The 59,645-nt window shown below is 36.8% G+C and overlaps 1 protein-coding gene across 3 annotated transcripts; it reads left to right on the top strand.

The window, feature by feature from the left end:
- Positions 1 to 6,868: 6,868 nt before the first annotated feature.
- DCN (decorin) lies at positions 6,869 to 45,175 on the top strand. Of its 3 annotated transcripts, XM_055585811.1 has the most exons (9): positions 6,869 to 7,206; positions 10,450 to 10,504; positions 10,966 to 11,212; positions 22,968 to 23,080; positions 29,415 to 29,628; positions 30,431 to 30,544; positions 36,102 to 36,195; positions 40,046 to 40,184; positions 44,462 to 45,175. In XM_055585811.1, the coding sequence occupies exons 3-9, from the start codon at positions 10,999 to 11,001 to the stop codon at positions 44,654 to 44,656; spliced, it is 1,083 nt and encodes a 360-aa protein (XP_055441786.1). In that variant the 5' UTR covers positions 6,869 to 7,206; positions 10,450 to 10,504; positions 10,966 to 10,998; the 3' UTR covers positions 44,657 to 45,175. The 3 variants fall into 3 exon arrangements, with proteins under 3 accessions (XP_055441786.1, XP_055441776.1, XP_055441766.1); XM_055585801.1 differs by lacking the exon at positions 10,450 to 10,504 and having other exon boundaries at positions 6,870 to 7,206; XM_055585791.1 differs by lacking the exons at positions 6,869 to 7,206; positions 10,450 to 10,504 and adding an exon at positions 10,092 to 10,249.
- Positions 45,176 to 59,645: the final 14,470 nt, after the last annotated feature.

The following is a 59,645-nucleotide window of genomic DNA, read 5'->3' on the forward strand; positions in this document are numbered from 1 at the left end:
CAAGGGCGTTTCCCATGTGAGAATTCACAGAGAAAGGTTAGATGTAAATCCTTTCTTTTTTTTTAATTCCATACTTCAGATTGCATGATTTCTCCATAATTACTCACACTCAAGTCGCTATCAAGACTACTGATTATCTTAATGCCTTAAAAGTTGTACTCACATAAAATGGTTAATTTCTCATGACTTTTGCAGACATCAAGAGCTTCAGTTAATCATCTCTGCTGGTCTTTTCCATTTAACAATGTTCTTCTTACAGATAAAGATGCAAGCAAGGAAGTTAACTATTTTCCTGGATTGCTTACATGACAAAGGCCACATACAGAGCTTCTTCAAGCCCTAGTTCCAGGCTTTTAAAACTGATTATGAAAATTAAAGGAGATCAGCCCTGGGTGTTCTTTGGAAGGAATGATGCTAAAGCTGAAACTCCAGTACTTTGGCCACCTCATGTGAAGAATTGACTCATTGGAAAAGACTCTGACGCTGGGAGGGATTGGGGGCAGGAGGAGAAGGGGATGACAGAGGATGAGATGGCTGGATGGCATCACCGACTCGATGGACATGAGTTTGAGTGAACTCCGGGAGATGGTGAAGGACAGGGAGGCCTGGCGTGCTGCGATTCATGGGGTCGCAAAGAGTCGGACACGACTGAGTGACTGATCTGAACTGAACTGAACTGAACTGATGAAAATTAATTATGATAGTGCTTAACTGATAAGGTTATGAAGAATCTCAATTGAGTTAATGAATTTTGAGAACATACCCAGTGCTTGGCACAAAACACATGGTCTAAACATTTATCTTTAATATATCATATCAGCTTTGTGACCAGTGGCCTAAGTTTTTGCCAGCTCATTTTCTTGTTGCTAAGGTATTATTCATAATACTTCAACACTAAAGCAATAACCGTCTAGCTAGTTTCTTGATTCCAGTTTCATCACACTGCATACACTTGCTAGATTTGATTTGTTACAATAAAATTTTATCATCTTATATCTCATTCAAGTACCTTTGATGACATCCAGCTGCTAGCACAGGAAACTGGCACACAGGAATCATCAAATGAATATTTGCTGAACAAATGAATGAATAAATAAGTGCCCCAAGGAAGACTTTCAAGTCCTGTCGCAGTCCGACTCTGCACTCATTTCTTTCCTTATCTGCCTTTAGTTATTACCATAAACACGGAACATTCATTTACTGTGTGACATCGACATGTCAGATACCAGAGTGGTTGTTGAATATTCAAGGAGGAGAAAAGAGCTTAGAGCTTCTTTGAAAAGAGTCCTTTTAAGCCAAATTGACTGATTTATTGTCTCTTGCTTTCCCATTGCCAAGGTTTTGATAGTGTTGTTCCTCCAGCCTAAAAAGCTGCCTCTCAACTTTCACACTCTTTTTATCCTTCAAGATTCAGCTCGAACTGTTCCTCATTCTGCATAAACACTTACCTAACCACCCATGTGTAAAGTGATCTCTCCCCCATTCCTCTTCTGACTTGCTAAGACAATTATTTTTAATTACATCATACTTTACTTTTGCCAGGAGTTATAATTATATAGTACATTATACTTTTTCTGATACTGCAATGCTAAAATGTTATTTTATATATATATATATATATACACACACACACACACATAAATAACTCTAAAATGTTATTATATATATGTGTTTGTGTTTAGTCTTTCAGTCGTGTCCAACTCTTTGTAACCCTATGGACTGTAGCCTGCCAGGCTCCTCTGTCTACAGGATTCTCCAGGCAAATATATTGGAATGGGTTGCCATGCCCTCTCCCAGGGGATCTTCCCAACCCAGGGATTGAACACATGTCTCTTGCATTGCAGGCAAATTCTTTACCAGCTGAGCTACAAGGGAAGCCCATATATGTGTATATATAACTCTAAAACGATATCATATATATATATGTATATAGATGTATATAATATAATATAGCTTATACCCTACCTCCTTACTGCAGTGAAAGTCCTTTGAGGTCATGCCTTTCACTTTTTATTTTCTGTTTATTAATATCCTCTACAGGTCCTAGGATCAACATTTTCTCCCACAGCTGTTCTTCAGTCAATATGTGCTGATTCATTGATTATTTAGTAGATTACTAGATATTCAGATATTTAATATGCTGGCTTGGTGTCCCAGTACAACTTATTGATCAATACTATGAAAAAAATAATAAATCTCTTGACTGCAATTGACAAAAGAGATGCTCCTGAACATTCAGGAGTCAGAGAATAAAGCAACTGAATGCTTCCTTGTCATGAAAGAGAGGCACGTATCTCCGTTCATCTCTTGCCCAGTCCTTGTCTCTATTCCCATTTTGCCTTCATTTTTCAGAGTAGAGATTCTTTACCTGGAATCTCTGGATCCTTATACAGTCCTACAAATGGATTTTGTCAAGTTTTGGAAAACAGCACAATGTTATGCATTCTAGGATTAGCATAAGAAAACTAGACAGTTTTTTTTTTACAAGTAGAGGTTTAAACCCAAGCTTATCTAACTGAAAAGTCCCTGTTTTTCCAGCTATATCATTTATTATATCACAGCATTTATAGGATTTCTTGAGTTGCTAGGCAGATAACATCTGTGGGCTAGGACAGGGATGTGATCCAATCACCAAACTGGTATGTCCAAGGAAAGGTCTGTAACAACCATGCCCCCAGGAGTGGCCATAGCGGAAACAATGACGAACACTTATATATTATATGAGATATGTTAGATGCAGCTCTAAATGCTTGATGTATTAGTGTTTTTTTGTTTTTAAACCTCACAACAAATATATAAGGTAGGTAGTACTAAAGTGAAGTGAAGTCACTCAGTCGTGTCCGACTCTTTGCGACCCCATGGACTGTAGCCTTCCAGGCTCCTCTGTCCATGGGATTTTTCCAGGCTTTCCCGACCCAGGAATCGAACCCGGGTCTCCTGCATTGCAGGCAGACGCTTTATCGTCTGAGCCACCAGGCAAGTAAGCAAAGGTAGTACTAAGGTTAGGTATACTTTATAGATTAAAACCCTAGAACACAGAGAGGTAAAGTTACTCATATGCACAGCACAGGGACACTAAACACAGTGTTGATAGGGTGGGGGAGTGGAGTAATATGGGGAAGAAAGAAGAAATGTTCCAGTCCATCCTGCATGCTAGGCTGGCCTGAATTCCACCTTAGCTTGCTTGCTTGGCTAAAGAAGAAAAACTGTCTAGGATGGCTAATAAAGAGCCAGACACCCATTCCAGCTGCTGACCTTACTTTGAAGAGTCAGTCTAAGAATAAACCAGTCACAGGTTTGTGAAGATAATCACTTGCTTCCAGACCTCTTCAAAAATAAAGGGTGTCAGAAGACGACCTTCCGAAGCTCTGGCATTCTTCACATCTGAGTATGCCGGTACAGTTTAGACCAATTGTGTTTGATGTCGGTGGGAAAGAGTGACTAGCTTGAAGTGAACATGGACAACAAGCAGAATATAGTCACCCAGTTAACTAGTCAGTTGTCAGTAGAAATCACTGTTTAAGTGGTTTTTACGGCAGATGTGGTATCTGTTCTGAATCTGAATATTTCAAATATCTATAACAGCAGCCAAGGTTTCAGTGAACCCTACCCCCAAACATTCCAAGCCAGGATAAGTTTCAGCCTTCTCCGCACATGCATGGCTTCTTGCCTCAAAATTGTTTCATTTCCCATTTGATTGCAAGAGACCTAGATTTTGACAGTGGTCCCTATGGCATCTTTATGACTTGCTATGTGTGACTTTTTGTAACTTCATTTCTTCTATCTAAAAATAGGTATGACAACAGATGCAATTTAACATCCGGTTAAAGGCACACATTTGAAATAAACTAGCATTCAGTAAAATCCTTAGGATTTTGGAGGTGAGGGTCTTACTAAAACTTAAAAGATAGAAATATTTGTTCCTCCAGAAAGATAAAATTTAAAAAGAATTGTAAAACCTGGTCACAGTTTTTAAACAAGTCTACAAAGACATGTTACTCAAAGTTTTTTATTGTTAATTTTCTATAACTTAAGAGTTTGAGCTTTCTTAAAATGAAGTATGGTAAACAGTAAAATAGATTAGGTACTAGAATACTTGGATATTTACTCCTGTGTGCTTCTTACTGGCTCTGTGAGCTTGGGCAGGTCATTGGACTTCAGTAAAATTATTTCCCTTGCCCAACTTAAACGATTGCTATGATATATATCAGAAAACAATAAAAGCTAACATTTACAGGAAGCTTAATTTCCTGGGATAACAGCCATGCTCTGAATTACATGCCTTAAACCTTTGCCTCATTCCATCTTTATTTCAACATTATGAATGAGGTATTACTTTTAACCTATTTTACAGATATGGGAACTCAGAGAGGTCGAGTGTGTTGAGTTCATACAGCTTACTATCAGAGGGAAGAAACTGGATGTGAAACTTAGCTAAAACGGTTCTGCTTTATAAAATTAAGATGGTTTGCATATCAAGATAATGTGTGTTCTCCTCCTGTTCTAATTGTTCTTCTTTTTCTTTGATGCCATATTTCCCTTCTCTTTCTCCTTTTACCTCTCTCTCTGGTAACAACTGCTGCTGTTATTCATCATCTACCCTGTAGTACTGTAGTAGATGGTTTTTTTGTTCTTTTCTTTAATTTTTATTTATTTATTTATTTTGGGGCTGTGCTGGGTCTTCCTTGCTGTGCGTGGGCATTTTCTAGTTGCGGCGAGTGGCTGGGGGCTACTCTTTGTCCTGGTATGTGGGCTTCTCACTGTGATAGCTTCTCTTGTTGCCCAGAACAGGCTCCAGGGTGCACAGGCTTCAGCAGTTACCACGCGGGGGCTCAGTACTTAAGGTTCAGGGATCCAGAGCACAGGCTCAGTAGCTGTAACGTGGACTTAGATGCTCCCCAGCATGTGAGATCTTCCTGGACCAGGGATGCAATCCGTGTCTTCTACAGTGGCAAGCGGATTCTTTACCACTGAGCCACCAGGGAAGCCCAGATTGGGTTCTGATAAAGAGTGAACCAGACCCGGGCAAAACAATAATCATCAATAGTCAATGATCTATCTTCATGTTATAGTCATTCATGAAGCATTTCTTGAGAATTTATTTTGTGCTGGTAGCAGGGACACAAGTATGAAGAGGATGTGCTTTATTCCCTGAGATGAAAGATGTACCTAAATAACCCTAATATGAACAAATGATTGCATGTTATAAGAATGAGATAAATGTAAGAGGAGTTCAAGGGGAAAAAATTAATTGATTCCGGACTTCCCTGGTGGCTCAGATGGTTAAACGTCTGTCTACAATGTGGGAGACCCAGGTTCGATCCCTGGGTCAGGAAGATCCCCTGGAGAAGGAAATGGCAACCCACTCCAGTACTCTTGCCTGGAAAATCCCATGGACGGAGGAGCCTGGTAGGCTACAGTACATGGGGTCGCAAAGAGTTGGACACGACTGAGCGACTTCACTTTCAAGAGGATCATAGGGCTTCCCTTGCCATTCAGCTGGTAAAGAATCTGCCTGCAATGCAGGAGACCTGGGTTCGATTCCTGGGTCAGGAAGATCCCTTGGAGAAGAAAATGGCAACCCACTCCAGTCTTCTTGCCTGGAGAATCCCATAGACAGAGGAGCCTGGTGGGCTATAGTTTATGGGGTTGCAAGAGTCGGATACCACTTTAGTGACTAAACCACCACCAAGGGAAATCATGGATTTTGCACCAAAATCCAGGGAAAATATTTGCCTTCTTCTAAATTATCAGATTTAAATCATCTTCTTCTAAATCATCAGATTTAAATCAGATCTAAATCATCAGACTAACCAGGCATGGGGTTAAATGCCAAGGAGAAGAGTGGGGTAAGGTGTTAACATTATGGACACTGGGCTTGGAAAATAAGGCAAAATATCATGTGATAACAGCTTTACCCCCTCTTCTTTAGGTAACACAGATAAAAATTTAATCCCTTCAAGTTTCATCAAGGCAAAGTATATTTACTGTAGAATTGTGTCCTTAGATGGCTAGAGAAGGGGAAGAAGGGAGGGTGGAGAATGGAAGGGTTATCCTCTCATGTTTCACAGATGTTGATTTCAAGTTTCCACCTGGTAACAGCCTAGGGGCCAGGGCATAAAGATACAAGTCAAAACATAGAATCACACAGAGAACTGACAGCATCCAGCAAGGGAATTACAAAAACTCAAAAAAGCTTTCACAGGCTGAATAAATATCTTTCCTTGTATTTGCACTTTCTTTTTTCTATTTACTGAATTTGGAAAGAGCCATAGACTTTATTGCCTTTTCAAAGTTCTGGATTACATAAAAATGTAGCCTACGAAAATATAATTTTTCATATACAGGCTAAATTAAATTGTGATCATCGTTTAGTATCTCTGTGCTTTATTTTAAAAAACACACATAACTGGTAGACAACAAGAAAGGTTTTAAACTATAAGTAAGGAAAGTAATATATGGTGTGCTTTTCATATAAAATCATGGCTTTCTTCCAGGGAACTTTAGAAATATGTTCAAGATATATAGAAAACCTCCATAGCATAGTACTTGAATTTTTGAATGTGCACAAATAGCCCAAGGCAAGTAAGAATCTGAATGAGTACTCATTTATTTTCACAGCCCACACTTAAAATAATTTCATTCCATTTGCCAGACTTACACATCCTGAAAGCAAAAAACAAAACAAAACAAAACATACAAACTGTCATTTCGGAAGTATGATAAATGTGACTCATAAAGAAGACTAGAAAGAGTGGATCAAGGAGTAGGGTTGGGGGTGGGGAAATAAACCCTTTAGTTACAATTTCAGGGAAATGAGTCGACACAATGAAACAAATTCCAAGTCAAGTTGCTCCACTACTATATTACAGAAGCAGTTTAGAATTTTAAGCAGATGCAAAAGGAATAAAGCATTTAAATGGCGAGAAAAAAAGGCCGATAAAGTTTCTGGCTACAATACAAGAGACATATCATTACCATATGATCTAATGTGGGTGTCAGCCGGATTGTGTTCATTGAGGGAAACCTTATTTTTTAACTGTGCTATGGAGTAGAAGCAGGAGGTTTTCAACCTAGTGACAGTCACAGAGCAGCACCTTCCCCCTCCTCCTTTCCACACCTGCAAACTCTTTTGCTTGGGCTGAATATTTAGTGTAATTACATCTCAGCTTTGAGGGCTCCAGTGGCAAATCCCCGGATTAAAAGGTATGGTTTTCAATAATTGTCCTGAACTCTGCTACAGACTAATAAAACTTTGATCAAGTTAAGAAAAAAGGAGTTATTTGGTAAGAGAAAAAGAGAAAAAAAAAATGTGTACTGAACTTTTAGTAATGTTTATGCAGTGTTTTAAACAAGTATTGCTTGAAAACAGAAACGAAGTATTTGGTAAAATGGTTGTAATGCATTGTTTTAGTTCTTTCTCTCTGTTCTTTGCAAAGATGTTTCTTAGAGAAACTATAACCTAACACGGTGACTCTCTTTATTGATATATTTTGTGTTTTTACTAATTAAATGTTTAGGAAATGTTTATAGAAAAGTATTCTAGACTGGCATGCTATTCATAGTTGGATTGTATATTTAAGAATTTATTCTCCTCCTGAATTCTTATATATATTAAGAACTTTTAAACTTCAGAAAAGTGAACTTTGGTGATTAGTTATAGAAGTCTAGTGTATATTTCTACAACTTAGAAAATAATAGAAACTGTCACCAGAGAGGTGAAAACCAACACTGACTCTATTTATGCTGATTATTAAGGACCTAACTAAGATAATCTCACAGTTAGCTGCATAGTTACTAAAATGTAAAGAGACTCGGCCAGAATTTTTGCTGCAAATGAAATTTCATCATAAGATACATTCACTATAGAATGAAAGTGTGGGTTATTTTCCTTTCTAATTTCAAAACAGGGTAACATGATGACCACTGATTAAGTGGGCTCCCAGTGATATAAATACCTGCGGCTTTTTCTTCGAATTGCTATTTTGACCAGAAAAAGAATCAGATGCCTCCTATAGTACCCATTATTGATAGATGGATACTGTTTTACTGTTTACTTTTAACTTATTTCTATTATTATTGAGGTTTTTAATTCACCCAGTGCTGGGGGGTTTAATTTGCTCTGCATTTAGAGCTTCACTTATCTCCTGAGTTTTAAATTTTGACTTGGAAATTCACACCAAAGGCATAAATGACATCATACAAATGTCGTTTAAGAAACCTAAAATTATTATTTTTGATAGAACACATTAAATTATGGCAATGAACTTTACTGAAGTAGTGACATTCTTAGCAATTAGTAATAGGAAATAGGCATACATTTTGAGACTACTTAAAATGGTTGAAATGAAATGTTAATAGTATATCATCTCAATAACAGTCTCCTTGATGTCTACATGGGCTACTGCTATAGGTTTGTTTGTTTTCCTGATTTATTAAGAGAGGAAGGAAATGATAAAGAGACTATCACTGTCAGTAGCCTGGATTAATTATTTTACGACGCTGTGTTTTAAGTATTATGATACTAATCTAAAAGAAGTTATTTCATGGAGGAATTTGTGGAAAATACCTGGCCATATTATTTTTCCCCAGGACATTCAGGGTTAAAATAGCACACACATCCGCCCACCCACCCACACACACACACCCCCCCCCCAAGAAAATGATAAGTAATGGAAGCTAAAAACTGTCTGTCTGAGTTTAGATTCAACCCAAAAGAATATTGTGTAGAGAATTTGCACCATTTTAACAAGAGTAAACAAACGTAAATGATAATATTCCCCTGAGCTAATGTTTAATATTCTGTTTTTTGGATTCGTGAACCAGGCTTTCTTTTTTTTTTTTTTTTTTTTGGAGAAAAGATCAGAAACAGACATCTGCATTAATTTCTCATTGCTATTTATTAAATCTGCAATTAGTTTGTTTCATTTTTCTCAAAACTTGCAAGACATGAAATATGCAAGGCTAGCAAACTTGTGGTAAACCGTAAACATTGCATTTTAATGCGAAACAGACAGAAAACCACTCTCTGAGATCCACTCCAAGGGAACCCTGCCAAAACAATAGGGTCTCCTTTAAAAGGCAATGCAGTAACTGAGTGGGAATGGGTTTCCCGAGAGAATCTGATACTGAATTTAAAGGGGCAGTGTGAATAATAATCTTCGTGGTATTATGTTAAAGTCACTAGCCTGTATTGCAAACGTGCTGCCTTTGACGTGCTTCAATAATAAACTAAGAATAAAAGTGTAAGAAATTTTAAAACATTTGTTTCCCCTGTAGTGGATCTAGGCAAACATTTCCAGAATATATGTTAAAGTTAGCACATATGAAGACTTTATCTTTTCTATATTGCTATCATTTGGATAGTGACTGGAAATAACATAATTAAAGATGATGAGACTAAAGATCATATCTACAATGTGTTTGGGGAATATTTTGAGCAGTTTTAATGGAGCTTGAAAATATAACAATTCAAAATAGACTTCTCTCCACGATCAACTACTTTTCATTATTCAGATTTATTAAGATTTTGTTATTCAGATTCATTTAGTTCACTTCAGCCATCTAAACAACCAACTCAATAACAGAGATGTATATATATATATATAGAAGGGCTTGTTAAATGAATGAATAAAAATGGTATAGATGCGTTGAAATCATATTTTTGTCAATTTGTTTACAAAATAATCCTATTGGTAAAATTAGATAACATATGTCATACAAAATAAAATAAAATCAGATAGCATTTTCCATATGTGTTTACTGGTTTACACAGTCCTTAAAAAGGATTCATTTGAGAAACCACCCAAAAGATTTATGTTAAAAACTGAATCATGCTTATATCAGGCTCAGGTTTTCAATTCGATATCTTTCTTATGCTAGAAATTCAATATTTAAACAAAGATAACCATATTTAAAAAAATCAAATTTGGTTGCTTAGAACAAATCGAATAACTTGTATTATTAATAAATTGACGGTCAACTGAGTCATTTATGGGCAAAATATTGTGCAAGGCCCCGGTACAGAACAAAGGATAATAAGACACGCCCTGAAGGAGTACATCTTCGAGTGGGGGGGCAGACCAAGCACGCAAAACAAATTACAATATAATGTGATAAGTTCTTTAAAAGAGGTAAGCAACGTGTCTTGGGAGCACAGAAGAAGGAGAACGCAGCATCCTGCCTGGATGCCCGAGAATACACAAGGGAAACCCATTATCTCATTTAGCCTTTACAACACTCTCACAAGGTAGGTATTTTAAATGGTGATTAGCTTTGAGTGTCAGGGTTGAGGTGGGGACTGGGAGTAGAGAGAAAATGGAGAGAAATGGTGTCAAATCGTGCATGGTCTTATTTGCAACAAAGGGGATGGAGACTTTATTGGCAAGCTGTGAGAAGTCAGCAAAGGATTTGCAGTAGAAAATTAATACAATGAAATTGAATTTTTAGAAGATGACTTGGGCAGCAGAGTGGAAGATGGCCTGGAGTGGAAGAAATATTTGAGGTATTTGAGGCTGAGACTATTTGAAAGCTCTTGTTCAGGGAGTGATGAGAAAGGTCTGGACTGGGATAAATACAGTGGGATGGAGAAATCAGATTGGCTTCTAGAGATATTTCTGAGCAGGAATTGGAGACTCTCATGTGTACAGACAAAACTTGTTTAACTGTGGCACGGCTTGTGTTGAGTGAGCATTGAAAATTTCAATGTTGACTATATAATGTGTGGTCTTAATTCAGACCCCAAATTCAATGAAGTGATTCAAATACTTTTTAAATTTTTCTTCATAAATAAACAGTGCAAGTTCATCTCTACTGAACCTTATTACCTTTCAAATATATTTCTAATGTTCTGCTCCTAACAGTACATAAAATATTACTTTTTAATGCTTTTTTCTATGTGCACTCCACTTATATAACACATACATTAGGCAAGGCTATTCTTCTAAACCTTCCGCTATTTCCCAGGTTCCTCGGTTGTGAAAGTATACAAGAGAAATCATGAAGGCAACTATCATCTTCCTCTTGGTTGCACAAGTTTCCTGGGCTGGACCGTTTCAACAGAAAGGCTTATTTGACTTTATGCTGGAAGATGAGGCTTCTGGGATAGGCCCGGAAGAGCACTTTCCTGAAGTTCCTGAAATAGAGCCTATGGGTCCAGTCTGTCCCTTCCGCTGTCAGTGCCATCTGCGAGTTGTCCAGTGTTCTGATCTGGGTGAGTGGGATGCCGGCTCTCTACCTACCTTGGCTGCTTTATTCATGGGAATGGCTTCCCTGGGAGTGCAGCATTTTCAGTTTTAATTTCTGCAATTCCAAATGTGAGAGACAGTGCCACCTAATGAGGAGTTAGGGAAGCAGAGTAGGAGTGAAAGAAGTAACTTTGAAGTTAGGGGACTTGATTCTTTTTTTAAGTCAGAGAAGCATCACTCTGCAATCTTGGACAAATCACTAAAAAAAATTTTTTTCTAAGCTTCATGGCTCCCCTTATGTAAAATAAAATTTTGAACAAATAATATCTTGTGTTCTATGATTCCAAGGTGATAGATTATTTTAAGTCTGTGATTTGCTCCCATGAAATCTTAAGAAAACCTGGGTGATCTCTCTACTCTTGGCTTAGCCCACATAGCAGGGTTTGAACAAAACTGTAAAGTATGCAGTGTTATCAAAAGCAAAACCAGTAAACTTTTAGAACAAAAATTTATCTTTCAAGTACCAAAATACTCTCATAATCCCTGGGTCTTAGTTTTGTCTCTGCCTTTGGAATTTTGTAATCTAGCTGTTTATATTCTTTAGAAAGTTTCAAAGAAAATCTTTATAACTAAGTCGTGGTATAAATATTCAATATGATCACGAAGCCTATATCTTTAGCCTAACACTGCAAATGCATTTTGATTTATTATCTTTCAAGAAAAATTTGGCCTGGGAATTCCAAGAGCCATATACTCAGAAGATAAATCTCCAGAAAGCTTGGAGCCCTAGCAGATGAGCCCAAGGGGAATGAATTTAGCTTACATGGCAGCTGATTCACATTCCTCTTTTCTTTTGGTTCATTTTCTTACTGAAAAGAAAAAAAGAAGGAAAAAACCTCACAGAATGATTCTGCCATGGAGCATTTTCTTATAGAATAAATCCCGTAGCTTTGTAGAGTACTTATTTTAGAAATCTGATAGTTATTCAGAATATGCTTTCTAGGGGTATTTTGCAGGAAAATTTTCCACTAACTCCTAGAGCTGGAATAAACACATACAAAAACCCAGGAAAACATGAAGCATGTTAAATAGTAACAGCTGCTGAAATGCGAACACTTTGAACTAGATTCTTCGATGCTAACATGTACTGTATAGCCATTTAAACCCAAATAAAAAATGTAAAGGGAGATTTTTTAAAAGACTACAGGATAATGCCATTAGATTAATTCATTACTCTTTCATTCCGCAGATATTTTGAGATCTTATAATGGGTCAGATCTGTTCTGGGCCCTGCAGAAAAAGCCATGAGGAAGACAAATATGGTCCCAGTTCTTGTGGGTCTGTTATTCCACTGGTGATGATTTTCCTTTTTAGAATTATATATTCGAGACAAAGGGGATTAGATTACTAAAAATTCTACAGAAACTTTAATAGCATCTAGAGATTATCTCCATAACTGGTTTAGACAAGATATCTAAAGAAGAGAATAAACATGTGATGGATATACCAGTAGTAAAATTTTTCAAATGTTGCAAAAATGGCTGGGTTCCTAAGAAGTGTGACAAAAGTGGAATCTCACTTTGCCTGAGGACACGTTTAAAAGGGTCCATAATTACCTCTCACTACATATATTATCAACAATAGAGTTGATATTTTTAAAGAGGATGGGTCCAGTCACTTCACTGAAGTTTTATTTTTTTCCATATAGTTTTACTTTGCTTTCTTGATAAATAACTCATAAATCTTGACTCTGATGAAAGCATTGGGACAGTTTATTAATTGTCTATCATGAAAATTTCCCAAGCCTATTGTTCAAAACTAAACAGAAAAATGTAACCTTAGGAAACATAAAGTCATTGATGTGGCTGTTTCGTGATACAGTTTCTTGGTTGTCCTTGAGATTGTTTTGTTTATTTTGTGTTATTTTCAAATGAGAAAGTTTTCCAAGTAATCTTTTTCTCTAAGATCTCAGAGAATATAGTATTCCTTTGGGCTTAATGATCTTATTTACAGAAGAAGTAGCTGAGATTGAAATAATGATTCATTTTGGGGAGCCATGTTTGAAGAGGAGCCCTGAGTTCCAGTGCACAATGAATGGTCTCATACAAGTTACTTTTATTATTTTTTTTAATTTCACAGATGAGTAGTTAAATACATATTCAAAAAATTGGTCAGGTATTTCTATAACAGAAAATACATTTTTTAAAAAGAAAAGCAATCCACTTGCCTTTAAAGAAAACACTGCATTCACATTTTCAACGACAACATAGCCTCTGCTCCCTTTATGATCATGGTAAGCTGTTCAGGGTCTTAACATTTTTATCTGCAAAGAAATCACAGGCCTAAAGATCTTACTATCTGTGTGAAGTACCTGGCCCATAGTAGAGGTTCAATAGGTTTTTCCTGTGTGATGATTACATGGAGTAAAAATGAAAGAAGCATAGGAAAAAGCAAAGAAGTGGACAATTTCATTCATAGTAAAAGCATGCATGCTAAGTCACTTCAGTAGTGTTCAACTCTTTGAAACCCTATGAACTGTAGCCTGCCAGGCTCCTCTGTCCATGAGATTCTCCAGGCAAGAATACTGGAGTGGGTTGCCATGCCCTCCTCCAGGGGATCTTCCTGACCCAGGGGTCTTGCATTGTCAGGTGGGTTCTTTACCACTAGCGCCACCTGGGAAACCTAAAATAAAGGCAATGCAGTTTATTTTTTAAATTATCTGGTGAGCTGAACATGAAGCTTGAATTATTATCATTTGTTGTTCTTCAGTTGGTAAGCAAAGAAAAAAGGCAGTGCGCTTTGGGATAAGAAATGTGAATGCTTATCATATAAACAATTAATGTTTTCTTAAGGATTATTTTTACCAGAGCTTTTAATGAACAGGGAGGAGCTTCAGTGTTGAAGGATAATAGTGCTTTGTCATCTTATTATCCAAACAGTGTTTAATGTAAGCAAACATTTCTTTTTATAATGTCTGATTATTTTGCAATAAGAAGTATTTCTGACAAAGTTAAACAACATATCATTAAACAGTTCTTTCAAAGCTGAGATGTAAAAACTGTGAAATTAAAAATGAATAATCAGCCCATGGGAAGCTTGAAGTGTTCAAGAAGACCCGTTGACTATTTTAGTTCCTAGTTCCAACTTATCTGAATAGTATTATCATATGTTTTTCTAGAGCATGGGGGATTGAAAAAGTAAACATATATTTTAGCCTAAGAAAGTTATGAATTCTCCATTGATATTGACCAAATTATGTGGCTGAGCTTGTATTTAATTTGTAATTTGAACCGTAATTTTATGAGACACATATATTCTTTTCATTATCTATCCTCTTAAGGCATAAAAATATACTCATAATTATAGCATTTATAAAAATATCAATATAAAAATAAATGTAGGGTTAGCAAAATCAGAAACCTATGGATTTCCTTAAAATAATAATCCCACAATGTAACTCATTCTTGTCAGATCTTTTGAAAAGATGCTTTATTTTACGTACCTGGTACCTTAAGGGAAGACGGTTCCCTTACTTATGTACTCTTTGGCCCAGCCATTCATCTTTGGATCAAGTGTCACCAAGAAGCATTATTTGGTACTTTCATCTCATTTATTAAAGACAGATCAGCCCTAACTGGTGAAATAAGCATAAGTATTGCTTTTTGACTATTCTTCCAAATTAAAGCAATGTTTATTAAAATTTTTATTATAAACAACTTTCAAAAGACTTGAAATACCCTTAAAAACACTTGATCATGGAAAGATCTTGGGTTATGAAGTTCAACATCTCTGGACTCAAGTTCAGCTTTATCATTTATGGTGGTTCAGACAGCAATGAATCTGCATGCAATATAGGAGACCTGGGTTTGATACCTGGGTTGGGAAGATCCCCTGGAGAAGTAAATGGCAACCCACTCCAATATTCTTGCCTGGAGAATCCCATGGACAGAGGAGCCTGGTGAGCTACAGTCCATGGGGGTCGCAAAGAGTTGGACACGATTGAGTCCAACTGAGACCTATAACTGAGACTGAGACCTATAACTTTGAAACTTTCAAAGCCTGTCTCCTCACTGGATAAATGGGAATATCTCTTACTTCATTAGGTAAGAATAGAAAATATTTATACAAAATATTTTTCATAGTAAATGTTATGTCCAGTTTACTACTTAAGTAAGCTAATAACATGAGGCTATTTTTCATCAGTTCAGTTCAGTCTCTCAGTCGTGTCCGACTCTTTGCGACCCCATGAATTGCAGCACACCAGGCCTCCCTGTCCATCACCAACTCCCGGAGTTCACTCAAACTCACATCCATCAAGTCGGTGATGCCATCCAGCCATCCCATCCTCTGTCGTCCTCTTCTCCTCCTGCCCCCTATCCCTCCCAGCATCAGAGTCTTTTCCAATGAGTCAACTGTTCTCATGAGGTGACCAAAGTACTGGAGTTTCAGCTTCAGCATTATTCCTTCCAAAGAACACCCAGGGCTGATCTCCTTCAGAATGGACTGGGTGGATCTCCTTGCAGTCCAAGGGACTCTCAAGAGTCTTCTCCAACACCACAGTTCAAAAGCATCAATTGTTCAGTGCTCAGCTTTCTTCACAGTCCAACTCTCACATCCATACATGACTACTGGAAAAACTATAGCCTTGACTAGATGGACCTTTGTTGGCAAAGTAATGTCTCTGCCTTTGAATATGCCATCTAGGTTGGTCATAACTTTCCTTCCAAGCAGTAAGCATCTTTTAATTTCATGGCTGTATGGTTTTTATTTTTATATGAAATTAAGAAACACTAAGTATATGGCTTGCCAAGCTGGATACAAAATACCACCTTTTCTCCCCTCCTCCCCCAAAGAAAGCCATATCACAACCAAATATAAATAGGCAAAAATTAGAAAATTGTATAATTATCAAATTAATATAATTATCAAAATAGTATTCTCCAAAGACTATTCCTATGAACTAAATTGGTTTGGTTGAGAACCAAACCAATTTAGAGAACAATAAAGTGTTTGGCTATTTTATAATCATAAATGATTCACAACCTATATAGTTAGCCCTCTAAAGAAGAGGCCAGAAGGTGGAACATTTTATTTTTCCAGGCAAAAGCATTATGAATAACTAATGTTCTTAAAATGTACCTCATGATGCAAATAATATTTTACTTGTCTAAAATCTCAGGAAAATGTACAGCCCTTTAAATTGCATAGTTTTCTTCTTTTTAAAATCATTTTGCTTCAATTAGGAAAATTTTGTTAGTGGTTACCACTTGGTACTTAGATCCACAACATCTAAGGGGAAACTGTTTTTTTAGAAGCAAACCTTATGTATGAGGTAAATGAACCATTAGAGTTCTTCTGTGAAATCATCTTGGAAGAATAAATTAGTCCTCTTTGTCAAGGGTCAGAGAGAATGCTGGAGGCTTAGTTGCTTTCATAGGTTATATCTAGCTTCACATCAGCAGGGATGAGGGATGACCCTCATTCAAAGTTTCAAATGCTTCGAAAGAGTATCTCTAAGATGTGGGGCAAGCAGGAGGCTGTGCACAGAGCACGCCCATTGGTTGCCTAAAGTAGTTTGGGGTAGGAGTAGAGCAAGAGGAATACTCAGGTATGATCCAGATAACCAAAGCCTCTGACTCAAGGGGTTAAAGAGAAGGAAGAGAGGAGTCAGAGAAGGCCAAAGGAAGCATCTGTCTCCTTGATCTGACTGACAACTAACATATCCCTGGTTTCCTTCTTAGTCCCAGAGGGGAGAAGGAGGCAGCTGTGTGGGATCAAGGCATTTGGTTAGACTGCAGCTGTGATGCATTCTCCTCTGGAAGATCATTCCTGGCTCCAGAGGACAGGATGGGAATAGGTTAGCCAGAATATCAATTTCCTGGATGAAAGAGGAAATGCAGAAGACTCTCTAATCTTAATTTTCTCCTTCAAAAGAGTAGCGAGAAAATTATATATTTCTTTGAAAATAGGCACAAAGGAGAATTAACTCAGTTTGCAATCCAGTCTTAATAAAAAGAAGAAGCCCTGTAGCAGCTATACTGTAACACTCAAGATTCAATTAACCCTTGACTTAGTCTGAAGATGGTTTTCAGGCAATTTCTTCAGCTTGTCTACTTCCATGTTTTCACTGTAATCTATATTTGCCTTGATGACTACAATAATCAATTAATTACATTTAAATGGATGATAATTATTCATTACCTTTAATCACCTATTTAAATATCTACTTTCTGGGACTTCCCTGGTGGTCCAGTGGTTAAGACTGTGCTTCCAAAGCAGGGGCAAGAGTTCAGTCCCTGGTCTGGGAACTAAGATCCCACATGCTACACAGCATGGCACAAAAAATAAAAAAATAAAACCAACCAAACAAAATGTAATTAGACTGTTATATAAAAATAAATATCTACTTTCCCTACCAGAAGAAAAGCATGGTGATAATTTATCTTTTGGCCCTCCACTCCAAAAAGTGCCTTATACTTGGTAGGTTCTCAAACATCAGTAAATGCTTGATATGAATAAATTAACATATACATGCCTTAGTGCTTGAATGAGTGCTTAATTTTATTTTCTTGACTCTATCAAGCTGGAAACAGGATAGAACATGACTGCCTAGAAATTAGGAGTCATGAAACTGTAGTGTTTCCTTTCTTATTCTTTTTGAGGATGACTGTTGAACCAGGAGTGGGCTTCCCAGGTGGTTCAGGGGTAAAGAATCTGCCCGCAATGTGGGAGACCTGGGTTCAATCCCCAGGTCAGGAAGATCCCCCGGGAAAGGGACTGGCAACCCACTCCAGTATTCTTGCCTGGAGAATTCCCTGGACAGAGGAGCCTGGAAAGCTACAGTGCAAGGAGTTGCAAAGAGTAGAACATGACTGAACGACTGACACACACATAGAACCAGGAGTAGGTTTCCAGATGGCTCAGGGGTAGAGCCTGCCTGCCAATGCAGGAGAGGCGAGTTTGATCCCTAGGTCAGGAATATCCCCTGGAGAAGAAATGGCAACCTGTTCCAGTATTCTTGCCTAGAAAGATCTCATGGACAGACGAGCCTGGCAGGATACAGTCCACAGGGTCCCAAACAGTCGGACACAACTGAGCATACACACACACACACACACACACACACACACTCAGAATCAGGAAGCTCAAACTTTCCTTAAGTTATTTGGAAAGAGAATTAAATCAAAAGGAAGTTTTAGTATTTCTGAATCCAACTGCCATCAGTGTTAAATTGCCATTTTTAAGAGAAGAAGGAAATGTGCATGCCTTTAGCAGAAATGTTTTTTGATGGACCTGGAACTCCATTATATTATACTGGTCATGTGTCAAAACTAAGTGCATCACCATTGTCTTGATTATGACATTGGAGACAAAAAAGTGTTGGAAGTCAACGAGAATAAATCTTGCTAGTTTGGACCCCTGCCACAGGGCAGAGAACAACAAAAAAGGCATGGTATTTTAGGACATCCTGGCCTTTGTCCAACATGATGTTTACCAGATTGCTGAAATTTACTAGCACAATACCATTCATCATTGAGACAACTAGAAAAAAAAAAAAATACACCTCTTAAAAATACAATTCTTATTTGCATTTATTTCAGAAATGATTTCCTGGTAATGTCTTAAATAGAGTTTTATTTATTTTAATTAATAACTCAATTTTAAAGAAGATAAAGTTTCCTTTACTGAATTTGGAAGAGCAACTAAATAATTCAGTTTAGCCTTGAAAACAATTGCATTTTAACAGAAGATTTAGAATTCTATTAAAGAATGCTCATTGAAAAATAATTGGATTTAGGAAACCACTTTGTTCCTGTTACTATTCTGAATAAATATTACCTCAAAACTTAGTTACTTAAAAACTATTTTATTTGCTCATAATTTAAGCTACAGAAAATTTGAGCAGGTCTTAGAAGGGCTGCTCTCCCTTGCGGTCTCTTAGGCATTTGCAGTCAGGTGGCCATGGTTTCCCAGATGGCGCTAGTGGTAAAGAACCCACCTGCCAGTGTAGGAGATATAAGAGATGTGGTTCCATCCCTGGGGCGGGAAGATCCCCTGGAGGAGGGCATGGCAACCCACTCCAGTATTGTTGCCTGGAGAACCCCATGGACAGAGGAGCCTGGCGGGCTATGGTCCATAGGGTCGCAGAGTCAGATGTGACTTAGCACACATGCATGTTGGCTGAGGCCGTAATCATGGTGAGGCTGACCCAGACTGGGTCAGCTCAAGACAGCTCACTCTAGCGACTGACAGTTGGTGCTGCTGTTGCCTGGGAGCTCAGCTCTTCTGTCATCTGGAGTGTCTTCAGGTGGCCTCACCAGCTCAGTGGTCTCATCGTAGACAGACTCAACTTACATGACCCCACACTGTCCCCAGAGCAAGCATGCCAGAAGAATTGGGTAGAAACAGCCTTTTCTGACCTAGTTCCAAAAGTCACGCCATGTCACCTTCACCACAGCCCCTTGGTTCTGAGAGACATCATAAGGCCATGCCAAATTTGAAGGGAGAAGAATTTGACTCCATCTTTCAATGGGGTTGGACAAGTGTGTATTGAATAAGAATATGTAGGATCCCGAGTTTCCAACTAAGACCTGGAGCAGCCAAATAATTACTTTTTAAAAAGAAGGTCTATTTGGCAAAACTAATACAATTTTGTAAAGTTTAAAAATAAAATAAAATTAAAAAATAAATAAATAAATAAAAAGAAGGTCTATTTTAAATGGAGGCAGGAGCTATCCTCACAAAGGTGTGTGTGCACATATATATGTGTATCTGGTAATTTATATTAAAACTAACCAAATTTCCCTATAGGTTTCTGATTTTGACACAGACTAATAAGAACATCATCATAGAGTCTATCTGATCAGCATTTAGGAATCAAAGACTAGCTGATATTTAATGGTCCTTCCCTTTGTGACATTCTAAGAATACGTATCTAGGATTATTTCCCCTTCCTATTCTTCCTGTAATTTCTGAGTGAGCTCACTTAGCACCCTGATGCCTGTCTAGCCCTTTTCAGTATGTTATTGAGTCTGATGTCAGAACAGTTCTTGTTACGGATACAAATAGGGATGACAGGAAAAAAACAATATCCTGTTGGAAACCAAGAAATAGTCTTTTCATCTGCATTTTGTCACCCCAGTTACATGAGCTTGTTCATGTCACCTAACTTTTTCTAAAAATCATCCGAAAAAATGAAATTTTCATAGTGCCTTACCTATTTCATTTGGTTGCTGTGAGATTAATGAGGTAACATATTTTCATTTTTTATAAATTGTAAAGCTATGTAAATATAAAGTTTTAATAATAGAATACAAATCTGTTAAGTCTTTCAAATGAATATGAATTTTCTAGCAATTCAGAGATTGTAGGGTTATGATTTTAATCATTAAGATGACTCTCTAACAACTAAGCTGCAAAAGCCACAAACCTGATTTTTTTCTGTGGTAAATCATCAGGGGAACAATGTATATAATTCACCCCACATAGTTCTTGTTATTATAATATTCTAGAATGACAACATAATCAAAATGATCAGCCATCCAGATATATCATTTTTGGTCCACATCTGAAATGAACCTGCACTTCGGCACTGAACAACTGTTAAGGCAACTTTGACACTGAACACTAGAATTCACATTCAACAATGTATAAAAGTAAGCAAAAGCGGGAATTAAGACTTGGACAAAGAAGCCCATGAAGTAAAATGTGGGCGGTAACTTTTTTCCAAATGAAAGGAAACGTGTCTTTTCTTCGTTAAAGAACACTAATTATCAAAGATTTGGCAGAAGTCTGACACTCCTTAATTGCATGAAATTAGCAAACTGACATTTCTGAAAATGGCAATGATCATGAGTATATAGTACAGTTAAATATCCTCCTACAAGGTAGCTGTTCTGTGGTTTGCTGTTTGTCACTGAAAACACTTCATTTCTGTTATTCCTCTGTGAACTATTTCTGTAGTTAGTTCTTAGAATATATTTATGCATGTGCAGAATCACCTGCATTTTGATATTCAAATTTATAACCATAGCTGACCACTGAATTGGAAACTATAGACTTTTTTCCACTATCATCAGATCAGTGATAATGTGAAAAATTCTTTGGAAAGAAATTAGAAGTTGGTGATTTCAGATACATTTTCTGTAATTTCCAAGGACATATGAAGATAGAAATATGGTTACCTTGATAATCTACCTTCATATGCTTATATATAATAAAAATCAAAAAGATATCTTCCCAACCTAGTTATTAAATACTCTGTTGTAATTTTCCTTTTAATTGAAAACTGTAGATTGAATTCTTTTTTCTATGAGAATTTGGGCAATTTCTATCTTGTGCCTGCTATATCCTCAGGCAGGGCCTGCCTAATAAATTAATGATGTCTAAAAATATTCAATAAGCCTTTATTGAATGAATGAAAGAATGATCTTCAGCACTTCAAGTTTCAGATGTAATGAAGAGGTTAAAAAGCATTTCTGATTTGTTATACAGTCTTAAAATATTAATATTAAAATGATCATATGAATTTGAGTTAATAAAATATCATCTTATATTAATATGGGACAAAGCCCATGGAACAAAGCAAGGCAAAAGGCCTCATAGTTTAATATTATCTCCATTAACATTCAGCATGATAATTTATTTTAAATGCCGTACCTTTTGAATAAAAGCAATTTATCCTTATACATCTAGTGGAATGACTATGAAAATGTTTCTTTAATGCCATAGAACATTTAGTTTTTCAATGTATTTACATTTATCAACAAAAACCTCAGTTATTTAGATCCAAATTTAAGTCTGAAAGTAATGCTTTGTATAATACACTTTAGAGAAGTTACAATCACAAATTTTATTCATTTTATTCTGATTAATAGTCATAAAATTGATACTGTTTTGTGAATTAAAACTGAAAGAACCATTCTCCCAAAAGTTTGAATAAATTTTCAAGTTGTTGACACAACAGCATGGTTACATATTCACATAATTTAAATTTTATATGTAGATCTGTGACAGTGCTAAGTTTATCAAAAGAATATTTGATGATTTGGTTAAAGTTCTCTACTGAAAGCATGTTTATATAGAAAGGTATAGATTTACAAATCACTCCCACTTAACACTTATCAAAGAAATGACTCTCTAAAATAAGAACAGTGAGGTGAAACACACTGTGTACTGAGACATTTGAACCATACCTGGCAAAATCTTAATTTTTATTTTATGCAAAAGAATAATTACATGGGTAAATAGTTTGCTCTGTTTATGATTTTTTTTATAAACCTTTGACTTTGTTAGAAAAGGTAAAGCAGATATTTTAAACAACAGTTGATATAATTCTTCAGTTTGGTTCAGTTAAGTCGCTCAGTCTTGTCCGACTCTTTGCGACCCCATGAATTGCAGCACGCCAGGCCTCCCTGTCCATCACCAACTCCCGGAGTTCACTCAAACTCACATCCATCGAGTCAGTGATGCCATCCAGCCATCTCATCCTCTGTCGTCCCCTTCTCCTCCTGCCCCCAATCCCTCCCAGCATCAGAGTCTTTTCCAATGAGTCAGCTCTTCTCATGAGGTGGCCAAAGTATTGGAATTTCAGCTTTAGCATCATTCCTTCCAAAGAACACCCAGGACTGATCTCCTTTAGAATATAATTCCTAGAAGAAGACAAATATGATAGTGAAAACTATCACTGAAATACTAATGTCTTTGTAAACACATTCTTCGTGACTCTGTGGTCATGTGTCCCTTTTTAATGACTGCATGTTGCTTTTTCTCTCCTTCTAGGTCTGGAAAAAGTGCCAAAAGACCTTCCTCCTGATACTGCGCTGCTGGACCTGCAAAACAACAAAATAACTGAGATTAAAGATGGAGACTTTAAGAACCTGAAGAACCTTCATGTAAGAATTGCTATTTTCTTGAGCTATAACAAGATCTGACTCAAAGTATTTTTGAAAACGAAATGTAGGTAAGGTTAAGAGTGCTCTATGGTAATAAATAAGCACATAAGTGTTTATTAAATTCTCTTTTTAGGGAGTGATGGAGTAAAGCAGGATATTAACCCCTAACAATCAGAGCCAATTTTCTCACATATACCCCTATATAGGCTTCCCAGGTGGCTCAGATAGTAAAGAATCTGCTTGCCAATGCAGGAGACTTGGGTTTGATCTCTGGGCCAGGAAGATCCCCTGGAGAAGGAAATGGCAACCCACTCCAGTATTCTTGCCTGGGAAATCCCATGGACAGAGGAGCCTGGTGGGCTACATTTCATGGGGTCACAAAAGAGTCAAACATGACTGAGCGACTAACCACCAGCAACAACTCCTATATAGCTTTAGTATCGGCTGTCTAAAAGATACATTATATCTTAATCTCACATTTCATGGATAAAAATCTTTCTCTTTCCAATATCTTTCCAGAACATATTTCAACAGTGGAACAAAATGGACTGATCTTTATTTATTTCATTGTTCTGTTTTCTTTAGGAGGCTCAAGAGACATGGGTTTGATCCCTGGGTTGGGAAAATCCCCTGGAGGAGGGCATGGCAACCGACTCCAGTATTCTTGCCTGGAGAATCCCATGGACAAAGAAGCCTGGCGGGCTGACTCTGTCCATGGGGTCAGGAATAGTGGAACACAACTGAGCGATTGAGCATGCACATGCTGAATCCTTATCTGTATCTGTGTGTGTATTCTGATTTTTCACTTCCCTCTAATCTATTATAAGGTAACACAGTCTACCAGTCAGGATTCCAACAGAAAAGGGATGTTATAATCAAGACAGTATCTACTTATCAACCTTCAGACAGCCAAGATAAGAAAAGCAATAAACATTTACCCAGTAGGAGAAAATTTACCAGATTTTAAAAAGGAAGCAAATAATTTTTCCTTGACATTTTAAGATCGCTCATGAACAAGTTAATAAAAATAATAGCACATGATAAAATGACATCATCAAATTACTGAAGTAGTGTAAGCACATTATGATATAAGTAGTGACTATTATGGGCACTAATGATGAGAAAAAAAGAGACATGTTTCTACATCAAGTTACCCAGATAGTGTTTTGAGATAATAAGAGACAAACGGGTAATAGAGGATTAGTAGAATTTTGAAAGGAGAAGAGAGTATTCTGTGCAAGAGAAAGTAAAGGCAGAAGAACATGAGCGAGAAACAAGAATAGAAGATGGCTAAAGTGAAAGATACAGGCTCCAAAATAGTGGAAGCTAAGGCCTGAGCTGGAGATGAACCCTGGACCAGTGGGATCCTTCTCCACTGCCAGGACAGAGGACTTGGGACCCTACTCACCTTCCTCCGTTTTTCATGTTACGATTTCACTGGGAGTGAGCTGATGGAGATACCAACAAAGTTTGTTAGTGATTATTTAAACTATTGAATAAGTTAAAAGAGGCAATAATAAAAAAAAATGAATATATTAGCTTCAATAAACAAAAGTATAAAATGCTTCATTTTATTTGCATAAATTACCCTCAAGCTACTTTGTAAGAAAGGAAAAGTCTCTTGATTTCAACTTCCTGTTTGTTTAAATATTATCTCAAAAGTTTGTTTAAACTCCTCATACCTTAAACAAGAGATACCTAGCTTCTGTGACCTTCTCACTAGATCTGATGTTTGTACTAATGTGTCGTTTCTTTGCCCGATCCCCTCCTAAGTATGTTTTTAGGCAACTTATCATCTTGGCAATCCCTTTCTTTCCAATTTAAAGTATATACTGGAAGAAGAGAGAGAGTTTATTAGAGCTTCTAAACATTTAGAGGATGTTAAACAGCTATTTTTCTCTTACTCTTTCATTCATGATCATTTCTATCTTTGTTATTAATGCAAATAAACATCGTAATTTTAGCAAGGAAAGCCACCCTTGAATGAGAAGGGAGAGAAATAAAAATTTAGCAAGGATTAAAATGGAAAGGATTTAAGAGAAAAACGTTGCTTTTTTCCCTCAGTCAGTTCAATTGCTCAGTCGTGTCCAATTTTGAATTTTTCCAGTTTACACTGCGCCTCCCTATGAGCAGTACATACTGCTTGAGAGTAGTTGTATTCTTATAAATAGCATAAAAATAAATAATTATTCTATAAAATAATGGAAAGTTAAACATTATAATCCAACATTCTATGTATTTCCTTTGAATTAAAGTTTAGTTGCATTCTTGCTCAGTTGTGTCTGACTCTTTGCAATCCCATGGGCTGTAGCCCACCAGGCTCCTCTGTCCATGGGATTCTCCAGGCAAGAATAATAGAATGGGTTGCCATTTCCTCCTTCAGGGAATCTTCCCAACCCAGTGATTGAACCCATGTCTCCTGTGTCTTCTGTGCTGGCAGGTGGATTCTTTACCATTGGGTCACCTGGGAAATCAATCTAGTAAAAAAACTTTTGTTTTAATTTAAAATGAACAAACATCGTCAAGGATTGAATAATAGCAAACATTTGTTATTTTTTTGGATTTAATATGTGTTTTTTTTTAATTGATTGAAAGAGTCTTTAAACTCTATCGTGCTTTAATTTGCAAAAAGCAAAGCACTTGTTTAGTCATTACTATGGGGCTTCCCTGGTGGCTAAGCTGGTAAAGAATCTACCCACAATGCGGGAGTCCTGAGTTCAATCCCTGGGTTGGGAAGATCCCCTGGAGAAGGGGATCCCGTGGCTACCCACCCCAGTATTCTGGCCTGGAGAACTCTATGGACCGTATAGTCCACGGAGTCCGCAAAGAGTCAGACACAATTGAGCGACTTTCACACACATACTGAGCACTGTTTCTAACATCTTATATTCATTAAGTCATTTAATTCTTACAGTTATTCTAATGAAGTAGACACTCTAGATAACACCTTAGTACAGATGAGAGCACACAGACACAGTGAGGTTATGCTGCTTCTCATTGTCGCACAGCTAATGACAGCCAGAGCTTGAGATCTAAGCTCAGGAGCAGTCTGGCTCAAGTCTGTGCGTTTATAACTGCCTGTAAATACGATAATAACAATAAAATTCCTTAAAACAACCCCTGGTACAGTATGAGCCCTGCATTAGTGGCTTTGGGGAAAGTTGAACATACTATTAAGTTGGGTTTCAACATTTTTTCTTTCAATTTTATTGAACTATAATTAATATACAGCACTATATATCTTCACCAGGGATACCCTGGTGACTCAGCCAGTAAAGAATCTGCCTGCAATGGAGGAGACCTTGGTTCGATCCCTGGGTTGGGAGGATCCCCTGGAGAAGGAAATAGTAACCCATTTCACTATGCTTTCCTGAGAAATCTGTGGACAGAGGAACCTGGTGGGCTGCAGTCCACAGGGTTGCCGAGAGTCAGCTGAGCGACTAACACTTTCCCTTTCATACAACTTCAAGGAGTACAGCATCATAACTTGGCATACATATATTGTGAAGTGATTACCATAGTGGGTTTAATTAATATCTATCATCTCATACAGATATTAAAAAAAGAAGAACAAATGTTTTCTTTGTGATGAGAACTTTTAGGATTTAGTCTCTTAGCAATGCTCAGGCATACCCTACAGCAGTGTTCACTATAGTCATTTTTTTTGTACATTACATTCCCAGTACTTACTGGTCTTAAAACTGGAAGTATGGACCTTTTGACTACTTTCTTTGATGAAGGTGGTGAAAATGCTTTTACGCCTCCTTCCACCCTATTTCTATTGCCAGTCACTTTTTCATCATCTCTCCCCTACCTACCAGGCTACCTCACTTTTTCTTTAGTTACAAAGAAGTAGGTAGTTCTGATTTTTTGAGCCTGTGCTTCAGTTTTAGGTTAAATGGCACTCAGGGCATTTTCTGATCCTCAAGCAACAGTGTCCCTCCTAATTCAGCTTCTCTCAGCCCGTTATCTAAATAATGATAGTCCATTTCTGCTTGTCTTTCTTCTTTTCATCAGCTGATCTCTGAACAATATATGTGGTTTACCTTTGACTCTTTCTCTGGTTTATCTGGGCTTTGTCATTAGTCAATGTAATTAGTCCACTTTTTTCCATATCAACATTTGCCATATAATTTTATAAATTATGCCTTCTTAACACCTATCCCTGTGTATAGAACTAATGTTAGCCATTCTCAGCAGTACTATATATACATGAGAAACTTTTTTCACATGTGGATCTGTTTTATATGAAACTCTAATTTATACAGGTCTTGGAAAAGAATCTGCCTACAATGCAAGAAACCTGGGTTCAATTCCTGGGTCGGGAAGCTTCCCTGTGTAAGGGAATGGCAGCCCACTCCAGTCTTGCCAGAAGAATCCCATGAACAGAAGAGCCCGGAGGGCTATAGTCCATGGGGTCACAAAGAGTCAGACACAACTGAGCAACTAACACTTCATTTTATATCATGATGATCAAAATTTGTAGTTTATTTATTTTTCAGTGGAGATTCTTTTTGCTGGACTAGACCTTTTCTACAAACAATGCTATTTGAAAGTTGCTTTGCAAGAAAGCAGTCTATATACATGATTGATTTTTTTAGTCTTCACAACAAGCCCCTGTAGGCGTTACTGTTATTTCTGCTTTACTGAAGAAAAAACTGGGGACAAATGTCACACCACCTCCAAAATATAGCAGCAGTTATTACTATAGCATACTCACCAGTAGAGACATTGAAGAAGTAATATTTTATTACCTGAAATGGCAGGTAATACATCAGCAGGTTGACTCTTCATAATAGGTTTCAACATTCAACATAAAATAAGACAGATTTTTCAGACCAGGTTTAATGCATTTAATAATTAAATGCATTATATCAGCCTTTCAGAATTTCCTTCCATGGATGGCAATTAAGGACGTCCTGTGTTTACAATTAAGCATCCACCATTTTGACTGTTTTTAAATGATGCAAGTCCTCTCTTCTCTCCTCTAGCTCTGGCTTTTACTGATTTTTCTGGACATTTTGCTTATTAATATCAATTTCCTAAGACTTTAACCTTCATCTTTTTTTTTAACTTTCTGTAATAGTTACTGAAATTACCTAGGATTTTATTTTAATCAAACAATTCACCTGTGAGGTTTAGTTAAAAAGGTTATTAACTTATTATTTGTAATAAGGTTTAATTAATCAAATAATGTGAACTACATGAGAATGTCCATGGGTTATTAAACTAGCTATTACCTTCTAAAAATAGTCTTATATTTTTGAGATGGAAAGTTCCCACTGTTCTATTCCTCTTGTTCCTTTCTTGCCCCTTTGCATTTTCACATGTGCCTAAAAACAAACCACAATTGAAAATAGAGGTTTCTTAGATCTTGATAAAATTATCCTAAATTCCTTATGATAAGTCAACAAGTTGATATAATGCAGTGTGGTTCTGTGTGCACATAGATCATTGGAAGATAATTGAGGTAGTTCAAAAGTAGGTGTAGCAGTTATATCTATAGTATAACAATAATGGATTACAAATAATTTCTTATATTAGGAGAACTTAGAAACACACATTTTAAAATTACAAAAAATTAACATATTTGACTACATAAAACCATTATGTGCAAAATGAGCAAAAACAGAAGAAAAATATAAAGTATCCATAAATCATTTATTAAAATACATTAAACATTAAGAAAAATGAGAAGTTTTGTGACCAAGCAATCCTTTTCCTCCAAAAAATAAAGCTAATGGTAGCAAAATGAAAGGAAATTTCTTTAACCTCTCAAGAGACAAGGAAGTGCAAAGTAAAGCAATAAGCTACAACATAATGTGTTGATTTGCAAACTTTTGGAAAATGATTATATCAAATTCTGCGAGGCTGCGAGACAATGTTACTCTCTGGCAGTGTTGGTGATGGTATAAATTAGTGCCACCATTTTGTAGTGGATTCCATGACAACAGCCAATGAAGATGGACTTAGAGGTTGAAAAGCTGACTGGACAATGGATGTGGTTGGCACTAGATTCTTTCCAGGTCACTCCAGTAATTTCAATATTTTGGAGCATTTATTGTTTAAAAATTAAATAGCTATATCTCTCTATGTATAATCCGCTTTTTATCAAACTTCTCTCCCCTTTTCTCCTGAAGTTCAGGTTCTCATGTGCTTTTCAAGTAATCACAGTTTAACTTCTTTCAGTTTAACTTCTTTCCAATTTCTTCTAATTTTGCAGATTTCTCTGCTAGTCCCATAAATGGAATGAAATTACACACTTGCTTGACGTACATATTTTATGTGTGGAAGGTTCTGGAATTAAGATGTTCCTTTTGTTCACCATCTACAGACACTGATTCTCATCAACAACAAAATTAGCAAAATCAGCCCTGGGGCATTTGCTCCTTTGGTGAAATTGGAACGACTTTATCTTTCCAAGAATCAACTGAAGGAATTGCCAGAGAAAATGCCCAAAACTCTTCAGGAGCTGCGTGTCCATGAGAACGAGATCACCAAAGTGCGAAAGTCTGTGTTCAATGGATTGAACCAGATGATTGTCGTAGGTACAGATATTCTTATAGCTCTAAAACCAGGATTCAAGGTTCACCTTAAGAGATTACAAGTAAGCTTTAGCTACAGGAAGGTAAATTAGCTAGAATTTACAGCTCTTAAAGCATGTAGAAAAAACAGTAGCTGGGCCAGGAGAAATGGGTATTGAATCTGTGCCTTACAAAATTTTAATTCTTGGACTGGAGGATCTGAAAATGTAGAAAGAAGTCTCTAGGGCTGATGCTACACTGCCTACTGCACCCAAGATGCAGGATAGAATTGAGCTGTGCTTAATTAGAGATATTTGGAGAATACCTTTACATTGTGGGAACTAATTCTAGTCTGAACATCTATGAATCATTTGCTTTAAATAATGTGTTCTAATGTTTTTCTCTGTATGTGGTAAAATATGTCATATTATAATTGGCTTACCAAATGCTAGATTCATATTATTTAACAGTATTTTAATATATCTTAGTAATTGCCCCATAACAAGTGTGATTTATAAACACTCACTTTTGTTGATCTGTTGACAAACCTGTTTATGGACCTTAAATAATTTTGTTGTTATTGTTTTTCATATTATTACTTTTTCCTAAATCACTTTTGTTGTTGTTATTGTTTTTGGTTGTTTTAATAAGGGAAACTTTTACCACATTTTGCCATCCCTTTGAGACACAAGCCTTTTAATTTCTCTTTTGTATTTTCACTCAAGTTGTTATTGATCCAAATTTTTTCTTGTTGAGCAGACACTACTCTGGCTTGCAGTTTCCTCAGGTTGTCCTCTAAAAGGTTTGCAACTTATTGCATTTGTAGAACTTGGCACTAACCCGCTGAAGAGCTCAGGCATCGAAAATGGAGCCTTTCAGGGAATGAAGAAGCTCTCCTACATCCGCATTGCTGACACTAATATAACTACCATCCCTCAAGGTGATGAAAATTCTTTTTTTTTATATATATTGTGTTCGTTTGATATTCTTTTTTTAAATTAATTTATTTATTTAATTGGAAGCTAATTACTTTACAGTATTGTAGTGGTTTTTGCCACACGTTGACTTGAATCAGCCACGGGTCTTCAAAGCAATTTGAATACCTAAATCCAAAGGCTTTGACGCTAAAAAAAATATGTCTTTGAAAATTTGAACGGTGACTCAAGTGGCCTACATTATTTCTAGTAAATTCTCTATCCCTTGAAGTGTTCCAGTGAAACTAGCTGGCCGCTGGGCCATCCAGGCTGACTGTAGAGATGGCTGGACTCTTTCAGCTATAAAGATACTTACATCCAATGTAAGATGCAAATTAACAGACAATGATTTTATATTATAGAATTGTGATATCATAAAGAAAAAATATAGTTATTTAAAAAATAGACTGCTTTTGTAGTACTTTGTTTTAAAAAATGATACTGTGGAAGAACATCTGAAATTGAGCCAATTTTTACTGAGTCTCTAATCCCTTAGTGAATTCCATTGCATTTGAGGACATTCTAGTCACTACTGTCTGAATAACAGGATCCACAGTGGTCATGCTCTAAGAGTGGGGGTTATATGTTGTAAAGAGTGTGGATTTTGGAGTCTGCTTGAGTTCAGACTGTCACTAATTGGCTGTATGATCTTGGACAAGTTATTCAACATCTATGACACATTTGTAAAATCTGTAAAGTGGTAATAATATTAGTATCCACTTCATTGGATTGTTTTAAAATTAAATAAATAGAAAAATATCTGGCCGGTAAATAAGTAGTGGGTTAGTGTTATCTTCTATTACTCATTAAAAGTATTTTAAATACTCATTTAGCTCAGGCAAAGTATAAGCATGGAGAAAGGGCAGTGAATAGGATATAGGCCTGCCTTCAAGAAGCTTATTGCTTAGAGCAAAGCCAGGCAAGTAAACAGCCATCATCCATCATCACAGCCACAGGGATAAGCTCACCATTCTAAGGTTTAGTCAGGAGAGCCTTTTAAGCCAACAAATCAGTAAAAGTAAGTTTCTCTAATTTTCACATTTTTCTGGTCCCAGGTATTTATTTCAGTTACACAAAGCCTCCTCCGTATTCTCAAATTTTCTCCTCCATCTGGCCTTTCCTCAGTTTAGATGTCTTGTTCTTCAATTGATACAAAATATAGGTACTTGCCCACAGAAAACAATTATCCTTTATTGTGCTTCTATTGAAATTTCAGGTCTAGAGAGTACTTAGTCCATAGGATGGTTCTTACTACCCCTTGCCCTCTCTATAGTATTTTTGCTACAAAGCGTTTTTGATCCCCATTGATAGCAACTACTGGCATAGATGATAGATGATAGACCAATAGACAGATGATAGACTGATAGATAGATGAAGGAAGATTGATTTATAGTTCACAAAGTACTTTCATTTTGAGTCTCTGACTTGTTACATGGTAATAGGTAATTTTTACATCACCACTGTAGGGATTTTATATTTGTAAATATATTTTAATTTACATTTCAGTTCAGTTCAGTTCAGTCACTCAGTCGTGTCTGACTCTTTGTGACCCCATGAATCACAGCACGCCAGGCCTCCCTGTCCATCACCAACTCCTGGAGTTCACTCAGACTCACGTCCATCGAGTCAGTGACGCCATCCAGCCATCTCATCCTCTGTCCTCCCCTTCTCCTCTTGCCCCCAATCCCTCCCAGCATCAGAGTCTTTTCCAATGAGTCAACTCTTCGCATGAGGTGGCCAAAGTACTGGAGGTTCAACTTTAGCATCAGTCCTTCCAAAGAAATCCCAGGGCTGATCTCCTTCAGAATGGATTGGTTGGATCTCCTTGCAGTCCAAGGGACTCTCAAGAGTCTTCTCCAACACCACAGTTCAAAAGCATCAATTCTTTGGTGCTCAGCCTTCTTCACAGTCCAACTCTCACATCCATACATGACCACAGGAAAAACCATAGCCTTGACTAGACGGACCTTTGTTGGCAAAGTAATGTCTCTGCTTTTCAATATGCTATCTAGGTTAGTCATAACTTTCCTTCCAAGGAGTAAGCGTCTTTTAATTTTATGGCTGCAGTCACCATCTGCAGTGATTTTGGAGCCCAAAAAATCAAAGTCTGACACTGTTTCCACTGTTTCCCCATCTATTTGCCATGAAGTGATGGAACTGGATGCCATGATCTTTGTTTTCTGAATGTTGAGCTTTAAGCCAACTTTTTCACTCTCCACTTTCACCTTCATCAAGAGGCTTTTGAGTTCCTCTTCACTTTCTACCATTAAGGGTGGTGTCATCTGCATATCTGAGGTTATTGATATTTCTCCCAGCAATCTTGATTCCAGCTTGTGCTTCTTCCAGTCCAGCGTTTCTCATGATGTACTCTGCATAGAAGTTAAATAAGCAGGGTGACAATATACAGCCTTGACGTACTCCTTTTCCTATTTGGAACCAGTCTGTTGTTCCATGTCCAGTTCTAACTGTTGCTTTCTGACCTGCATACAGATTTCTCAAGAGGCAGGTCAGGTGGTCTGGTATTCCCATCTCTTTCAGAATTTTCCACAGTTTATTGTGATCCACACAGTCAAAGGCTTTGGCATAGTCAATAAAGCAGAAATAGATGTTTTTCTGGAACTCTCTTGCTTTTTTGATGATCCAGCGGATGTTGGCAATTTGATCTCTGGTTCCTCTGCCTTTTCTATACATTTACAATAGTACATTTTATTATATATATATATATATATATATATATACACATATATATATATATATTCTCTAAAGCCTTAGAGCTGTAGGAGGTAAAGTAAAGTAGCCTGAATTTAAAGTCCAGGTATTTTTTATTACTTCATGCTACCAGATGACTTGCATTAAAGCACATTCTTTGATTTTGCTGTCCTTCTAATTACATCTCCTAAATATAGCTCAATAACACGTTTCATCAGTTGGTGATCAGTTTTCCTTGATGTCTTATATCTGTTTATTACTATGCTAGGGCTCTTTTCTCATCTTTTCTACTTGCTTTTATTTATTAAACTCTTAATAATATTAAAATCATAATAACTTGGTTTTATTAAGCACTTATGCCAAATGCTTTTCATGAATTCTGTTATATTATGCAAAATGCTTTTCTTGGCTTCTGTTATGTGAATCTCAAAACGACCCTTTTAAGTAGTATTATCACACCTGTCTTATAATTGAGGAAAATAAATCTGAAAGACATAAAGTAAATTGTGACCAAAGCCTCCAAGCTAGCCAGTGGCACAGCTGGGTTGTGCTGGGCTGATGCCATAACTCATGGTTTTGACCATTTCATTCTGCTGCCATGTCCTTCTTCCTGTGCATATCTATACTTGTGTCATGTAAGAGTCTAGCTTTCCTAGACTGGTACCCTTACGCCTGAACGTAGCCTCTTTCCAGGAGTCTTAATTTCCACATGGTATCTCCGCTCACTGAGTGACATCAAAAGGCAATGGAGTGGAGTAGAGATTTATGTTCACACTGTGAAGTCAGACCTTCCTGGGTGAGAGGACTGACTCAGTCATTTAGTTATCCTGTGACTTCAGGCTTATTATTCCACACTTCTAAAACCTCAGTTTTGCTACCTATAAAATGGTGGTATTAGTGATGCCTCTCTTGTAGGATATTTGTGAGGATTAATAGATATAAACAAGACTTGTACATACACAGTATCTGGCCCAAAGTAAGCTCTCAATGTATTTTATCTTAAAAATGGAAAAGGAAAAGAAAAAACAGTAACAGGTGTAGAATCTTTGGCTAAATGCTACTGTGACAGAGGCTAATGATGTTCTTTATAAATTTGGATCTCTACCCTCCTATTGCAAACTTGTCTTTCACAGTGAAACTTACCATAACTTTCCTTTTGGGAAACTGATGTTCCAAAGGGAAGACACTTAGAAATGAGGTAAGAATGAAGGATGTGATGATGATTGTTGTTCCACAGACACTACATTTTTAAAAACACCTTTTCATAGTGACAGGGAAGAAAGGATGTACATTCACTGCTTTGCTCTATACTCACTTGCTTTATTTATGAGACTATTTTAAAAATCCACATTTATATATTCTGAGACTAAAGTGATTGAAATCCCTTAGTCCTTATTGACTCTGAGTTCCTAACATTTATTTGCAAGAATCATGCCATTGTTATTTCATTTTCTTCAGTGAAGAGCATGTTATTCTCTTTGGCCATCTGGGAGCATACCACAGTCCCCACTTAGTAGCTAGATAACCTACAAAATGGGTAACTGTGAATCTCTGTTTCTTCATCAGTGAAACAGAATTAATGAAAAATAATTAATATATTGAAAAAACTTACATGAGCTAGGTTAGGAAAATGCTAATCTCAGTGTTCAGCACATAACAGACAGACAGTAAAGCAGAAGTTCCTTTCTTTGGTATCTCCCACATAAACCATACTACTGTTGAGAAATTAATAGTCATTTTCAAATAAAATATGGAATAAACTTTTACATTAAATAGAATGTTTTGACTGAGTTCAGTGGGATGTAATGAAAATTTCAAGCCGAACATAACCTGTGATTTTCCAATTTTATTCATTATAGACAAAGAACCAACCCTATCTGCTAAGCAGATGTTAGTTCTCCATGTAACCAATTTGCTATTTTCTTTGTAGTTGTTGCTGTTCTTGTAAATGGAACAATATGTAGTTTTTAAAAAAACTGTATAAAAACATAATAGATCCTCAGATGGCAAGAGGAAATGAAAATATAGTATTTAAACTTTTATACTTAAAATTACTACATTTTTAGAGGTCATAGCCATTCACAAGGTACTATCCAGAGGTCTAGCTGATGCATTGGATTTCAAATTATTTCCCCAGGTGCCCTACATATGACAGATCACTTGATTATAGGACTCTCTATTCCTCTTGTATAAAGAAACAGTCTTAATTTAAAAGGATCAAGAAAGCTCTTTCTACACATCATGTTACAGAAACATTTGATGTTTTTATGGAAAAATTGATTAAAACTAAAGCCAGCACAGTATATAAGTGTTAGTTATTAATGAATCTCAGTAAGGAAATACATGATTAAGGTTGTTTATAGGTTGAACTTATCCATAATTACTAATTTATACTTCAAATGCCAAAAGCTTCATTTTAGAGTCATTATCCTTTGTCAATGGCAGTGTGAGCCCATTAACAAAGGTGTGAGAAACTAATGAGATTCAAAGAAGAGAAGTCTTCACTTCAACTGTACTGACAGTGTCTAGGACAGAAATCTACTTCACGGTAATCTACTACATAGCAAACACAGTTTGTTAAAATCAGTTTAGGAGAAAAGTAGAAATGGCTTGTACTACTTCCGAAAACATGTATTACTGTAAAAGGGATGAAGGAAAAAGATGAAAAGCGAAACTGATGAATAAGATGCAAAGCAAATCCTTTGAAACTCAATGTCATTTGGAAAATTGATGACATGTGTCTGCATTAAATCTTCATACATTTTCTAATTATATTTCTCTGCTAATTTAACTTCCTGTATTTCCATATTTCAGGTCTTCCTCCTTCCCTTACTGAATTACATCTTGATGGCAACAAAATCACCAAAGTTGATGCAGCTAGCCTGAAAGGACTGAATAATTTGGCTAAGTAATAATGTTATTTCATAATATTCTATCAGTGAAATGGATTGGTATATTAGTGCCTATACGCTCAGAATTAGAAACATGATGATTGATTTTTGCCTGTACCACAATTTTTGTTTTTGTTACTAATAACCACAAACTTCTGCTGAATTATTTAAAATAAAAAAAAACCTCACAAAATAGTGTACTTATCATAAGTCCACTAATGTCTGCCTTATATTTTATGAATACCATACTGTTTTTAGATTAAGATATAGCATATGTACCAAGTATTTGATTACATCCGTATTCTCATGCAATATGTTCTAACTTGATTGTATCAAACAGAAGTCTAAGTAATTATAACATGGTATTCAGAATTTGAAAATGTATTAAAATGAAAGCGACCAGGACATGAAAATATTGGGCATCTTACAGCATGTATTAGAATACATATCATGTGATTGTCTAACTCCTGTTCTCTGAAGAGTTTAAAATGTCTCTCTAGACTTTACATATACTCTCAAAATTTTTTTTATGACCCTTCTAAACTTTTTTTCCTTATAGATGATCATTAATGCCCATTCTGCTTTCTAACCTAATTTCAGTTTTTTTTATATTTGTAATCTGGCGAAGCAGTAAAAAGAGAGTGTTGGCAGACCCTTTGAACTGTCTTCACGAACAGTCTGCTCCTGATTCACATGTACTGCTGATGTCCTTGCTGAGAAGCATAGTGTTATGCCAAATTGGCTCACTCCTTTTTTTGCACATAAATTTCATCATGGATAAATAAATACAAAGCATATCATTTATCTTTGAGAAATACATAAAAGCAGATGCATATATAGTGCAGTTTTCCCCTGTTTCTGTGCGTATCCCCCAGTGACCCAGGGGAGCGTGAGGGATGAAGGTGGTATATGCATGCGACTGTAGCCGCAATATATAACCCTGGTGCCTCGAATGATAAGAAACCCATTATCCAAAGCAATTTTAGTTAGTCTCTAATGGAGAAAGTAATATTCAAAATAGTGTCACCTACCTTTCTATGTTGACTAAGCCTCTCTAGCTAGAGAGGAATATAGGAATATAAATTGCATGTCTCACTGTGTAGAAGTGTCTTTGAAAGAAAGTGAAGTTGCTCAGTCATGTCTGACTCTTTGCGACCCCATGGACTGTAGCCTACCAGGCTCCTCAATCCATGGGATTTTCCAGGCAAGAATACTGGAGTGGGTTGCCATTTCCTTCTCCAGGGGATCTTCGCGACCCCTCTCCAGGGATTGAACCCCGGTTTCCTGCATTGTAGGCAGACGCTTTACCATCTGAGCTACCAGGGAAGCCTTAGGACAGCTATTATTATTGGATTATTATCAGTAGTATTAGGAGGAGTATAAGTAGTAGGGACTGGCAATAGTATAAAATTCTAAACGTGGTACATCATTCATAATATTGTGCCATTTTAGAAAAGTAAATTTATTTTGTACTGAAAGTGGTATGGAGACTTTAAGATTCCACACTTTAAAATTAACATCACATACTTTTTATCAAGCAGAAGCATAAAGAGCTAATAAACTTTGAGAAGGTCAATAGAAATGAAGATTTTTGTTTAAAAAGATTTTGAATTCCAGTCATTAAATAAGAGAAAATTGCCTCACTGGCCAAGCAAACTTTCTTAATTCTTGAATTGATTAAATACATTTCTCTTTGGAATCAAGTTCAGAAAAATCTGTCTCATAAAGCATCAAATCCTTATGTTGTTTGCTCCTCCCTGATTCTGGAACATGAGAGGTACATTGGTGCTGAAAATCAAAACTGTGAAAAGGAGAAAAAAGCAGCCACTAATCTCAGAACATTGTCGCAGGGCAAATATTCCAATTAGTTATTAGGAACAAGCAAAGAGAAAATCCTGTATGTCCCTCTGCAAGAATATAAAGTGGTTTTTCAGGCAAATTTCCCTTTTCTTATTAAGCATATATACCATATTCTCTCCTAATAGGTGGAATTTTCTTTGATGGAAAGAATCGATTTTTGAGTCATGTCTCCTCTGCCCTCACAAGCCTAGAACAAAAGTCTTTAACATAATAGGTTCTAAAAAACATTTGATGAGCGACTATAAATTGATCATTGAAAATGTAGTTTCCTTCAATTAGATTATTAGGAATATTATGTTCTAAGAAATGTATTAGTCCAAATTGGATATGGGACTTGGAGTGCTATAAGAACTAGGAGTCAAGGTTCTGAAATAGAAAAGGAAAGACGAGAAACAGATGAAAGTTTAAGACTGAGGGAAAGACAAAATAGTATGAGACAAGGTGCCAGGCTGATAATCAACAAGTAAGGCAAGCCACCTGTGTTATCAATAGCCTAAAATCAGCACACTTTAATCTCAGTTATTTCAAATACCAAGTCATGATGAAAATTGGAAGACTTTGGTTACCTAAAGTGAAAGTCGCTCAGTTGTGTCCGACTCTTTGTGGATCCCATGGACTATACAGTCCATGGAATTCTCCAGGCCAGAATAGTGGAATAGATAGCAGTTCCCTTCTCCAGGGGATCTTCCCAACCCAGGGATAGAACCCAGGTCTCCTGCATTGCAGGCAGATTCTTTACCAGCTTAGCCACGAGGGACGCCCTACGCCAACATCTAAATCCCAAAAGGGCTCAAAAATCTCAACTCACTGAAGGCAAGCAGGAATCATTCTTCAAAAAGGGCCAAGTCTTTTTCACTAAATTTGAAGGAATTCAAGATGTTCTTCTGCTTCCTCTCCCTTTGAGCTTTCTGGTTCTCTTCCACTACTTTATTGCCTCATCACTGTCTGCCCTTTTCGACTGACAGCACCCTAGTTCTGTCAGATACTAATTCTGGGAATGTTGGATACAATGGTTCTGTCTTCAAGTCAGCTTCTTCTGAGTTTTGAATCTGATTTACTGTGAGGGAGGGCTTCCATGGTGGCTCAGTGGTAAAGAATCTGCCTGCAATGCAGGAGCCACAGATTCAAACCCTGGGTCTTGAAGATCCCCTGGAGAAGGGCATGACAACCCACTCCAGTATTTTCGCCTGGAGTCCCATAGACAGAAAACCTGGCGGGCTCCAGTCTATAGGGTCACAGAGAGTCGAATATGACTGAAGTGACCTAGCATGCACTGTAAGGGAACATCAAAGCTGCAGACTCTCCCTTGTTAAACATTTAATTAAAAAAATACAACCCAGAACCTTGAGTGGCATTGTATGAGAAATGGAAGAAGGGGCAAGATCAGGGTCAGAGATCGGGGCTCTAAGGGTCATAGCTCAGAGGTCAGTGTCAGAAGCCAGAAATATTGACACCAGGCATAATCTGACAGTAACAGATTGTCATTGATAGACTCTTTTAAACACATTTTCTGTTGAGCTTTCTGGCAGGTAGATTTATTGACATTACAAACTTTCACTTTTTATTTACAACAAATAAATTTATACAATAAAAATACAATTGCTTGATTTACAAAGTGACCAAGATAGTAATAGTGTCCCTTTCATTTTGCCTCAGTTGAGTTAACTGCATTCATTATACAATCAACTCTTGATCACATCAAGCTCTGGGTTAGTACCAGATATACAAGACAGTCACTTTTCTCAAAGCAAGACACACAAGTACAGAGTCCCTTGAGTGTTACAAGAGGGTGACAACAGGGTGCTATATGAGCATTCACTAGGGGCAGACTGTGTCTGAGATGAAACCTTAAGAACAAATGGGCTCTATCCACGCTCAGATAGTTTGGGAAAAATCACATTAGGCAGAGGTAACAGTAAGTACAAAAACAAAACAAAAAAATGCCTTTCCTATTGTAAGAAGGCATCCACGTGCAGTGGATCCATTCATTTCTGTTTTCTGTTGCAGGTTGGGACTGAGTTTCAACAGCATCTCTGCGGTTGACAATGGCTCTTTGGCCAACACTCCTCATTTGAGGGAACTTCATTTGAACAACAACAAGCTTGTCAAAGTGCCTGGTGGGCTGGCCGATCATAAGTACATCCAGGTAATATAAAGCCACTACCTATTGTGAGGAATATCTAGGGAGCAAATCATCCCTACTGGGATGCCTGGAGGCAGGAAGTTCTGCTTAGAAATGTTTTTGCAGAGAGATATTTTTGATGTTTCTACATGAATTTTCATTCTGGTTCTGTGAGATATATAGGTTTAAATTAGTATTAATTTTTAAAAAATTAGGACTACTACCTTGAACTTTCTATAATACTTGCTTCCAGAATGTAATTTATTTTTTATGAAACAGAATAGTTTCAAGATACAGATCAGTGTAACAAATATATAGTGGTTAGATATCATCTGTAATCTATAGATATGAAATAAAATAGTAGTTTTAACTTTGAGTTTCAACAAACATCTTGTAGGTCAAAAGACAATGTTTACTTAGCAGGGTGACCGAATCAACTTCATATAAACTATCACTTATCATGTATTCTTAAAGATAAGAAGATATGGTCCAGTGGTTCAGTATGCTAATAGAGCTTTCCAGGTCATAAACCTATAAATGTAAGTCATGCCTATTACTTTAAGTAGTCATAGTGATTTCATATATAACTATAACATTTCCATTGTGATCTTGAGGAAATTAAACAAACATGTTATTTAAATTGTGTATTTTTAAAAGATTATATATACGAAAAGCTCAATATATAGTGTGTCTTACTGTGGTCACAGAGAAAAAATCATCAAACATGCCGTTTTGAAATCTTTGTTGAATATCAGCAAATTTCATGGACATCTACACAGGGCCCCACATTCAGAAGGACCTTACTCTTAGTTTCCCATTTCCAGTTGGCATCCGTGTACTCATATTACCTGCATTTCTAGAGGCTCTTAGGGGTTTCACCCGCTCTACTTTTTTTTTTTCTATATCCATATAGTCCAAATATTTTTAGTAAAATTATGTAATTATCCAACTATCACCACAATCCAGTTTTAGAATATTTTGATTACGTCCAAAATAGACCTCTTATATATTTATTTCTAGTTGTTCTCAATCTCGTCCTCAGGCACAGGGAATCATTAATCTGTTTTCTGTCTCTCTATCTTTTTCTTTTCTAGACATTGCTAATGTAATCATACAAGTGTGGCTTTTGTGGTTGGCTTCTTTCACTTATCAGAGTAATTTTAGGTCATCCATATCGCAGCATGTGTCAGTAATTCAATCATTTTTATTGATGAATTGCACATCATTGTATGGATATACCACATTTTATTTTGCTAGTACTATACCTTTTGATAACTGTAACTTCTGATTATGTTTAGAAATTAGAAATGAAGTTCCTCTAACCTTGTTCTTAGTTTTCAAAATTTTGGATGTTCTTGTTTCTTTGCATTCCATTCAAATTTTAGGGCCGGCTTGTTCATTTCTTCTCAAATAGATTGCTAGGGCTTCAATAGGAATTGTGTTGAATCTATAGATCATTCAGGAAAGAATTTTCCTTGTAATAACTTTGAGTCTTCAAATGCACAAACATGGAATATCTCTCTATTTTGTCTTTATTTTCTCACAGCAATATTTTGGCATTTTTAGTATGCAAGTTTTACAGTTTATTAAGTTCATTTCTGAATTTTGTGTTATTTTTGGTGCTGTTATGGATGGTTTCCTTTAACTTTATTTTTGAGTTTTTTTGTTAGTTTATAGAAATTCAATTGATTTTTGTACATCTACCTTCTGTCCTAGTGCTAGGGTCCTGTGCTAAAATTATTTTTAGTTGTAGTACTTTTAATACATTCCTTTGGATATTCTACATTCAGGATCTTATAATTTGTAAATAAAGAGAATTTTAATTATTCTTTCTTATCTGAATTTTAAAGATTTCTTTTCTTGCTTCATTGCATTGGCTGGAATCTAGGGTACAATGTTGGTCGAAGTGATGGAATTAGACATCTTTGAACACTGGGGTACGTGTGCCCTCCAATTAAAAAAAAAAAAGAAATTAGATAACTTTGATCCCTATTTCACAAGGGCGATCAACCTTTTGTCATTAGGCATGATGCTAGCTTTAGGTCTTTTGTAAGTGCTCTTTATCAAGTTAAAAATGTTTCCTTTGATTTTTAATTTACTGAAAATTTTTATCATAAATGTGTGTTTTTTTCCAATGTTTTCTCTTTCTATTGAGATCATGTGATTTTTGCTTTTATTCCTTCAATATGCAATATTAACTTAATTGATTTCCAGTTAAATAAATTTTACATCCTTGAGAAAAATCATGTTTGGTTTTGACCATTGTGAACAGTCCTTTTTTAAATATGTTGTGATATATAATTTCCTAATATTTTGTTAATTTTTTGTCTATATTCATATGTGATGTTATGACTATAGCTTTCTTTATTGTGATGATTTTTGTCTGGCTGTAAGAAAATATTGACCTCGTATAATGACTTTGAAATTTAATCCTTTTTACACAGACTAACACTTGCTTTATGTCTTGATATTTCCTTCTCTTATTTTAACTATTAGCCATAGACTCTCACCAAGCACCTCTCCTTTCTTTTTAATGATTGTTAAACAATGGAGACTGTCAAATGACAACAAGAAATTTTCAAAGTTTGAGAATCACATACACACATACACACACACACAAACCTTACAGATATTGTTTTGATATTAATATCCCTTGTTTCTGTTTGTGTAAGACATCTATGGTTCTCTTCATAAACCTTTTCTTAATCAAGACTCTTAATCAGCATATGAATACAAATATTCTGGTGGGTGGAACAATATTTCAAGTCAGTTATTTTAAGGAAGGACCTCATAGATTATATAGCTTGCTTTAGAAATTATTACTTTACCATTATATTTTTGCCTTGGTTTTATGATCAATCACTTCTGTTCTTCAGAATTCACATATAAATGATGGGAGTAAAAACTCATTTTCAAACTTCTTTTTAAGTCTGATATTTAGTTTTGCTAAAAAAAAATATATGAACAAATTGCCATTGTCTTAAACATAACCATAAAATATATTTCGGAAAAAAATTTCTAATGAACTATAATATTATATTCATTGAATAGTACTTGTAACTTAGAATACATCTTTGTTAAAAATTTCTAGGTCTGCTTATTCCAAATACAGTGACATTCAAGTATTTCTTAGAGTTTGTGATTTTTAATTCTGATTCTAATACTCTATACCCTCTCATACTTTACTATATTACTTCCTTATTTTAGGCTAATTCTTTAAATAGTCTATAATTTTATCTTTGCCCGGAAAACATAATATTCCATGTGGATACAATTTATGAAATAACAATGAAATCATTCATTTATTCATTCAACACATGTTTATTGAACATCCACTCTGTTCTAGCAGACACCAGAGACATAGTCACAAACAAAGCAAAACAGGTTTCCTGCCTCATAGAGCTTTTATTTTAGAGGAGCAAAACAGAGAAAAAGCAAATATAGTAATCATTGCTATGAATAAAAATAAATATAATTGGAACAGCAAACAGCAGAATGGGATAGTCAAGAAGGACTTCTTTGGTAAGGATAAATGAATTACATGAGTCAGTAAGCCTGGCAGACATCTTGGAGTTTATGGCAAAAGAAGGATGTGGTGTGTGTCAACCTGAGGAGCGACAGTGCTCTAGTTGAAGAGAAGCAAGTAGGTCAGGGAGGTTGGACTGAACGGTGAAGGGAGGTGAGCTCAGAGTAGAAGGATGGCCAGCCATTGTGAGAACTTTAGATTTTACTCTGGATGAGACGGGAAGCTGCTAGGGTACTGAGGCAGTATGATATAACTTGCTTACTTTTTAAAAGAATTGTTGGAAGGAAGGAAAGTAGGAAGGTAGAAAAGAGAAAGAAAGAAAGAACAGACTTCAAGAAGGCAAAAGAGGAAACAGGACTATCAGAGCAGCTTCAATAATTTAGAAGGAGATAATAGTGGCTTTGGATAAGGTTGTAGGAGTAGATATGGGGAGAAGAACTGGATTACACGTTTTGTTTTGCTTTGTTTTAAGGTTACACTAGCAGGATTTGTCGATGGTAAGGCAGAAAGTATAAGACAGGGAGAGTCAAAGATAATGGCAATGTTTTTAGCCTGAGTCATCTGGAAAGACTGAAATGCCATATACTGAGATAAGGAAGACTAAGGAAGGGAAAAACAAGATTAAAAAGGGAGAGAGAAACCAAACATTTGGTTTGATAAGTATTAAGATATTTAAACTGAAGGATGAGCATGCTAAAAAAGAATTAAGTGTTTACCTGTACGGTCTCCATATATTTAGAGAAAAATAACCGTGTGCCATTATTTGGGGTTGCAGGTTGTCTACCTTCACAACAACAATATCTCTGCAATCGGCTCTAACGACTTCTGCCCACCTGGATACAACACCAAAAAGGCTTCTTATTCAGGAGTGAGCCTTTTCAGCAACCCAGTCCAGTACTGGGAGATCCAGCCATCCACCTTCCGATGTGTCTACGTGCGTGCTGCCGTTCAGCTTGGAAACTACAAGTAGCTCCCAAGAAAACCCTCATTTTTATAACCTGGCAAAATCCCATTAATGTCATTGCTCAGAAAAAAAAACAAAAAAAAAAGAAAACTAGATACTGGAAATCTATCTGCAATGTGGATGTTTTTCCCACATGACTTATTATGCATAAGGCCAAATATGCAGTTTAAGTAATTGCCTACAATAAAAAAATATTTTGCCTGCCATTTTCAGAATCCTTTTTTGAAGCTTATTATTGATGTTAACTGAGCTATTGCAGATATTCTTATTTCACTAAATGTAAAATTTGGAGTAAACAATTTTAGTAGAGCATTTAATTTCCAGAAAGAATCAAATAAAAATGGTATCAATCTTCTGTAACTCACGGTGGGGGATTAGCTTCGTTAACATAGTCTAGCAATGTATTCATCCACATTATTATTGATAAAGCCTCATTTGAGTGTGTGAATTCAATCCAGGCTATGTAAAATTTTTGCTAATGTCATTGTTTTGAAAAAAATAAATTCACAAGTACATTTAAACTTACTATTGTATAAAGGTGTAATTTTAAATCTTCCCTAAACTCAATCTTCTGAAGAAAGTAGACATTGCTTTCTTGATAAAAACAGCACATCTTTTCAAGTTCTCAGGTTTGTATTCTACCCCTGTCCTTTGATATTTGTGTATTATAACTTACTTAATCTATATTCAGTGTTAAGCTGCTGCTGCTAATAAGGCACAAAACTGACTTTTTCTTATTGGTCTAAAAAAAGAATATTTTCAGTTACTGGATACTAAATCGGTTTTAAAACTTTGTGTATAATCAATCTGCTCACATAAACATTTCTGTCCTTACTAGATGTATTAGAAGTATTTCCTGCATTTAGCTAAACCTTCTGTTTTATAAATTCTTTTGTGTAGAATTTAAAAAATAGCTATCAAAGCAGATCATTCAACAAGCCTGGGGAATGGGCTGCTTTACCAAGAGTAAATATTTATCAAAAAGTACGTGTGTGATATCAATGTCTAATAACCAACACGTGAGAACAGTTTATGTCTTCTATAACCTTGTATGTTTTCTGATTGTAAATACTTCAACCCAAACTGGTTTAAACTATGAAGGGAAATACAAAGCCGTCTTGCTGTAGGTGAGCCTTTATCAGAGTTTCTCATCAACTCTTTCAGCTTTGCCTTCTTGCATTATGTTTTCAGGCTGGCCTCTCTTATGGCTGTGAAATATGAACTTCTCCATCATTGACCCCCAGACAAGAGCATATTAACACAAAATTCCAGGAAAAGTCATGAGATTGTCCCTCACTATTACATACAAACTTCACAACCCTGTAGAGTAAATACTATTGTTATCCCCATTTTGTGGAAAAGTCAACTAAAATTAGGAGAAATTTAGTAACTTTCCCATAGTCAAATACCTGGGAAATACCTGGCAACAGAGCTTTCTCTTTTAATCTTTGTACAAGTCAGGGTCTGGTAGAAAACAGAATTTACCCCAGAGAATTTAAATGAAAGCAATTTGATGACGGGGCTGCTCTAGAGTGTGCTCAGAGTTAGCCACAGGAAACAAGGGATGGTGAGGCACCTAGGAATGGACAATAGGGGAAAGGCATTCCCACCCATGTGGCTGATGGACAGGAGAAGAACTGAATTTCCGGAGCTAAGTGAGAGGATGCGTCCAGGGATGCAGTACCCACCAGAGGTGAAGAACTGAAGTAGGATAACTACCTTTCCTTCCCACTTCAGGTCCTCCCACTGATCAAACCTAAAGGGAACACACCCCTTAAAGAAAACCAGAGATTAAGCCTCCTCCTGGGCTGAGTGGGAAGGAGAGGGAAATGGATCTCTTCAGGACACTCAGAGAATAGCCCAAACACTGTAATCATATCTGTAGGATCATTGAACACGTTCCACCAGCCTCAGTTAAGCATGAGCTTCCCTGGTGGCCTTAGAGGTAAAGAATTCGCCTGCCAGTGCAGGAACATAAGAGATGCAGGTTTGATCTCTGGGTCGGGAAGACCCGCTGGAGGCGGACACAGCAAACTACTCCAGTGTTCCTGCCTAGAGAATTGCATGGACAGAGGAGCCTGGTGGGCTACAGTTCTTGGGTTGTAAAGAGTGGGACACGACTGAAGCGACTTAGCACACACTCATCTAAGCATTACATTTACATTGTAGGTCATCCCAGGCAGTTTTTCTGACCCCGATTATTTTAGACTTTTCTGCATTGAGCAGAGGTGCTAATGCAGAGGTGCATTAGCAGAGGTGCTAGTAAATACAAAAATATTTGACAAAACTTTGCCAAATGATTAGCTAAATCTGATTTTCTGTTGTGAAACACTAGACTGCTTTGATAATGGCTTTGACTAAAGCAGAGTTTACTTATTGAAAGAAATGTGGTTAGTGTCAAAAATCGAAGTGTAAACAGAAAACGCATATTGTCAATATTAATGGGCAGTCAATTATGTATTGTACATAAATATAGCAGAAAACCAAAATAATATTTGCATAATCATGAAGATCATAAGAATCAAAGCTTGAGCTCTAAGCTGTTTTGGTGAAAATCATATTCTCCTCATACCAGTTACTGCCTGGGATATACAAAGCTCTGTAGGAACAGTTTAATTATGTGGCAGACTCCCATGAAGTGATTATGCTAGTGATTTTTATTCATAATCTGTTATCAGTCCATAACTGGAAGAAGCTATTTACTGCGTTAGCATACTCTATTCATTCTTTTGTTCATTCATTTATCCAATAAACTAGCAGTGAATGTATTGCAGACATGAGATAACTCTTGGTAGAAAGATAAGAAAGACAACAATAACAGTAGCAGAAATAGACATTTATTTCTGGAGTTTATTCAGTGCATACAACAAATTGCCAGCTTTTGTATTTGGCTCTTTGGGGACCATGTCTACTTATCACAAAAATTCCATAAGACTGTGTTATTCCATTTCACAGATGATGAAATTGAGATATTGGAAATGCAGAGTCAGAATCATAGTCCTGATCAGGTTAGAATCAGCCTTTGTTTTGCAAAAATTTATATAGTTCATAGCATGTCAAAACCAAAGGTGATAGTCTTAAAAACTAAGAAGGGAATCTATTCATGGTTCTCAGAAGTTCCTCTGTGTTAATGGGTTAGAGTATTGAGGTGCAGTTTCCATAAAAATAATCACTGTAATTTATTGAATATTATGATTTAACTGTACATAAAGCATCCTATTTGGAGTTTCCTTGGTGGCTCATTTGGTAAAGAATCTGCCTGCAATGCAGAAGACCCAGGTTTGATCCCTGGGTCGAGAAGCTCCCCTGGAAAAGGGAACAGCTACCCACTCCAGTACTCTTGCCTGGGCAATCCCATGAGCAGAGGAGCCTGGCAGACCACAGTTCATAGGGTTGCAAAGAGTTGCACACGACACAGCGACTAACACACACACACAAAGCATCTTATTTAAATAGTTACAACAACTCTGTGGACTATCTCTGGTTATTTAATATCCCTTTTACAGATGAGCAAATGGAGCCCCAGAGAAGTCAAGTAATTTTCCCATGGATACACAGCTTGCAAGTAAGAAAGGCAAATTTTCCATCACTTCAATGTGCTATCTTCTGCTACTTTAAACTAGATCATACCCAACAATGAGGAATCACTGAGCATCTCCCATATAATGCAGGGATATAAAATAATAGACAGTCTCACCAGTTCAAATTAGCATCTTCACTTTTCAAAAAGGATACATTTGTTCATAAAAAATCGAAAATATTCTTCAACAACACTGTTCAATTTTGAAAATGTTCTATATCAATACTGTTCAGGCCTGTATCCACTAACCAAACATGACTGTGAAATATGAAACGAATGAAGAACTTACTTATAAATTTTATGTAATTTTAATGAATGTTAAGTTAATAGCCATATGTTGATATCATAATGGAGATCATATTCTTAATAATCACAATGATTTTAAATATCATTTTCATGGTACAGAGTGAATTTCTATTCTTGGAAAAATATTTACTAGGTCCGTGTCAGACACTGGAGATGCAAGAAGTAAGAAGACACCATCTTTGACTTTAAGGTGATTGGAGTTTAACAAAGGACATAATCTTTTAACCAAACAACAGAAATTCAGAGGGATAAGTTTTATCATAGGAATGTATGCAAATTACAGCAATGGTCACAAGAGGGATGGTCACCTCTTCTAAGAGCAGGAGGAGAAGAACAGAGGAGCCTGAAAAACTTCACAGGAAGGGACTGAAATGGGTTTTGATGATTGTGTGAGCCTTCCACAGGGAGATCTGGAGGCTATTCAAGGCAGAGAGTAAGTTCAACCACTCAGAGGTATACCTAGCACATTGTCTGATCCTCTGGCATAAAGGAGGGCTTTCTGCTACTTCTTCACCTTCTTCTGAAGCAGAAGCAGTGGTTTATAGTTACCTATGGTATACACGGAGCTGAGGATAACGTTAGGGAAAGAGGCTTTTTTTTTTCTTTCCACAGTCTTGTCGGTACACAAAATATCAGTTTTCCAGAACGTTCAATAGGAAGGAGGAAATGTCTTTCTTCTTCTTCTTTTCTCTCATATTTCTCAAGAGGTCCTACTCTCATGACTCCAGTGAAAAGGTCATTTCTATTGGAAGGCATTTGGTGTTCAAGGTCATCTCTGGACATTTTTTTTCAGAGCTGGAATGCTATACTGTCCTGCCAAGTACAGCCTCCTTCATGCTGTAAACTTCCTCCTGGAGAAGAAATGTTTGCAGCTACCCTGCTGCTTAACCTACAGCTGGGGGAGGGATGGATAGAGAGAGAACCATGGGAAAGATTTTGGACTTTCTTCTGCAAGGCAGATACTCAAACTTACCTTTTCCAGTGGTAAAGCTATTTTTAATTTTTTTTCCAATTCATGGGAAAGAGGCCTGACCCTTCAGAATCCCAGTCTTAGGTATTAGCACAACTTCTTTCTTGAATATCATTTCTTTGAAATAAGGAAAAATGTAGTTCATTTCCTTGATTTTACCTTTTTCTGTTCACAGGACTTAGGAGAGTTATTTAATCTTCTTACTGAGGCAATATAACTCTAATCTCTGTCTCTGTCTCCAACATGGCCTGTTTCTCATGTGTGTCTGTTTTTACAGTATTGGGTTAAGTCCCATTCCAACTCAGTATGGCCTTATCTTCATTGCATCTGCAAAGACTGTTTCCAAGAAGATTACAGTCACAGGTACTAGGGGTTAGATCTTGAAACTGTCTTTGAGGGGATGTAATTAAACCATTAACACTCACTTTCTTTTTATCTTTATAAAATTTTTTATTTATTTTTCTTTCTATTGACACTTTTGTTTGACTGTGTGTGGTTTACATAAGAGGTTGGGAAGTATGAATTTGCTCCTGACCCTTTGTGACTGGGTAAACCACACATTCATGCTAGCCTAGGCTGCACAACTTTTTATACTAAGGGCTGTCATCTATCATATTCAAGCGCCATAAAATTTCCAGAGCACAGTATTTATGTTCTTTTAATGCACTCCTGATCAATGACCTTGACCTAGCAATGAAAGTACCTATGTATTTCTCATCACATAAATCAGGTGTAACTTGGATGTCCACTTTTTTTTCCTGGTTCACTCATTTTACTGAATCATGCCTACACCTTCCTTCTCTTTTTTCCTCCACCCTCTCCATTATACAATTCCTTATTCCACATTTTCTTATAGCTGCAGCTGCAGGATCTCATTGCCTTGTCTTCCAGGCAAACAAAGAAACGCCTGATCCCTTAAGTAAACTAAAAACTAAAAACGCGTATACAACACTTTCTCACTCATCCAGAGTTCCAGTGAGGGCTGTTCCAAGATTGCTCCTCAATGTACACTGTTAACTCTTAACAAGAATTCATCGCCCTGCAGACTCTCCTCCTGCGACACACGTTACAAGTTGTTGAGTTGGTATTTCATTTCTGATTTTGCTGCTCATTTTTTAATTCCTATATTCATTGCTAAAAGAATTTCTTTTAGGGGATCTGTTCATGTATTCTAGTGCACCATCTGTCACAGTTATTTCAAGTCACAGGTCTGTGACAGACTGTCAATTTCATACTGCAAGGTGTAACAGTGGAAAAAAAGAAAAATCAAGAGAGGGAAAACACTAAACTTATTAAAAATCAAACATAAACATCCAGGAATGTAAAACAACCTTCCAATAGAGTTAAATTTGAAGAGAAAGTCCATATGTCTGCCACTTCCACCTCCACAATGCAAGATAACAAGAACAGGACTAGATGAGTTGCTTACCAAGTACATGACCCTCAACTATGGATTAACCATTGATGAACAGACAATTTGCTCGCCGAGCACCTTATTCCAATAGGGACTATGAGGGCTAAGTTCATACTCCCAGGCCTTCACAGACAAGTGTAGGAACACAAATCAATTTTTAAATAGACACAGACATCAAATAATCCAACCCTTCTATCCAGGTCTGATATATCTGCCAACACATATCACCTTATTTATTCAACACATATTAATTAAAGACCTGCTGTGTGTTTCACATTGCCCTAGTGGTTGACATAGAGCAATGAACGATGTCTCACTCTCAGACAGCAGACGTCACAGTGGGAGGAGACTTTCCAGACACGAAAAATAAAACGGAGGAAAGTCAAGGACCAGGGAATAGGCAGTATGAGACGGGAGCTTGCTATTTTATATAGCATGGTCAGAAGAAGACCTTAAGATAAAGTGACATTTGAGCAGAGCTATGAAAAATGGAAGGAAGCAAAACAAAAAAAGGAGCCAGAAGTTAGGAAGATGTGTGGTAGGTTCTAGTAATAGCAGAGAGATCAAATGTGAGCAGGTAAAATGAATAAAGAGAGGCAAGATACGGCATGAGGTCAGAGAGGCAATGGGAACCTAAATCTTACAGGACTTTAAGACTATCTTTTCCTCTGAGCAAGACAGGAGGCTATTGAAAGGTTTTCAGTAGGGAAATGACTTGATTCAACTGTCTATGAAAGGGTACCTCAAGTTGCATGGGCTGTAGAGAAACAGGGATGGACCTACGAGGGATATTTATCAAGAAAGAAGTGATGATGGTTTTGACCTGGTTAGTATCAGACAAGGAAGTGAGAATGGGGTCAAGATATGGAAATGTTTTGAAGCTACAGAGGACTGGATGGCTGAGAGATCAAATGGGGTGTGAGAGAGAAAGAAGAGAGACAGAGATGACTCCATGAATTTTGGCCTGAGCCACAGGGAGGATGAAGTCACCCTTGACTGGGATGGAAAACACTGAGGAGGCTGGGGTGGATGAAATGAAAAGTCTGGCTTGGGATTTGTTCTTTTATGATGCCTATTCAGTTTCGAGGAGGAGATATAAAAGAAGCTTTTGATCTAGGCATCTGGAGCTCCAGGGAGAGGGTTGGGTTGTAGACATAAATTTGGGAGACATCAGAATATAGATTACCCTCCTTTATCAGCACAGAAATGACTTGACTTTACCCAAACTAAGCAGTCATACTGTATATCTTAGCAACACATTTTATAGGGCCAGTTCTGGCCTCTTGCAATGTTCTTGTGGTTTCTAAGATAAATAAACATATTATATGTTTCCCTCTGGATGCCTTTGCTAAGATCCTGTCAGCATTTCCAAAACAGTCCTTGCTTGAACAACACCACGAAGCAAAAACCTCTTGAGGAGAAAGCATTTTATTTTATTTTTTTTTTGAAAAAGTTCCTGTATTCTCTCTTCTGTGTTTAAAATTGTATAAAAACACAGCCGAGTTTCTGTTTCCCTCAAGAGTTCACATTAACACAAATTCAGCTTGGTGCCTGCCTTGAATGTGGATTGATAACTTGCTGGCGGTTTGACAGTTATGAGTAAACAGTTCTGTGCCATAAAGAAAGTATATTTTTGAAACTACAGGAGGTCTCGGTGGGCGTCAGGACTTGTACCAGCACATCTAACTAGAAAACCACAAAAACACGAACCAGTTCCACAGCTGGTCATTACTTCATGAAATCCCAGCATAGACGATTCTTTTATAACTTCTATTGATCACTAGTTTATGAAGAACGCATGAAGTCACTTGTTCTGGCGTTGATACGTGAAAAATATAAAACATTTCTTGTGAAGTAAGTTGCTTTTTCTCATCTTTCCACAACACCAGTTATGTGTGTGTGTGTGAGTGTGTCTGCCTGTGGAAGGGTGGTATCTTCTTGTCATCTTAACATGCTTATTAGAGACAAAGTGTCTTCCCTGCTGACTCAGTAGTAAAGAATCTACCAGCAATCCAGGAAACTGCCTGTAATACACGAGATGTGGGTTGGATCCCTGGGTCAGGAAGAATCTCTGGAGAAGGGAATGGCAACCTACTCTAGTATTCTTGTCTGGAGAATCCCATGGACAGAGGAGCCTGACAGGCTATAGTCCATGGGGTCGCAAGAGTCAGACACGACTTAATGACTAAATCACCACCAAGAGAGGAAAGAAAATTTTAATTAATTTGCTCATTCATTCATGTATTCACTTAATTCACACATTTATTGAAAACTTAGAATATGACTGGAACTATGCTAGGTCTGGAGAAAATAAAAACAAAAAATGTATATTTTATTTCCTGCAGTCAAAAATGATGGGATGTGAAACTGTGATATTATTTCAATAAACTAAAAGTGAATAAAAGGATAATATCTGAGAAGATTCTGAGAGGAAATAAAAGTCAAAAGTATTGTGTCTCTGTTCATGATTAAAAATTATAATGTTAAACAAATTTCCTGTGGCTGCCTTTGACTTCAGGAGAAAAACATCTGGAACACTGTGAGAAACACCAGGCCACCTACAACTCACAAAGCTTTTTCTGAGGTCTAGGAAATGATAAACAAAGCTTATGAGACCAGATGTTCATGAATGTTGTTATTTTGATTAAGATCCTTCTCATACCAGCTGGACTGATACATAGATTTCCACCCCCCTCCCCACTCTGGTATTTCTTCCTGAGCTTCAGCAACTCTCATTGATAAAGATATTAGCAATCTGTTTACCTAAGATGAGGGACAATAGAGTTCATAGATTCTGAAAGGGAAAGTTAGTGCAGAAAACAGCTATTCATTACTGGGCTGTACAACACAGCTGGGATGTCAAAGTTCTGTCACATCCATAAGGCCTACATTTTCTCAGATATCTAGGGTCCCCCTTGGACTCCTTTCTGAGAAAGAATGCCTTTGACCCTAGTGGGCAAGAATTGAAAATTAGCTAATAATATAAACACAGTCTTTCTGTAGGTTGCTAGAACTCCTTGACCTTGGTCCTTTTTGACTCTGCGGATAGTAAACTGATTTGAAGTTGTTTCAGCTTATTTTTTCACCTGGGCAAACATGTATTTTTGCTCTGTTTTATTGATATGTAATTGACATACGACATTATATTTAAAGTATGCAATTGACCCTTGAACAACGTTAGTCTGAACCATGCAGGTCCACTTACATACAGATTTTTTTCAATAAAAACATATAGTATGATCCACAGTTGATTGAATCCATGGGTACAGAATAGCAGATGTAGAGGACTGACTGGGACTTGAGTCCCCACAGGTTTTAGTTTCTGTGGGAGGTCCTGGAACTCATCCCTCATGAAAACCAAGGACAACTGTACAACATAATAATTTGGTATTTACTATACTATCTATCTATCTATATATATAGGCTTCCCTGGTGTTTCAGATGGTAAAGAATCCTCCTGCAATGAGGAGACCTGGGTTTGATCCTGTGTTGGGAATATCCCCGGAGGAGGGCATGGCAACCCACTCCAGTATTCTTGCCTTGAGAAGCCTCATGGACAGAGAAGCCTGGTTACAGTCCATGGGGTCACAAAGAGTCTGACATGACTGAACAACTAAGTGTATATAGTGAAACAATAACCACAATAGGTTTAGTTAACATCCATTTATTTATATCCATTCTCTGGGTTTTCTCTCAGTAGCAATAATAACAATAGCAATAGGAATGCTTCTCTGCACTGATATGACAGTGTTTGGTTGACAAGTGTATTCACTGATACAATCTCATTGCTGTTTTACAACCAGCAATGGAATTGGTTTACGTTCTGCTACACAAAAGAGATAAGGAATAAGTGATTTTAAAAGGCTTTGATAGAGAAATAAAATTAAACATAGGTGTAAACATAGGATTATCCATTGGCAGGGGACAAGGAGTTACACTGGTAACAGAACCTGGGAAGATCTTTTCTCCCATTCCATCATCTTATTGGTATCTCCCTTACCCCTTCACTGGCTTACTTCTTCATCCTCCCATTTATCTATTGCATCCCTTTTATGGACTAAATGTTTGTGACATTCCAAAGTTCATGTGTTGAAACCCTATCTAAAGTGATTGTATTAAAAGCTAGGATATTTTTCTCTAAGGACAGGAAATAAGAATGAAACTTTATTACTCTATTAAACACTGTACAGAAAGTCCTAGATAATGTGGTAGACAAGAAAATAAATAAAAATATGAAGATTAGAAGGAAGCTGTAAATCCATTTTTATTTGAGGATAAAGTGAACATATCCATAGAAAATACTAAGATGACTACTAAAATTAATAAATGAATTTAGCAAGATCACAGAATACAAGGTTAATATACAGGAATCAAGTCTGTGTTTACTAGCACCAAAAATCTGGGAAAAAAAAACCTTTTATTCTGTTTACCTTAGAATTATAAAATGTGTGTTTGAAAACTTATGAATAAATTTAACAGGAGACATGTAAGACCATATACATAGAAAACTAGAAAATATCCCTTATAGAAATCAAAGAAGACACTAAGAATGAAGACATATACAGTGTTCATAATTTGGCAGTTCAATATTTAAGATAGTTGACCTATAGATTCATCACTTCCCTGATAGCTCAGACGGTAAAGAATCTGTTTACAATTCAGGTGACCTGGGTTTGCTTCCTGGGTCAGAAGGACCCCTCGGAGAAGGGCATGGCAACCCACTCCAGTATTCTTGCCTAGAGAATCCCATGGACAGAGGAGCCTGGCAGGCTACAGCCCATGGGGTTACAAAGAGTCAGACACGACTGAGCGACTAACACAATCAATAGATTTATCACAATTCCAATCATAATTCTAATAAGACTTAATATAGAAATTGACAAGCTGATTCTAAAGTGTACATGGAAATACAAACAACCAAGTAGATATAAAGGTTCTTTTTTTCGAGGAAAGTATCAGACATTTATACTCATTTTTTTTTCAAGTTCTATGATGCTGCGGTGTGGCATTAGTGAAGGGATAGATATAAAGATCAATTGAACAAAAGAGATCCGCCCAGAAATGAGCCCATGCATATACAACCAAATGATTTTCACCAACAGTGACAAAGCAATTCAAAGGAGACAGAAAGGCACCTTAACAAACGGTCATGGAACAACTGGATATTGGCATGAAAAACAATGCATATTGACCATTACCTAACACTGTGCGTGCTAAGTCACTTCAGTTGTGTCTGATTCTTTGTAACCCTGTGGACTGTAGCCTGACAGACCCCTCTGTCTATGGGATTCTCCAGACAAGAATATTGAAGTGGGGTGTCATGCTCTCCTCCAGGGGATCTTCCCCACCAGGGACTGAATCCGTGTCTCTTATGTCACCTGCATTGGCAGGCACGTTCTTTACCACTAGAAACACCTGGGAAGCCCACCTTACACCTTACACTCTACATAAAACTTAACTCAAAAGGGATCATAAATGTAAAAACTTAAACTATATTATTCTAGAAGAAATCATAGGATAAAGTCTTTTGACTTGAGGTAAGCAAAGATTTCCTAGATAAGATACAATTACATGAACCATAATAGAAAAAGTTGACAAGCTGGACTTTGTCAAAACTAAAATTTTTCCTCTTCAGAAGACATTTTAAGAAAAATAAAGAAAGCTACAGATATAGCTTGAGATAAAACATTTACAATACATATATTTAACAAAATGCTTTTACCCAGGGTGTGTATATATGTGTGTGTATGTATGTGTAAGGGCTTCCCTGGTAGCTCAGTGGTAAAGAATCTGCCTGCAATGCAGGAGTTGCAGGAGATGCAGGTTTGATCCCTGGGTCGAGAAGATCCTTTGGAGGAAGGCGTGGCAATCCACTCCAGTATTCTTGCCTGGAGAATGCCCTGGATGGAGCAGACTGGCAGGCTATAGTCCATAGGGATGCAAAGAGTCGGACACAACTGAAGAACTTAGCATGCACATGTGTATTTGTATGGGCTTCACTGGTGGCTCAGTGGTAAAGAATCTGCCTATTCAGATCCTTTACTCATTGTTTTTAACCGGCCTGTTGTTTTTTGTTTTTGTTTTTAATACGAGTTGTATGAGTTATATAGCTTGGATATTAACCCCTTATCAGACATATTATGTACAAATATTTTCTCCCAGTCAGTAGGTATCTTTTAATTTTGCTTATGGTTTCCTTCACTGTGCAAAAGCTGTTAAGTGTGATTAGGTCTCATTTTTTTTTTTTTTTTAACTCTTATTTCCCTTGCCTAAGGAGACAGATCCAAAAAAATATTGCTAAGACCGTTGTCAAAGAGCCAACACTATTATTTATCTAGAGTCAATTTCTGAAAGAGCAAGAGCTTTTATAGTCTCTAAACTTTTGCCTTAGTTAATATTTTTTTTGCATAAACTTGCAGATTGGATTTTCAATAAGCTACATGCAAAACTGGTATTCCATGTGCAGCAATATAAGTTTGGAAATGGAGAGGCAATTTATTTTCATAACATCTTATACAGGCTTTTTGTTTTTGTTTCCTGGTAGAGACACACAAATGATGCACTTTTGAATTTCTAAGTAATTGTTTAAACTTTCCTCTTTTTATTGTACCTGGGAAGATAAGATGACCAAATGATGGAACCAGAAGTTTCTTCCTTAGCTCAGCAAGTTCATATTCTAAAAATCATTATGAAAGATCAGAATGTTGCATGTCACTTAGTTTCCCTGCTCAATATATAAAAGGATTATTTTTAAAAAGCCAAAAGAAAGAAAAAGACGAGGAGAAGAATATGAAGTGTTTGTTGATGGGCAAAATGCCAGTCTGAATGGAGGATACTCAAGGATGAAAAAGCATTGTAAAAATAGCTAGAACTTTAGGACAATATTCTGCAATATACAATGAAAAGAAAAACTGAATTGGCATGGGGGACCACTGCTTTGAAAATCATTTATCAAGAAAATAGAAACTGAAAACTTCTAAATAGATATTGAAAAAGCATGTATGAAACTAGAGATACTGTTGTTGTTCAGTCGCTAAGTCATGTCTGACTCTTTGAGACCCCATGGTCTGCAGCGCTCCAGGCTTCCCTGTCCTTCACTATCTCCTGGACTTTGCTCAAACTCATAGCCATTGAGTTGGTGATGCCATCCAATCATCTTATCCTCTGCCATCCCATTCTTACTCTTGCCCTCAAACATTCCCAGCATCAGGGTCTTTTCCACTGAGTCGGCCCTTCACATTAGGTGGCCAAAGTATTGGAACTTCAGCTTCAGCATCAGTCCTTCCATGAATATTCAGAGTTGATTTCCTTCAGGAGTGACTGGTTTCATCTCCTTGCCAGTCCAAGGGACTCTCAAGAGTCTTCTCAATTAAAAGCATCAATTCTTCGGTGCTGAGATAGAGAAGGAGAGAACTGGGTGATGGACAGAGCTTAAAAAATGAAAATACATTATGAGAAAAATAAGATATTTTTAGAAACAGTAGAGATGTAAATCAACACTGCAGAAATAAAACAAGGGAAAAAGACAAAGATGTGAATAGATCAATGGGATGACAAATAAAAACTGAAAGAGGAAACTATCCCATAGGTAAGTGCTGTTCTTTAAAAATAAACTAAATCAAATAGTCCAAAATAAATAAAGGCAGAACAGGAGAAACATCTTCTGAGTTGAAGACTGGAATCTGAAGCTTACCAGGGGAGCCCATGAAATATGAATGGAAAAAATATTAAATTTTTAAAGATTTTTAAAGAAACCTGGTAATACACTTGGATATCAAAAATGAACATAACACCAACCACAAAAACATCACACAGGTATAATGTGGGACAAACAACAAATAAGAGTCTTTCCATAGGTGGAAAACTATTACATGTGCCTTGGACTTCTCTACAGCACCATACTCCAGAAGAACATGGAGCAAAAGTTTTAGTATTTTGAAACTTTTCTGACTATGCCTATGTACTCTTTTGTGTTATTTCCCTGAGGCTTGGCAATTGATAAATATTTGTTAACTGAATTCAGAAGGAATAGATAAAAATAGGAGTAGAGCAAGCCTTCTAAAATCACTAGGGAACACAGTAGCGTACTGTAACAAACCCACAGAATTTTAAACAAGGAGTATCAGTTTTACTTATTAAGTAGGAATTAGTGTACCTGTTTTTCAACTAATCATTATTAATATTCTTAACTTCTTGTTGTCCAAGAGAATGAAATATGATTTTCATTCCCTCCACATTATTGAGATAATCAAACATTTCTTGTCAATATGATAGAGAGTCATTGATTAGTTCACCCAAAGTCTGGGAAGTTTTTCTAATAATCCATCAGTAGTAGTGAAGTCGCTCAGTCCTGTCCGACTCTTTGGGACCCCATGGACTGTAGCCTACCAGGCTCCTCGATCCATGGGATTTTCCAGGCAAGAATACTGGAGTGGATTGCCATTTTCTTCTGCAGGGGATCTTCCTGACCCAGGGACTGAATCCAGGTCTTCCACATTGCAGGCAGATGCTTTTACCATCTGAGCCACCAGGGAAGTCACAAACATAACGTTCAAAGTACCTCTCAGTAAGCCCTCTTTTCATCAACTCTGCTATCAACCTGTTCAACACCATTATCCCTCACCTGAGATGTGACATATTCTGAGTGATCTTCATGCTTCTACTTGCCCTCTCTTTCTCTCTATCCCACTTCTACATGATCTATAAGGCTTTACATGAATACTTT

The sequence above is a fragment of the Bubalus kerabau genome, chromosome 1 (genome assembly GCF_029407905.1).
Source record: "Bubalus kerabau isolate K-KA32 ecotype Philippines breed swamp buffalo chromosome 1, PCC_UOA_SB_1v2, whole genome shotgun sequence".
NCBI classification, from domain to species: domain Eukaryota; kingdom Metazoa; phylum Chordata; class Mammalia; order Artiodactyla; family Bovidae; genus Bubalus; species Bubalus kerabau.

Excerpts from the sequence above, each read along its gene's own strand:
- DCN (XM_055585811.1), top strand. The coding sequence starts at position 10,999 with ATGAAGGCAACTATCATCTTCCTCTTGGTTGCACAAGTTTCCTGGGCT. Across the intron at positions 29,629-30,430 it reads GAACCAGATGATTGTCGTAG|AACTTGGCACTAACCCGCTG; the intron begins GTACAGATATTC and ends TTGCATTTGTAG. Across the intron at positions 40,185-44,461 it reads CCGATCATAAGTACATCCAG|GTTGTCTACCTTCACAACAA; the intron begins GTAATATAAAGC and ends TTGGGGTTGCAG.